A 72089-nucleotide genomic window follows, 5' to 3' on the forward strand; every position below is an offset into this window, starting at 1 on the left:
TTCTGACTTACACAAAACATTAAATTTTAATAAATGACATATTTATGCCAAAGAATTATATCATTTATTGAATAATACAATACCAAACCAAAACTACATTACTTTCACACCTATATTCACTCACAAAAATAATATAGCATTAATATTTCAAAATTTGGGCATAATAAAATAACTCAATGTTCAAGACAAAGTTTCAAAAACCAAATGTCCAAGGCTAAGGTTAACAGTAATATATTCTTTCTATTTAAAGCTTACTGTAGTGAGTTGATGCACTTTGTTCTGATATTCATATTTGGAAAAAAAATTCACAAGTTTTATAGAAAAACATGGACAAATTAGAAATCATTCCATTAATAATTATAGATTTAATTTTCATGTTTCTTTGACTTTCCCTGTATTTTTTAATTACTATGTGTTTATTTTATGAATGGATATGCCTACAAAAGACAGCAAAATGTACAAGAAAAATTAGTTCTTGGAAAAATTAGTTTTTATTCATTCTCTGTGGAGTAATGATCAAAGACTACTATATTTATATAACCAAAGATGCTCTTCTGTTAATAGCCTCATTATTGTGAAGTGAATCTTTCAATATGAACACACAGTATATTTATTGCTTATTTCCAGTTTCATCAGTATTAGATAAACTATGTCTGCCAAATTACATTCTTAAGAGATAATTCTTGTTTATTCATTTTTCCTCTCCATTTCACTCTGAACTTCCAAGTATGTTAAACAACAACAATGAAGCATTATGTAAATAAGACAATTTGTACAAAAATTGTACAGTGCTATTTTTCTTCATATTTTAAAAATTCCAGATTTAATGAACTGCTATGAATTCTAAGGCTGAAGGTTCTAAACTTTGTTATAAAAAATTCTTAATGTTGGTTTCTATCTTGGTGAAAATCAAACTAAAATGGAAAGTATCGTTGCACTCAACTGAATGGCCACTTCATTTCACCCTGATGGTTTTTAAAGCGCCTGGCTTCAACAGTACTCCACAGAGAAAGAATAAAGAGGGGTACTACTTTCCACATCAAAACTGCATTGCTCTGCCCATCATGTGTAAGCTGGTGCTATGTTAATGAAAAACACAGTACTATAAAACAGTTCATCATGAATGCACAGTCTTTGTGTGATCTGCGATAAATTAGGATAGACAGTGTTTGTAGAAATTGCTACAAAATAATATTAATTCCAGAAAATGAGTCATGGGATGAGTCATCATTTCCATGGGGCCAATAATTTTTTTTAACTGTAACTACTACTACTACTAGTTTGTAGAAAATGTCTTGGCCACATCTCTTTGAATGAAGCCCAATTACCACAACATTAGTTAAACAGAGTCTTATTTCCATATACTGCTATGTACACAATGGCTAGGCTAGCCCCTTTGCCCTTCAATTGGCTTTCAGCAATGTAAATAAACCTAGCTAAGGTACTGATATGTAATCCTTGAAGCCAACCTGACAGTTTCCTATTTCCTCACATAGTGCTCTCTATAAAGGAATGAGTACAGTGCTATGGCAGAGTCACTCAGCTTCAGGAATGTCAGCTGGGTAGAGTCAAAGTAAGAGGCTATGGTTCCCCATGACACAAAAGTTTACCTACCAGAAATTAGAGCAACAGCCTGGAAAACCACTCAAATGCAACCTTAATTGAGTTATGCAGACTGATTCTTCCACGTAGCATTCTTCCTGCATGTTGCAAAGATGTTTTATCCCCACCTGGCTAGCCAGCATAAATTACTCAGGTAGTTCTCACTATCCTTAGTGTCACTCATCCTTGAACCACCCCCTTCTTCACAAGATAATAAATTCTGGGAGAGGGCTTGGATCACGACCTTTGTCCATATACCTTCACTTGGATGGGATCTAGGATCCCTTGGCTGCCCATAAATTTAAATATGTCTTACAGTCTTTATTCTCATGGTGGGTTATACTTGAGGTAGTAGATTGGAAATAACTCACTGGAATTTCAATATTTCTATGGAATTAAGATATAACTCTCCAGATTTTGATATCAACTAAAAAGATTATAATATTTCAATTACAATATACAGTATTTGGATTATAACATATCATATAGGGATTTCACTACTAGTTGAGTCTGTGTATAAATTATAAAGTGTAAAAGACAGATTCTGCTTTATTGCACTGAGAATTATCTCCTTAGAAAATCACATATAGCCTAGAAATGCTGTCTCGAGGGGAGAGTAAGGAGCCCTTGGATGAATACAGTTCAGTTTCATATGATCTGCAAAATATTTTAAATGCTGGAAGAATACTTAGTGTTCCGTAGATCATTGAAGAGGTTGTGGATATAAGCTGCTAAAATTCTGTTACCGAAGAACAAGACTAATAATGAGCTTTAAATTTTGTTTTTAGTTCTGTGGCAAATGGTACCAGCTTTAGATGGCATTAAAAGACGTGTTCGATCCTCTTTTGTTTTCATGAATACAATTTTTATGTTTCCTACTCAGTATCAGGTTTTCCTTTCTGAACACTAAGTCTCAGCACAGGATATACAGAAGATGCCTACACAGCCTTCTGCACTAGTTCTCATAACTGTGAATTTATAGCTCTACCATGAACTTCTTAGTCTGCATCACTCACGGTGATTCTACTCTCAACTCAAATCTTGACAGACTAGTGGTAAAGCATAGAAATAAATTTTGTAAAGGGATCTTAAAGCCAAAATATTCTCAAAATTAGAAGTATTCTTAACCCTCATTCAGTTAGAATATTAGTTCCAGGACCCTCACAGGCTCCATTTTTCACAGATGTTCAAGTCTCTGATCTAAAATTGTTTAGTGTATGATCAGAACCTATATGGAAGCACCTGTATATGTTAAATCTTCTTTTTAGCTTACAATAGGGTATACAACATAAACTTCACAACAAATAGTTGTTATATTCTAAATAATGTGACAAAATGGGCTCACATGCTCAGAAGAGATTCAAGTTATTTTTAAATACTTTTGCACAACAATTGGATGTAAACACAAATGCAAGGGCCAACTCTACTATATTAAATGCAGTAATGAGGCATGTATGTTCATCCTGATTAGTTAGTATATCAGGCATTTTATTAATGTGAAATCAAATTAATCAGTATTCTGATCAAATCTTAAGTTCATGGATTTTTCTAGTCAAGAACAATGAAAGAAAATAAACTTTAATATTCATAGGCCAATAAATTCATTTAGTAATTTTTTTGGTTGGATTCTGATACATCTTTGTAACTTAGATCTGATATGTCCCCCAAAACTTTGGGGAAGAGTAAAAGTAGGATGAATTAATAGGGTGGAGGAAATTTCAAAGCAGCCTAAAGTTCAGGCTATTTTTGGGTAATGCTGGCTGCCATTAGCCAGGGAAGTATAGTGAGAAATAGCTGCAAATATTAGAGTCAAAAGAAGTGAAAAGATTTTTCATTTCAACAAAAAAGAAGTGCCTGCAAAATTAGGGCAAATAAGAGCATTGTTGATAAATAGATTAGTATTTAAATAGAAAACAGACACTTTGCATCAGAAACGATGGCTGGAAGGCACCTTATGAATCAATTAATCATCACTCTTTCTAGGGTTAAAAGGAAAAAAAAAGAATGATTAATCTTTTTATATTTTGCTTCACTTGAATCAGAATTTCAGTTTTAAGTTAGTCTATGAGATCCTAAAGGTATTTCTTTATGTCCGCTGATGCTGTGTCCAATATTGCATGTTTGCTGCCCTCAATCTCTTCTGTATTTACCTCTCTTAAACTTATTTTCCCTGGGTCAGTGGCTGGAGGCTTTTTCTTGTTTCTTTCTCTTGTCATGTTTCTGATTTCTTTCAGACAGGGGTGTGGTGGAGGTCTCAGGCCCTTTCCATATTGCTTACAATTTTTCTGAAGCATGCTGGCTAGAGGATTGCTGCCCTCTCCAGTTTACTGTTGATCTATGAGGTGCATGCAGGGTCGATGTGGGCTGGCCCCTGTCCTTTGAGCCAGTCCACCCCCGAATGCCTTCAGCACATTATCTGTGCCTTGTGGGCATTACAGATTTGGGAGAGTTTCGTCTCTAGCCATTGGGTCCTGACCAGGCGTGTGACCCAGCCCAAGGGATCCCACCAGCCCACTTTGGGCTAAAGACAGCCGACTGAGGTCACTGTGGTTCCAGGTTCAGGCCTGTCCTGCCCACGTCCAATATGCTGTTCAGTTGTTCACCCTTTCCACAGAACAAATTCCTATCACTCACCACAGGTTAGTGCAGCTCTCCATGTTGGTCCCACTCTTTGCTGTGTCGAATGCTAAGCACCTCTTAAGAAGACACAGATGAAAGAATGGAGGAACCCAGAAAAAGGACAGAAACTTTTGATGAAGAATATAAACAAAATCTAGAATACATCAAAGGATCCAAAGAGATTAGCAGGAAATTAAAAACTCAATGGAAAGCTGGCAAAATGCCTTGACAAAAACTAAAGTTAGACTTTCAAAACTTGAAGATAGATTTGTAATGTGTGATAATGAAAGAAATATCTCTTAAAAATAAAAAGGAAACAGGAAGTAACAATACAAAGGCTAGAAGACAAGGGGATCTATAACTTAAGAATAAAAAATGTGAGTGAAGCAGGAGCAAACACAAATGAAAAACGAATGGATTTGCCTTGAGAAAAGAGCACCAGGGAGACCAGCCTATTCTGAGCCAACTATTTTTCCAGAGTTCAGCCATTTGGGAACTCAGAGGCATCTGCATCCATGCTGCAAGGGATCTTAGCTATTGCTTAGTGTGAGCACTGTCATCCTCCATGTGCTGCTAGTTTTACCAGTGTGGGATGTAAAAGTTGTGATCTCAGGAAGCTTCTACCCAGATTCCAAAGGATATGCTGTGTGGGCGAAGAGAGTGCCCCTGACAGGGCAGTGTGTGAAACTCCGAGTGTGAAGCTGAAAATGTAATAGAGACCCAAGGAATTTGGAACTGCATGAATGCAGATTGTCTACTGAGGAAAATCCTAGGCAGTGAGTGATACCACTCCAATGCAAGATCTCTAAGGCAAGGTCAAGGTTGGTTTCCCTATTATTTTATATTGCTTCAACAGATATCTCCACAAGAGATGAATGGCAGTGATAGTTTAAAAAATAAAACTATAGTGCTGTAACTTGTGTGCTCTTCATATAGAAATGCAAAAATAAGCAGCTCTGATCACTAATTGCCAAGAAGAGCTTTTACTAAACGTTTAAATGGAATAACAATTAAGCTAAGAAGATCTTGTTTAATAAAAGTAGAGGCTTTTAAAAAAATAAGTAAATTAATTATTTCTATGTATACTCTTACTTCACTCTGCCTTCTTAGCTTCTACTCGCCGTTCAAATTTATGTTTAAATGTCTCTTTTTCAGAAAACTTTCCTTTAACTGTCAAAATAAATCACTTTCTACAGGAATTCTGTTAGATATTCTAGCTTTTTCTTTTACACAATTTTTAAAAGTGAATTACATTGTTATATCTTTGTATAGTTATTTAATAGCAGTATTCCCTATCCCAGTAAACTTGGGATTTTATGAGTGCATTTTTATTTATTTTTCTTTAGAAGGATGGTTACATGCTAGCTCCAACACTCAATTTGCTTCCTACAATGTTTGTTAATTTACTGAAAAAATAGAAGAAAAGTTGAATGATACTTCCCATTTCCAGCTCAAGAGGACTGAATTATCAAAAGTTAAGCAAAGTAATTGTAAGACTGTCACTGTTTCTTACAATTACTTAAAGTAGACAATTCATCTGCTTCCAAAAAATTTCTGTAGATAACATTTTTTCTTTGGTAGCCACAGTTATCAGAGTACTTGCTGCAGGATATATCTCTGAATCTTTTTGCAGTGAACAAGTGACAATTCACAAGAAATATATTACTTGCAATTGGAAAGTGTGATCAAAAAGAACTGATAATTTTAAAATTTTTATTTTAAAATGTATTATAATAAAAGACACTGATATTATCTCCCTCAAAATACTACTCTTCAACACACGTAGTGCACCATTCTCTTTAGTATTGCTGACATAGCCACTGTGATGTCTTGAATGAATTCAAATATTTACCTCTTAGGATCATTTCATCTTGGGGGAAGAGCCAGAATTTGCACTGGGGCAGATCCTGAAAATAAGGTGGATAAGAACATACCATAATGTTTTCACAGGAACTTTCCTTTACAAGGCATTTGGCAAAAGCAATCATGGTAATTTCTTTTAGCATACTTTGTAAAGTAATTCATGAAAAAGCCCTTGCAGAACAGCTTCAAAAAGCAGCAAGAGTGAGGGGAAATGTATGTTCAAATGGAGGGGGCATATTCCAAAGGGACTTAATAGTGACATGTCTTTTACTGTAATATTTTTAAGCAATCACTGCATTTGTTTATCACACCTTGCATGTCACTTGTTTAAAATATAAATGGGAAATTACAAGGAATTATTTAAAGAAACGTGTTGGACAGATGAGAATAACATATGTTCAGTGTATGATATGTTCCAAATTCATTTTATATACTTTCACTACGAAGTAATAATTGTTGGTTGTCTCCATCTGTTAACACAGTATAGTAAAATACAAAGGTGTACAAAGTCATCCAAATAAATAATCAGTAACTAGAATGCAGTATAATACAATGAAACCTGCCTATAAATGTAATATATAAACCTTCCACTACAACAAATGATCTCCCTAGAAAAAATATAATTTGGATGTTTTATTTTTTATTCTTAAGTGTTTTTAGAGTCTGTTGCTTTCAAGGAGAAGGAAAACATGTTTTAAAAAACATAATAAATGGTGAAAGCTTATATACAGCTGATTAAATTAGTATGTTCACAGAAATGTTACAATGAGAAGAGGTTATTTTAACGGAAACGCTATCTATATGTTCACATTATCTCTGTGGATAACCACGATAGAGCTGATGATGGTCTGGTTTTCTTGCTTATTGGTAGAGTTTGCATGCAAACTGCTTTGCTAATTCTTCTTTTCTATCACTCCTTAGGATTAATAGACACAGTAGCTCTTAAATCAACCAGTGTTTCCTTTTCTCATTAACTGAGCAACGTGTGATTATTGACATTTCCATTTTGTGTTTTAAATACTTTTTAATGGTCCTTTAGTTGAATGGCAGTCAATATTTATATTTCAGTGTTATCCAATATATTCATGCTAGCAAAGAGATGAACACAAAATCTGGGTGTTCAGCCGAATAAATTAGTAGACAGTGAGATCATTACATGAACAGAGGTGAATATATTGGGACATGAAACTCTCCATCTAAGGTGGATCGAAACAGCTAGCTGAGTTCTTGTACTAATACGTCTGATGTCAGGATGATATAAGAGGGTAATCCAAGAAGAAGTGTCCACAGAGTAATTACAATTCTAGGTACTGTTTGATTAACTTTATGCATATATTTTCAGCAAGGAATTCATATTCAGATACATATACACATATGTTCATTCATTTAAACATATATAAAAATACACTCAAATTGGGAAAATAAGCAATAAATTAACCAGACTCAACAAAGGAGAGAATCCAGAATGACGAATAAGCCAATAAGCATATGAAAAGGTACCTAACTTCGGCAGTTATAAAAATATATATGGTATAAGAAATAACACCACATGGCCACCATGATGGTTAAAATTAAAAACACTGAAAATTATTTTAATACATTATTACAATTAATATGCCAGATAAATATTCTTGTACATTAATTTTTGCACCTATAATGAGGTCTGCTTTTAACTTATTAAAATTGCTTATATCACTCCGACTTGTAAGAATGCTTTGGATATCATGTATATTAACTCTTTTGTTATAAACCTTGAAAACGGTTTTCACTTTGCACTCTTTTGTTTGTAGAGTCAGGTTGTATAGTAAATTTAATGTCTTCAAATTTGTCTAGGCTATGTCTATTGTCTTTCTTTTATGGCTATGTCCTTCATATACAGTATTCTTTTTTTCTCTCAATTGTAAGTAGAGAAAAATCTAGGCATTCATAAACTTGGTCATCAGAATGACTTTAATAATTTCAAATTCCCAAGGCAATGGGTGCATTGGGACTTCTCTTACAACCTCTTAACTTACTATGTCTTCAGAAGATCACCCTGTTCCTTAAGAAGTATGATTGCTATATGACACCCCTCTTTTTCAAGGGCTTATTTTATAAATCTAGTAACGCCGAATTTAGCGTACATTACAGAAACCGGGGATTTTTTTTTTTTAAATCTGATTGCTACTCCTTTAGAAAAATCTCCATTTCCTAGTTCAAATTGTAGTCCTAGCATCAGAAATTTTAAATTCTTCCTGAATTATTAGAGTGTGTGAGTAGGTTTTACAGTCAGAGTTTTTGGTTCACACCAGAAACTAATCTTATCAAACCACTATAATCTGCAGTGACAGCGCCTGTCCACAGTGGTTCCTCACTGTTTCATGACTTGGGATTTCATGAAGTCTTTACAAACCACAGATGACTGAGTACAGCCCCAGGTTTCTGACTCAATAATTTGCGCTGGTAACTGACATTTTTCATTTCTAATAAGAATCTAACTGATGCTGGTTTTATGGGCTCAACTCTTTCAAAGAACAATTTTGGAGAGTTGGTATTTACATAAGCTTAATTTCTAAAAGAAGTTAACAGATTTTAAATAATTATTTTCTCCATTTTAAATCAAAATTATTTAAGACAGTAAGTATAGCATGAACATGCATTAAAATAATTTTAAAATAAAGAAATTAAATCATATTTTTCTAAGAAAATGGCTTTAAAATTTTGAATTCTCAGTGTATTGGAAATCATGGAAGCCTGAAATTGCTGAAATCGTAATTCTTAATTAAAACCTAGAAATAACGAAATCAGCAAATTTGGTGATCATATTTGCATTTTCTATAAATATTATTTAAACATTATAAGTTCTTTAAAAATAAACCGAATATACACGATATAAAAATAAACACATACGTAGATGATTTACAAGTATATGATTTATAATACACTATTTTATGCACAGTATGAAAGGTAAAAATATACATTTTTTTTAAACCAATAGAGACAACAGCCTTTTTTTTTTTTTTCTTGCAGCCAAATTAGAATACCACCAACAGGGTCATTTTTTTAAAAAATTACCTTTGCTTTTTAGTCCTGGAAATTGTGCTGCCCAGGATCACAGCGCTAGCATCTGGTGCCCGGTTTCCTAGGTCTAAACAGCAGAGGGCTTCTTACGATGAAAGAGAACAAATGTGAAAACTCAAGTCCTTCGCTTGTTTTACTATCATCTTCCTGATGTGTTTCGTCTCTATTCCTCAACTTTCCCATTGCTAGGCAAAATATCTGATAACTGAAACTTAAAAGACAGGTTTGACTGGGCTCACGGTTTCGGAGTGTTTAGTTCATTTTGGGCCCAAGGCAAAAGTCTCATGGCAGAAGGGCACCGTGAAGCTGCTCACTTAGTGGTGGCCGGGAAGCTCAGTAGTGGAACAGAGCCGAAGAGTAAGGGGCCGGGAGCCAGACAGAGTACGCAAGGTTTCATTTCCATGACCAACTCAGAGACGTCCAGGAGCATGCATCCTTTTAAAAGGTGTTTAAATATTGATAGCAGGAGGTAAGACACTGGATTTTGATTTTAATCTGTCAGCATTTAATATTCTGAATAGAATAATAATTTTTGATAAAAAATATTGATAAAAATTATGTTTATTAAATCAACCTATAGATTTAGAAAAATAAATTTTGCCCCATTATATTGTTATAAATCTAACATAGCTAACGTATAATTTAATTTACATAACAGATCAGCTAAGTCATATGACATTCTCTATGCCATAACAGTGAATAATTTTATACAGCTAAAAGCGAAGTAAATGTTAATTATACTTAAATATTTTAGATATGCCTGTTGCCAGATAATGTAGTGATTTACTTGGTATATTATTTATGTGAAGCATAAGCTTCAAAATTATAATATATAAAATTTTACTTTCCAATAAGAATTTCTGCTTGGAGTTGTATAATCTGGAAGCCCACAGGGTAAGTGCATGAGGATCATTTCACAGCAGCTTCACAAAAGTGACCATGAAAGTGTCCATGCTAGTGTGAATGTGTTATTTGACCTAAACTTAGATGAACATTTTAATGAACTTATTTTTTGAGGTCTTTGATTCAGCCATCCTCTATCAAATCTCTTTCTATATTCTCTGGATATCTTTGGGTCCAAAGTACGACGGGAGTGGTTCTCCTCACCAAGCTCGTAAGAACATCTGCCTTCTGCAGGTACTTAATCCTTGTGTCACCAGTTCGGGTCAGCGTTACCAGTTCCCACAAAATAGGAAAAATCCACTCATGAGCATTAAAAACGATCCTATAAGGCTCAGAGATGAAATTCTAGTTATCAAATTTGTTTTGTTTGTATTTGTTTACTGTTTACTAAACATTTGTCCCTTAGATTCAGTTAAATGAAATAATTTCCATACTGCATTTGTTAAAGTCTAAAACAAATTGCTCTTAAATTTGTGAATTGCCTTCATTATGCTTTAAACTAGTATAAGAATTTATAAATATAATGGAGAAGCTGTGAAACTCTAGTTTGTGCATCTGTGAGTCTTCCACTTTCTCCTCTACCATCACATAGAAATTTCAGGATTCTCCATTGTGAAAATTAAATTTTATGAAAATAAGGAAAAGGAAATGGAAGTACATTCTTCTAATTGAACCAACTTGCCAAAATTATGCCTTCCTATGTAATCATTTCAAAAATAGAAATTTAAACATTAAATGGCACACACTCATCTTTACCAGTTTTCAGAGATAAAAGGTCAAAGTTGTCAAAGTTGAGCTAGAGACATTAATGGACTAAAAACTACTAAGGGAAGATTTACAAGAAGATTATTTTCTATTGGGTTCTAGGAAAAGAACAGACCTAATAAAATAACTAAATATGCTGTCCGCTCTTTCTCTAAGAGAAAAGATAAAGGGGACAGTTACATCAGAATTGAGGTGTGAAGTGGGATGCATATTTAAAAATAAAGCCCGCAATTTTCCCACATTCATCCCTAACAATTCAACTTCTCATGGTCTACTTGTTTTTAGCAGTTACTTCTAACATCTGATTTTCTTTTCCACCATATGGTAGAGGGTTAAGAATGGAAGTGAATGGATTGTGGCAAAAATCACTGATTCAGGGAAGAGCTGCGAGTATTTTGGGTTCAGTGGTTTTTCTCCAAGATTCTGACCCTTAAAGAGACTATTGTCCAAATGTCTGCTGCAGATTTTCTTTCTGTATGCAAAGTGCTACTATGCAAAAATGAATGCTTAGAATGTACTATATATTACCCAAATGAATATATTTTTCTTTAATAACTCAGCTTTCAAAATAAATAATAAAAACTTAAATCAATAGATGAATCTTTTCACCATTCCTTGCATTCTTTCCTGATGAGCAATTTTCTTCATAGACAACTTCATTTCACCACATAGTGATATAAAAGCCTTATTCTAAAACCCTGTACTAGACATATACTTTCACTGTTAGCAGTAACTATCTAGTCACCTGAAATGAATGTCACTTCTCTGCTGCAATTTTAATATGGCAAATGAGTAAAGTTTGCAGATATTCAAAAGTTGTCATTCCCAAGAGAAGTCTGCGAATTTACTCTCTCAAATGGAACTAAATTTTTTAGATGGGCATATTTCTTCCCTTACAAATACCCTTCAACTGTACAGTTTTGCTGGAAATTATTTCATCTCAACTTTATAGTACTATCTACTGTATGTATATATATATATATATATATATATATATATATATATATATATTATGCACATATGTAAAATGTATAATATCAATACTGATATACAAATTCCTCGTGAAATGACACTACATCAACTAATTAACATGTCACCCCAGATACTTTTTCTGCTTATGAGAATATTTAAGATCTACTTTATTAGAAACTTTCAGATATACAGTAAATCAACTATAATTATTATTTTGTAAATTAAGTCTTCAAAGTTTTTGCACCTTAGATCTAAGCATTTGTACCCATTGGGCAATGTTCTTATTTTATCTTGTTGGGAAACACTGGATATCTGAAATTTTAGCTTAGCTTAAAGAATTAAAACTAAGACCTTGTACTTCTTCAATATATAATGTATTTAGTATTCTTTAAAACATCTATTATAGCATTAGTGATTTTCTACCTTTTCATATGTTAGCTCATATTTTACTATTTTGTTACTATTTTTCTTTAAGAAGGCCAATAAAGAAATTAAATACACCTATTTTGAATCCAAACATCATCCTACATATGAAACTGAAGCTAGATACTCTAGATTACATTAACTGGAATATTTTACATGCAATTTCCTTGTTATAATAAGGCAGAACACTATGCAGAATAATTTTTAATAGGGAATTTAAAAAATGTAACTTCTTATACCAAAATACAGTCCATGTCTATATTATCACAAAATTTAATGACTTCAGCAATTCATTTTTATTTTACTATACATATGTCAATAAATGATCTCCTTCACCTGACTATCTCAAAAGTTGAGAATTTTGTCAAACGTCTATCTCTAACATCTATCACATATCATCAGTGCTAATATTAGTTAGGATTAATTTAGAAGCAACTAAACATCAAATCGATCCAAGATAACAATTTTAAGATCTGATATCATAAAAACACCGTAAGTATCAGATTGAGTTTTTGTAGTATATTCATTGGTGTCAAAAATACACTTGTAGGTTTGAGATTTTGAATCAGGACACATGCACAATCTCACAAAATAGCATGTCACCTACATACTGAAGCTAAAATGCTTGTGAATATGAATGACTGTGTTCTTTGCTTCTTTGATTTTTGCTTACTTTAATGCACATATTAATTTTTTTTAAAAAAAGATTGTTTTAATCCCTCCAAAAATGCTAAGAATGAGCATGACAGGTATATACTTAGCATGCAATACAGTTTTGAGAAATTAAAGGGATAAATAAAAGAATGAAAGGATAAATCACATTAAGGCACATGGTTCATTACAACTTTATCACCAGTATATTTTCATTGGACACTGTGGGAATAAGAAGTACTGTATTGTTCTGTGATATCAAGTAAAATGACTATTAAATCAGTATCGTGTGATTGATACCATCCTTGGAAACGTGTTTTCCTTCCTTGCTTCTCTGCTGTATTTATACTGAGTATAAATTATCAGGTGATCTTTAAAGTACAAAACTGGCTTTTCATCTTTTTTTGCTTATGTAAAAGGAAAACATTTATTTCACATAACAGGATGTTGGGTGTATGCTTCTAGCGCTGATAAGTTTCTTAATGTCCTCCAGTGATTTATGTTGAACAAAAAGATTTGTAAACAAGGTAACAATGATACAGATATGAACACCAGAATTCCCAGCTTTTACTTTCCTTTATTTATAGCTGTTTTATTAGTTTAGCAATATGCTGTGAAATAGACACAAGAAAAGATAAAAATGTAATTAGTATTTTATGTACATATTTTGTAATTTTTTAGAAATACTTCTCTAGCTTATAATACACTAAGGAAGGATGCAGGGAAAGGTAGTGCATGATCCTTCAGTATTGACCTAAGTGAAATAACACAAGAAAACTGCTGAGCTGCAATGGTAGAGTTAGTCAGAAAGTCATGCTGCATAAATATCTGAAGAACATCATAGCATTGTGCGTGTGTATACTTCTTGATGTGTCATGGTGTGTGGAGTGTCCAATTGTCTCTACAGGAAGACTTGCCACATTAAACATAAACTTATCCCCTGTCTTGTTCACACAAATTTTAGGACTTATCTTCATACATGTACACTAACTCTGAGCCATTCCATGAAGAAAATTAGGTTGCCATAATGGTTTCATTTTACTGTCACTTTTCTATAAAACCAAATTAGTAGACTGCAACAAAACTCATGAAAGAAAATATTTCTTTGAGGACATACACAGATTTTCCATCTTGGTAATCCAATGCTGATTTTGGAGAGGAATCCTGAGTGTATGTTCCTGAATAATAAATGTAAAGAGTGAAATGAGTTGAGTGATATTGGAACCATATTAGGAGTGCAAGAAAATATTTATAGAAAATATAATTATGTACATAGTTTTCAGATTGAATTTTAAAGGAAAACCTTATTTTCGAACAGTAATGTTTACATATGCACCTTACACATTTTTATACCCTTTGCCATTCTTTGATGAAAGTTACAGAGAGACTGTTGAATTCAACTGTAAAACTTGTGGGCTAGAGAAGTCACTCAGTGACAACTATAAGGGCCTAAGAAGCAAGAAATGACTGGGTTTGATCTCTGTCATCACAAAACGACAGTAACAAAAATTGTTAACCTCATAAAACAGAAAAACCCACTCACTGCTATTAAAATTACCATATCAAAATTAGTTTTCACAAATTTTATATGTTAAATGTTTTAATTTTATCATATAAATTCAAACTTTTAAAATTTATTGACTTTATTAATTCCATTAAGTAGAAAATCAATTTAATTTTCATTTTTTATTATTATTACTGAAGTTTTTTTTTCTTCTAAATTTCTTATTGGTATTATGGGATAAATTACTATTTAATTGTTTTGGTATAGCCTCAATGTAAGATTAGAAAACATGACATAGTCCTAATGTTCAACATTACTAGTCATTCAAGAAATGCAAATTAAAACAAAACTGAGATACCATCTCACTCCAAAAAGAAAGGCTATCATCAAGAAATCAATCAATAACAAACGCTGGCAGGGCCGTGGGGAAAAGAAAGACTTCTCTTTTGTTGGTGCAAGTTGCAAACTAGTGGAACACAATCACTAGTTGCAAACTAGTAATTTCCACAACCACTGTAGAAATCAGTGTGTAGATTCCTCAAAAAACTAGGATTAGAAGTCTCATTCAATCTAGCTATTCCCTTCTGGGTATTTTCCCAGAAGAACTTCAAAGGTTAAACCACAGTGATATATGTGCACCAATGTTTACAGCAGCACATTTTATAGTAGCTGAATCTTAGAAACAATCCAAATGCTCATTATCTGCAGAATGGATAAAAAAAAGATGTAGTCTTTTTATACAATAGAGTACTACTAGGCTATAAACAAAGTTAAATGTAAAGTACATGGATGCAAATTAAGATCATACTCATAAGTGAAATAAATCAGGCTTGCATGTGTAAATACAATATTGTCTCTCCAGTGTAAAAATTGAAATAATACATAAGAACTAAAATGTACAACAGATATTGTGAAAGGAAAAGAAACTTCTCAAAAGAAAAGAACAGTGGGATAGGAGAAAGAAAAGAAAGAAGGGAAAAGATTGTATAGATAGCTATACTCCTAATGTCTGCTAGTTCTTCAAAAAGAGTGGTTTGTGCTTTCATTGTTGGTTTGACCATTTTTCTCGTTCCTAAATCATGAAATTGGAACAACTTTGAAGATAGCAGTATGCAACATTTTAATCAGTGTTAATTTCCTATTATTTTTCTTTGAAATTCTCTATCATTGTTTTTATTCTTTTGTTGTTGTTTGTTTTTTAAATAAAAAATAGATAGCCCAAAAGCTTCTAGTGTTAAAAATCAAGAGATTGGAGTTTAGTCCTGCATCTCACAGTATTTAGTCCCCTAGAAAAATCCTACAATTTCTAGATATTCTTCTTTTCTTCTATTGAATTTAGGGTTTTGTAGTCCGTCTATGGTTCATTATCCTTTTAAAAGTCTCTACAATTTCATGTGAGAAATTTAATTAACCTGAAATCTTATATTTTCCATTTTAATCCATAGATGTAATGTATAAGATACAGTAAAATTATTATTAAAATTAAAAGCTAGAAATTTTACTTTCTTATTCATTCTGTGAAATAAACAAAGGTTATCTAATAACAATCATATGCCCTACACATTTCTGTTAGACACCAAGGACTGCAAATTCCTACATGAAATAGGTAATGCAGATTTTAAATGCCTGACACTAGCTTCTACAGTTTATGCACATAGTATTTGCCATGTAGTGCCGACTACATGATATTTCTCACTTGTATATATTTTATTGGTTAACCACAAAATAATTATAAATAAAAGATGACCTTGTTTTATTTTGAATGAAATAAAATTATGTATTTTATTTACAAAGGAAGACTGAAAGTGATAATGTCTACCCTTAGGACAGATTATCAATCTCCAGCTGATTATATATAAATTTATCTATCCTTTCTTGCTGCTTTGCAGCTCAATACTTGGTGCAAAATATTAAAGTAACTACGAAAATAGCTCAGTTAGAGAAGTCACGCTGAAATGATTCCGTGAAATTTCGAAGGTTAATTTTCAGTCACCATACCTACATAAAGGATGAGTATGTCAACAATTGCTATAAAATATAATGTAAAACACATAATACATTTGTGCAAATTCATATCAAGTTGATACATTTCACACCTTGTGGATTAATTTTGGAATAAGCTCTTTATGTAATGCAAAGAAATTATAGACCTTTCAATTACTAACAACCTGAGAAAAATGTTGCCTATTCCTTCAACTTTTGATTTTACTAAAGTATATAAAAAGTTTTTTGGACAAAGAACAGATGGGAAGAAAAAAGTATAAAAGAATGGGAAAATTTTTCAGTATAAAATGAGAATAAAAAATACAGATGGTATGTTGAGAGATATAAGCAACAACAACAACAAAAATCAAAAGAATTAGCAAAATATGGTTAGAAACCCAGATACTATTTGGTAGCTATTTCATTCATAGTAGCTACCAAGGAATGATGAAAAATAAAACAAACTAATAAATTTGCTTCCAATTGTGTATGAAAATATTACATGTTCCCATTTGTGCTTTTTATTTACAAAAGTGTTTACAAAGATGCACATATTCAGTTGCCATGGTGAACTTCAGTCTTAATTTCTAAGATATCTGCCTAGTTTCTAGGCTTTGAGCTATGAATTTCACACCCTTTTCTGACTCATAAACGTATATATCAACCACCAAACCCTAACTCTGCCCTGGAAAGATTCTATAGAAGTCAACTTAGACATATCTGTGAACAGATTATAAATCCTGTGACCCATCTACCCAATGATTCTTTAGAACTTCAGAAAATATCTCTTACAGATAATTGTAATATAATTTTCTCTTCATAAGCAATGTACTTAGTGACACAGATTTTAAGACATACATCATAAAGCATATTCATACCCTTGTCTCACAAAATGCTAGTATTTTAACTTTCAAACTCTATAATGTGTTATTTTAGTTCACTGCCAAAACATAACCTCTCAGTCTGGGAATAGTAAACCACCACATAGACTGATTGTTCATTAATAAAATCCTACTCTGCAAGGCCTAATATTTGAGTGATGATGGCAGTGAAAGCCACATCATTCCACACCTACCATGATCCTAAACACTGCCTTCCTATGTTCTTGTTTATGCTTTGACTGCAGTCTGGAGTTTACTTTCCACAGTTATCATTCTGTGGGCTGGTTTCTCAGCTAAAACCAGTAAACTCATTTACCATACAGGATTTGCCAAAGCTCTGTCTATCTTTGTTTTTCAGTCATCTCACACAAAATTTTTCTGTGTGTGCATGTATGTGTGTGTGTGTGTGTGTGTGTGTGTGTGTGTGTTGCTAGGGAGCAAATTCAGGCCCTAGTGCATGCTAGGCAAGTACACAACTATAACTGAGTTATATTCCTGATTCTGGAAAAGCACTGAAAAAAAAAATCTTCAAGGCGAGCAGACTATACATACATAATATTTTAAGATTAGGTTACATAAGACATAATTCAATGATAGAGATGTGGAAAACATTAAATAAAATAATTCTGAGGAATATATTTAATAAAGTAGGGAACAGCCTCATGTGGTAAGCACATGCGATAAATTATTAAAATTCATGTTTACAGTGAGATAAAAGTAAAGGATCAAATGCAATATATAGTAATTTCCCATAATGTATGTATTTATCATCATAAACATACTAGTAAAAATGGGTAAAAATAAGGTATAGTAGATATTTCTGATCAGGTATAACAATGAAATAAATTATATACACTGTGCTATTGTAAATAATTATACAAGTGTATATATACACAGGAACATAAAATATTGAACTGATGGAAATTTTCAGGGTGCTGGATATATTGAATATCAATTTTCCAAGTTTGATAATATAAAGCCAATTTTCCAAGTTTGATAATATAAATGTACTACTTTTACTATTATAAATACATCATTTCATGAAACATTGTGAGAAATGGTGAATACATTTTTATTTTTATTTTTTATATTATCTTTTCTTAAACGGACCTTGTTATCACTTGAATTTAAAATGTTCCCCAACATTCATGTGTCAAGAATTTAGGGTCCTAGCTGATGAATTTTGGGGAAGTGACTGAATAATAAGATCTCTAACTTCAATTCAATGCATCTCCTGGTGAGACTGTAATTTGGGATATTATGACTTGTCTCTAGGTGTCCCCTGAAAGCCTTGGGAAGTCATAGAGTGTTTTCAGAGGTAGTTTAATGTAGTTTGTGACTGATTCATTGCCCAAAGCTGAGACTAAGGGTGTGAGTGTTGCATCTGCCAAGGGCGGGTAGCCTGCACACAATACAAGGAGCAGAAAGAGTCCTGTTCTCCTCTTTCTCCTTTCCTCTCTTGTGGCTTTTAGTGTTTTCTGCTATCATGAACCCTTGCTGCTCTGCCACGTGCCACCCTGCCTTGCAGCCATCTGATTATGTACCAAAATCTCTACAAACTGTGAGGTAAATAAACTTTTTTTTTTAATCGCTGGATATTGGGTATTTTTGTCTCAGCAATAAAAAGTAATTAAGACTTGGGGCAGCGGAAATAGGAGATGGGGCTAGAAGTTTTAAACTTTGGGGATTCTACCTGGTCCCCATCCCTTTCTTCTTAGGTTGCATCCCTCTCTCTGCTTCCTGACTGCCATGAGGTAAGCAGATTTCCCCACTCATGGCTTTCTGCTCTGATCAGAGTCTTCCCTTCCACAAGTTCACAGTGGAGGCAGTCGCTTCCACATTGAAACCACTGGAACTGTGAGCCAAAATAAACTGTTCTGTAATTAAATTGACTTCTACCATGTATTTTATTACATTGACAGAAAGCCAACACATAATTATTTTCATTATTTCAGCTAGAATAAAATATTGTTGTTCAATTCTACCAATATTCTCTGTAATTTAAAATTAACTCTACTTTGGCTTCACTGTTGTGACATTTAAATTTCACTCCTAGTATTTGGAGCTGCCTACTTCCCAAATCCCACTTCTTACCTCACATATCTTGAAGACAATAGTATTATAACTGTGAATTGAATTTATTTTATATATTCTACTTTGATTTTACCATTTCCAACTTTATACCTCACATGATTTATTCAAGGAATAAGGAACATAGTGTATATTTGTCAGCTTTGATGTTGCTAGAAAAAATTGACATCTGCAATTGAATGGAAAGTAATTTAATTTAGCTCATGTTTTCAGAAGTATAGTTCTGACTGACTCCGTGGCAGAGATATCATGGGAGAAGATATGATGGCACAAGCAGCTCATTTCATGGCAGCAAGAATGCCGAGCTCAGCAAGAGCACCAGTGAGAGATGTGAGCTTCAAATCCCTGCTACCAGGACCCTCCACTTCCAACTCCTAACAGCACATAGACATGTGAACATCAGAGGACTCAATTATTGATGAGTAAAGTTCTCCATCACCCAGACATCTCTCCATTAAAGTTTAAAATGTCCACTAAAAGTCACAGGTGTAACAGCATTTGAAGAACCACTCTGACCATGTTGCTATTGCCATATTTTAACTTTTACATACATTAAAATGGGTGCTTATAATTTCTGTAAGAGAATATACTGGTTTTAATTAATTATGATAGGATTAAAAACAGATATTTGTATTTATAAATTTTACTTCCTTTTCCACTTCTTGTCTCCATGTAAACTGAAGTTTCTATTTTTCCATTCAAGCTGAAAAACCTCTTTTAGTATGCTTAGTATTTAACACATTCTTATTGAAATGAATCTCAATAATTTGCCCAAACATACATTTATTTTTGTCATTTTTTTGAAGAATAATTTTTACCAGATATAGAATTCAAGATTGGTATCTTTGTGTTTTCTTTTAGTTTTTTAAAGATATTATTGCATTGTCTTGTCCATTGTTTCTGATGAAAACCTTTCTTTATTGGTGTTTTGTTGGTTCATAATACATAATTTTTCTGTGACTGCTTTGAAGATTTTTCTGCTGCAGACTCTGATGTGTGTGTTCATGACACACTTAAAGGTCACTTCTTTGTATTTATCTTCCTTACTCATCTCGACCTATAAGTCAAAGTTTTTTATTGACCCTTTTAATCAGTTTTAATGACCCTTTCCCTCTCTCTTGCCCTCTTCTCAGCCTCTCTTCCTCCAGCTTTTCTCTTCTCTCTCTCTTTCTCTCTCTCTCTGTATATATATATTTCCATAGATTTTGGGGTTTCCATAGATTTCTGCCATTATCTCATTCACTTTAGTGGAATAACTTTGTATCTCTTTTCTATAGATTGTAATTTCTATTAATTTGTTTTCTAAATTTCCAGCCCTCTGATATCATACTCTAAATTGACGACAGTAAGCCCGCAAACTCTTATTTCCACCTTTGGTTGAGCTGCCAAACCCTTAGCCAATAACTTATGGGAAATTTGTCCAGCCTTCCAGACCTCGACAGATTCCTTCTCTTAATGTTGCATACCACACATTTTGCTCACCTCAAGAGCCCAAATTTCTGCCTCATAATATAAGAGAGACTTCTATATTCTGTGCAAAATCCTGGTGACTACATGGCATGTAGGAAATTGTTTTTCTGCAAAAAAATTATGTACCTTTCAAGAATCATAGCCCATGTGTGAAGGACATTTTTCTTTCACTGATAGTTGGAATTCTAATACTTATTCACGTGCCTAATTGATTATACAGTGACTACTTAAATAAAACATTCTTTCCTCCATATTAATGAATCATTACTTTTAGTAGTATAACATGACAATTCTGCCTTCACAAAATAACATACAGTCATGTTTCTCTTTTTGTGATGATTTCATTTTTTTCCCAGACGGTAGAATTTTTTTTTTTAAAGCTTTGGTCATTTTCATCACTAGATGTATGTCTTAGTTACTGTCTTTTTCCTGCAACAAAATATCCTATACTCACAGTTAAAGGAGGAAAGGCTTATTTCAGCTCACAGTCTGTAGAGGTTTCAGGCCATAGTTGGCTGGCTCCAAAGCACAGTGGCATGGGAGAGAAGAAATAGCCCATTGCATGGTGAACATGAAGCAACAGTTCCTTCCTTCTTCTTTCTTTTTATTCTAGCCATGCTACAAGCCTGTGTCATCCATATTTGTTGGGTGTTCCCTCTCCCAATCATCATACTCAGAAACATGCTAAGGCAATCAGTAGACAAATCTGTTATCACATATCATGATCTAGTGCCACACACAATAACGCAGTCTCTCCAAAAATCTCCACGTATGATTACAGGAGGCTTTGGAATATATCTAGGTATAAGCCATAACAAAGTTCAAGTTTTCTGCCATTTAAATATTGGTGTGAATATAGAATGATCAGCAGTAAATGATTATTGTAGCTTGGCCTCATTATTAATAGATAAAGAAGATTTTGATACCACCTACTACTTAAATAATTCCCCTCCATTATATTGAAATGAAAAGTCCTATTAACACTGTTTGTTATGCAGAAGTTTGTAGCAACAGTTGATTGAGACAATAATCTAGAATCAAATCATAAAAATGTTTAATTAGGAGAATACAAAAATGTTGTAATAATCCACTTTTGCTGCTAGACTATCGGTGTTCAATATTCAATCCTATTGTTTTTGATCTTATGGTTTAAGTGAAATTAATTACCCTGTGCAGAAGTTTTCCCAATTGTAAAATAGGAACAACCACAGTGTATTTTTAAGGGTGAAACAAGCTAATTGTTTAATATTTATCTGATAAGTTCTAGGTTCTTAATGTTTTCAATCATTATTCAATTCAAACCAGTGAGTTCAGGTTTCATTCAGCAGGTCAGTGGTTTTCAATTATATTTCCATGAAAGATGGTAGTTTGGCTGACTAACGTATTTTAGTCTTTGATAAAATATATTAGCCTTTTCTCAGTATATACTGCATTTAAGAAATTTGGCATAAATTTATTCCAGAAATGTTTATCACTTACATATTTTTAAATCTTTAGTACTTGGGACAAATTGTAAGCCAAGTGACAAGTAAAACTATAATATATTAATAGAAAAATTCAGAAACAATCAATATACTAACTTTAAATCTAATTTTGGTACCACATGTATACATTAAGCTACATACTCAGTCTTTTCATTATTATTTTTTATTTTGAGACAGGATCTCCCTAGCTGCTAAGTTATCTAGGCTGAGCTCAAATTGGCAGTCCTACTGCTTTTGCCTACCAGATTGCTGGGATTGGAAGCATGTAATACTGCACCTAGCTTAAAACTATTTTAAATGATGTATATGTTTACAGTTGTCATTTTTAAAGTACACAGGCAAAACACAATATTTTGTCCCAGGAAAGCTGTTGCTCATTCTTGTGACAAGCCTGACTATGTCTTTTGTGCATATTTTACAAAAAAATGGTACTCTACCAAGAGCACAATAATTTTTAAATTATTTGTGAACTTAACTATGTTGCTGAGGATTAAGAATTTCTGAAAAAATCTATTTGATAGTTGTTTTTTATTTCAAGGGAGATCTAAACTTGAAAAGACATAGAATTTAATATGGCCAGAGGACAAGCAGGAAAATATCTATTCCTAGAAATATAAAAATGATTACTTCTTATAAGCAGGGAACAGGAAGATATGGATTATTAGAAAAGATAATAGGGAAGTAAGCAAGGTATGACAATATATAGATGCAAATGTTGAAGAAGAGGAAAACTTTTCCTAAATTTTACTTATAAATTAAAATCACCCCCAAGAACTGAATTAAAAATGCACAATTAAGATTGAGAAATTCAGAAATTGTGGCCCCAAATCCACACATATTGTTAAAAAATTCCCCATCGTATTTTGATTTAGGTGGTTTGGAGTCACATTTTTGATAACATTAGAATAAGGCTTTTTCTAATATTTGGAAACATTTGAGATTCAGAATCATTTAGCTTTTTGCCTATCCCTGTTATTACCAATAAGAACTGTTGCAGATGGTAAGTAAAAGGTAAATATACCTCCACAGTATTATGCCTGAGCACCTGAAAGACTTTCCATTATTAAAATGAAAAATATATTGACAAAATCATATTTTTGGAGATGGGAAAGGTAATCCACATTCGCCTTTCTTTCCTCCCTTCTTTACTCTTTCCTTGAATTGAATGCTGGACTTTCTTGGGAAGTTTTATTTTGCAGATTCGTGCACATGCATAAAACTCTTTGATCATTTTTAGCCCCTATTGTTCTCCCCACTCATCCTAAATTTTATGAAGTTATGGGACAAGTTTTATCTATTCACTATCCAATATTCAAAAGTTTGTACACTGCTAAGCCAATAATCTGAATTCTTAGTGACTTGTCAAACAAATATGTTTCTTAAAAAATATTAATAGTTACTTTGATTCTGGTCAGATGTTGTCCTGTTTGTAAATATCTACTCAAACTCAGGTTTCCTGAAACTGATGGCAAAGTCGAACTGTCACATACTATTAAGTCTTCTACAACAGAGAAGAGCTGCAAGAACCCAGTTTGAGTTCAATTTCCGTAAAACACGAGCTGGAGAAGTTTAAGTGTCTGGGTGGGCAGATCATAGGCCACCTGTATTTGGTTCTTGACTATATCCAGAAGTATAATCCAATTTTCGCCTATCTCCATTACTGGAAGTCTTCTCACTACTTGAAACAAGGAACTTGCAGAGGTTAGGGTCCTATCCTTCACAGAACAGGAGACAAGGCACTATCTTTCTTTTTACATTTTAAAGGAATGTCTCCCAGTTCCTTGAAACTGACAAGCCTTTTATAAAAAGACTTCAGCTCAAAGGGGCAGAAAAAGAATTTACAATTCCATGTTGTTTAAAGACATGCAAGTAAAATGAGGGGCCAGGAAGTAAAAAATGGTCTGTATAGTCTTCAATCAAGCAGAAGGAAATTAAGTCAGTATATTAATTATTAATAAGTGCGTTTATTAATTAGGTGTTTTTGCAGTTTTCCATCAAAGAATTCAAATTACGAGCTTAATATTTTTAATGCTTCCCTCATGTAAACAGTTGATACTAACATAATTCTTTTGTATACATTCTTAGCTTTACCTATCTTAAACCTTCGTTTTTGTATTAAATACAGAAGCCCAAGATCAGCGATCAATCTTTAGCGTTCCGGCCTTTCTACTGACATCACTGCGCGTGCGCGAGCTGCCCTGAGCGTCTGACGTCACAGAGTGCGTCATGCCCTTTCATATTAGCAACTGTGAGCGTCCCTAGCAGCAGTGGCTGCTGAGATGTACGAACTTCCGGTTCTTCTTCGCCGCCCTGGCAGGCACCGCTGTCTCTGGCCACCTGCCGTCCTGGGCCTTCGCTAAGGATCTGGCTGCCGCTTCTTTTCCAGAGGTGCCCATGGTCTCACGTGGAGCCAGGGTGGCCGGCCCGGCGGCTCCGACGTGGTGAGAGGGTGGCCCGGGGACTATGTCGGCCCAGCTCTGCCGCTGCTGCCTCAGAAACCTCTTGGCCTCCGCGCTGCTTTTGCTACTGCCCGCTCTGAGCAGGCCCGTGGCCGTGCTGCGGGCCGCCGAAGCCTCCCCTGGACTCGGGCCTCTGGCCTCTGGTCCTCGGACCCTGCCGCCGCTGTCCCCGGGTCCCACCGCTGCGCAGTCGCCGGGTCGTGCTCCAGCCGAAAGCCCAGTACTTCGCGGCCCAGAGGGTGGTAATGGCAGCAGCCCTGGAGCGGGACTCTCAGCGGATGATCTCAGCGGGAAGGCCGGGGAAGCCTCCTTGGGGGGCAGCCTGGCTGTGAGCCCCAACCCTGGCGACAAGCCCATGACACAGCGGGCCCTGACCGTGTTGATGGTGGTGAGCGGCGCGGTGCTGGTATACTTCGTGGTCAGGACAGTCAGGTGAGGCGAAGCCTCGAAGGCCATCCTGCGGCCGACAGGGCCTGACCCATTTCTGTGACCCGCATGACTCCCTCCCAGAGCCCAGCATGGGGCGCTTACCTGAGAGAGTGAGCATGACTGTCCCAGGAGCCTTTATCACCTTTGGGGGGGGGGGGCCTTAAACCGCCTGGAGGTTGCTGTCTTTCATTTACAAATTAATGTCAGCCCACTTCAGCCTCAAAGCACACTATCTGAAATGGGAAGAATTTCTATCAGACTATGTTACCATATGTTCCCCCACTGTATTTTCCTGTAATTGTTCAACCCTGTGCCTATCAAAATGCAGATGTTTTAAGGAGATTTATTTGGAAGTCTTAGTGTGCTTTGTCCAAAACTTTAATAGTCCTGGATAAAGACTTGTTAGGGCTATTCTATTTTTATAAAATTTGGTAGAAAAGTTGTTTTTTTAAATTCATAAATGTTAGAATTGTTTTTAATTTGCTGTTTGGTAGTTAGGTTGTACCTCCTTAGTTGGGGACCTGAAGAGTTGATTTACAGAGCCAAAGATTTCACCAAACATATGAGCAAAAGCTGTGCAGCGGTTTCCTCAGCTATAAAACGAGGGTAGCGGTAGGTTTTCAGGTGATACTTGTTTATTTTCCAAAACATACATTTTTCCCATAGTTATCTGTACCATTATGTCATATATATTTTAAAGCTGATGATTTAAACCAAAATTTTCTCTTAGAAAAACAAGTCATTATTTATGTAAGTGGAAAACTAACATCATTTGGTTAAATGACTGATGGAAGAGGTGCAGTGTAAGTCACTGTTTCAGGACTTATGGTCCAGGGACCCTTGAAGGAATCTGTCTTTGGGACCTATTATGGTGATCTATAGTATTAGAACTGTTTTACAAATAGTACATTCTTATAGGGTTAGTGAGTGCAAAACATAACATTGATTGATCATTTCATATTCTGCATTGCACCTAACATTAAGAAAGCACATCAAGTTTGGGTGTAGTATCAAAAAAAAAGAATGAGCACTGATAACTAAAAAGCTACTAAAATACTCTTTGCCTTTTCAAGTTCTATCTTTATAAAGCTGGATTTTTTACATGTCCTTCAAGTATCATATTGCAAATGATTGAATAGGAAGCAAATATGAAATTCTACCTCTTTTCTGTTTTTATTTTCTCTCTACTATCATTTTAGGCTAGATATTAAAGAGATTTGAAGAAACAAAGCTTAAGCCATTCTTTTCACCTTGTTTTTTGAACATGGTTTTGAATAAAATTGTTATAATGAATTAATTTTAACCAATAGGCATTTAAAAGCTTTCTTAGTTTGATTACTATTTTTGTATTAATGTATTTAATTTATACAAATAATTCCCCTGAGTAACTTTGAATATGAAAGAATTTTTTTAAGTTTTGGAACCACTGGCATAAGCGATATGACTGAGGTGGTTGCTGTTGTTCACACAGCCAGCAAATCCAGGCCTGCTTTTTGATACATGGGAAGTTAGAAAATGATCTACAGGTGTTAAAGATTTATTTTTCAGGGGCTAGGGATTTAGCTCAGCCGCATAAGCGCCTGCCTTGCAAGCAGGCAGTCATGAGTTCAGTCCCCAGTACTGATAAAAAGGAAAAAGACAAAAAAAAAAAAAAAAAAAAAAACAGATTTATTTTTCAACAAATTGGGATTTTCTTCTTGACATAAAGGAAGATGAAAAGGAAATAGAAACAAATTATGTATTCATAGTATTAATGTTATTTACTACTATTTAATTCCTATAAAGATACAGGATACCCTGATTATTATATTTTGCATATATGTATGGAACGGATATGGTGATAATATTCTTGGTATGTCCCTTAGTTGTTCTTCCTTTTGATTTGGCTTTCTTTATAATCTTATATACAAATGTTTATTGACATTGCATTTCTGTCTTTATTGCTGTACCACTTGGAAGAATAGAGCTTTTTCCTTCAGATTCTATTGGATGACTTGATACCGTGTTCTATGGGAGAGCCAAATTCTGAACTATGGCTAACATGTAACACATTCATGCTGTCCAAGTTCTAAATTTATTTGGCTCCCTAGCAGCCAAAGCTTGATTGAAGCTAATGAAGTCTGGGAAGTGTTCAGAACCCATACTTTCTGCTTCCAGATTTGGCTTTTGATCATTTTGGTAGATACTCCTGTTGGCTCCCACTTCTAAATATGTGTGACAGTAAACTAGCATCAGTCATTTGTGCCAATGGAAAGAGTGGGCCAAAATCTTCATTTCTATAATTGATACGAGATGACACTAAGAATATTTTACTTGTAAAACTGTATTAGATTGAGCTCCATGAAACTCCCAAATTGTTTTTCTGTAATTTGATTGAGTTACAATAAATATGTGGCTGGAAATCACAACTATTTTGAGTCCTGATATCAATGATTCAAAGGACAATCAGATTGTGTCTGTAGAAACTGAATATATATGCAAGGAACACAATAGGTACAGTGTAGATGTCCTGAGATGAACACATAATAATGTCTAGGGGAGGAGACTGCTCTTGTTCTTTCCAGTATGCTCAGTGCTGATCATTATATGCAATATACAGCATATACTGAATAAGCATTTGCTGCCAATCAATGAACAGTGTTAGTTCGTTCCATATGTTGCTGTACAGGATGGTGGAAAGGTTTAGAAATTTAAGGATAATTGCTGCTGACAGAAGAAAGAAGTATGAAGATATAAATAATTTTTTTCTTATAGTTATAAAATAATTTCATTCTTCCTATAGTTGAATGTATAAGCTCAGAGAAATTACTCTAGAGGCTGTTATTATTTCTGTGCATATATGTTGAGAATATAAATGCAATTGCTGGTCTACGTTTATGAATCATTGTCTTAGATAATTATTTAGATAATTATTTTCTTTGTACTCTGTGCTATGAGAGTTTTTTTTTTTTTTAATTCAGTATGTAGTGTGTTGGAAGGGACCAAGGTTTAGATTACAGTCCTTCCACTTTAATACCAGTGTGACTTAGCAAGTTACTTAACCTCTCCAGTATCAGAGCTCCTTCTGAGAAATGGGTAAAGTAACGTGCTGTGGTAGAGATGAGCATGAAACAGCGTTGAGAGGCTTTGTTCAAGCAGTCAATATTCAGCTGCCCAATAAAGGGCACAGGAGAAACGGTTGTAAGCAAAATAGACATTTGTACCTCGATTGGAGAGAGAAGTGTTGTCAATCATTACAGATGATTTAAAAAAATGAAGGAGCATTAAGATGTAGATTCTCATTAGACACCCTCCATCCGTTTATCTTCTTCCACTTCCCTTTCTAGCCTCTACTAATCACTATTTTATGCTTCAAGATCAACTTTTTTTTTTTTTTTTTTTTTTTTTTTTTTTTTACTTTCACAGGTAGGGAAAATGTGGAGTACATATCTTTCTGACTGTCTTATTTACCCTAATGTCCTTGGAAATGTGACTAGTAGTGCATCTAAATGTGCTCTCCTCTAGAACCGTTGTACTATGTGAGACAACTCAGCAGTTTAGCTAACTTTGATTTTATGGTTTTGCCATTTCAGTTCAAGTCTTCTATAGTTGCCAGAGCATAGTAAGAGAGATAAGAGAATGCACAGGCTTTTTTTTTTTTTTTTTTTTTTTTCTCCTTTGCTTAGAAATAGCCCAGTCACTTCTATTCAAGCTTTATGGGTCAGATCTGGATGTGAGTCTAGCTATAAAAGGGCTGGGAATTAAGTGTGTGTACTGAGGAAGGGATCCAAAGCACTAGTGAAGTCAACCATACAAAGTGATAGAGCCTAAGGTTATAACATCTGGAAAAAAAGCCCTAGTTTCTGCAGAGCCCAGAGTTTGAGTTCTACTTTTGTCCTTCCTCTATGCTACTCAATACGTTCTTGAAAAGATTGATAATACTTTTTACTCTTTCATTGGAATGAATTTGCACCTTATAAAACAGTAAAACACATACAGTGACAGTAAATAACACACAAGTAATGCTTTTGCAATTGACTTGTCTCCCCTTGTTTTCTTATGAAACATATATGTATGTATTATATGAACACACATTGATACCCATTGCAAAATTGTCCTAACTTCAAAAAGTAATGATGCCATAGAAAATGAGCAAAATACATCTGTCTTCTCCTCTCCTGTTACCTTTTCTTTCAAACCCAGGGCTTTACACATGCTAGGCAAGGGCCCTACTGCTGACCTATACTCCCAACCTCCTGTGTTCTTATTTTATTGATTAGAAAAATGCTTCCTAAAAGCTCTACTAAGAGGCATTCCTTTCTATCTCATTTGCCTAAGCTACTTCATTTCCTCATTTTTAGGTAAGGTCTAGCAAAAGAAAAATTACATTTTTCTAAGGGTTTCACACCAGCTGTTGTGGTCATCATGTAATCCTTGAGCCTGAGCTTTATTATTATCTAAGAAAAATCATGGTTCTTTTAAGCCAAAAGAAAAGGGTTATCTGTGTACAAAAAGCAGAGTGTTACAGTGATCAAAACTAAAAAACAGGCTAATTAATTATAATTTTTAAATGCAAGTAGATGCCAAGTCATTACTTTATAAGAACAGGATAAACCAAAAAATATGTTCCAACAAAAACTTTTATCCAGTCTTGTAGAATGTGTCGTCATTGTATTAAGGGTCATAAATGTTTTGTCAGTTAATTTTGTGACCTTGGGTAAAATTGATTTATCACAGAGAGCACTATAGGTTTTAAACTCTTGCTATGTAGTCAGAGTCCTTTTGCATGATTCATAGCTGTTCTGTTTATGGCCTCACATTTAATTTTCTCTAAATCTTGCCATTTTGTGTATAAAACAAGGGTATTTTATAGGCTAGTTATGAGGATTATAAAAGGCAGTGTTTATAAACTGCTTAACTCAATGCTTGATTTATGGGCATGCTGCATAAATATTGGGTATTCTTACCACACCAGGATTGTTTAGTATCTAGAAATGGAATTCTGATATATTTTTAAAATGTTTACTATGTTTCCCTACCTCCCTCCTCATCATCACTTTTATTTTTATATTTTAAGTTTCATGATTTATAGAAGTTTATATTATAAATATATACATAGTACTGTGCAAATACACATATATAAATATATAGACATATACACACATATATAATACACACACACATACATATGAATGAAATGGATGCCAGAAAGATTATGAAGACTGAAATCCTAAATTTTGGGAACTGAAAGAATTCTAGGAAGTCTATGTAAAAATGGAAAGGAAAGAGGACAAGCAAATTATGTGGCATACACTTTTAGAGGACTTCTTAAATCCAATATGACATTTGCATCATATTGTGTCATATATTTACTTTAACCTGGATTATTGTCTAAAATACTATCATGCACGAGACCATCTAAGCACAGTTACTGATTGTGTGCTAAGTTAGAGGGCAAAAGATGCAAAAAGTGTCTATGAGGGAGGCATCATCGCAGTATTGTAGTGGTAGGCAAATGTGCTTTTCTGTTTTTTGCATTGGCCCTTAGTCATTAGTAGTGAGTATTTCATTGGAGATGAACAGTGGTAGCAAACTTTCTTGGAGGGATCTTCTGTTTAGTGATACACTGATCAATACCTTGAGAGTGACAGAACTTGGCAACTGACAGGCCACTAAACAGAACCCAAAGAAAAAATTACAAAAAGGAGCCAAGGGAATTCAAAGTCACAATGGTCTGAGACTGTCAAAAGGGGTCACACATGCCACAACAGTTCTTGAGAACTTTGTTGTTTCTTATAAGATGGACTAATAAGAATGATCTTAAGGGATTAAACTTTTTTCTAGTATAGAACTGCAGAAGTACCTCTGCCATGGGAAGTCATCCATGTACAATCCTCAGAATTTAAAAGAAGGAAAATAAAAAAGCTTGTTTGGTTCTTCAGTAAAAGGATAACTGTGATATAATGTTGTAAATCTGCATATTTGAAAGATAAAAATAAAAGTCCATAGCACGGGTTTAGAGTTTCAATGAAAAATAGCCCCTTGTGTGTGTAGAAGGTGATTGGATTGTGAAGATGCTGTTGGTGGAGTCGTCCAGTGAGGAGTTCAGTGTCCTGTGAGGAGGTTGGGCTTGGTTGGAGCTGGGTGGTTGAGGGTGTGACCTGGAAGGGTGCATGCTTGTCCCTAGCTGCTCCATTTGCTCTCTTTTTCCTGGCTGACATGTATGAACAGCATTACTGTGTCGTGCCCTTCCCAAACATATTTCTGCCTTGGAGCCAGCCAACTTTGGACTGAACTCACTGGAAAATATAAGCCAAATAAACCTTCCTCCTTTAAATTGTAGGTGTTTAGTATTATCTTTCAGTGACCAGAAAGTGACTAAGAATAAAAGCTCAACGTTAGTGATTCTAGTTTGTGTAGGAAGAGTGACAGTCACCTGTGATACACTTAAAATATTTTAAATGAAAATCTTAAAGATCTGAGAGTGGGTATATGTTCAATATATTTAAATGTTCTAGTTCTTTTTTGTGGCTGTTGTGAAAGCTATAATCTACCTCTTGAGATCCATACTGAGATTTAGGAATTGGAGCACCCCCTTCGGTTTCGCTTTAGGTACGTTTCAGAAAATTTCTTTTATTCCTTTGGTTTTGCTTCGGGTACCTTTCAGAAGATTTCTTTAATCACAGAGGTCATGACTGACATGTTAAAAAATTTTAGATATATTTTACAGAGAAAGTTCAGGATATAGTATGAGTCTGTGTATTGCATTCAATTAATTTAATATTTATTAAGCATCTTTGTGGTAGAACAAGCTGTGAGTATAGTAGTGAGCAAGAACTATACAACTCCTGTTGCTATGAAATTAAGTTCTAGCAGAACACATTGTTACTTAAATAAGTGTAAAGCTGCATTTCTCATGAGTACATTGATAGCAAGGTACATGGGTACTATGAAGCCAGTACTAGGAGTCTGTTACCTACCTAACTAGAACAGAGAGGGCATCCTTAAGGAGAAAACTGGGGATGGTGCAGAAAGAAAAGAGAAGACAAAAGTGAAAGTTATGAATGAAGGAAGCTTATGAGTCTAATTGTAGTAAAAGCATGGCTATCAAGGACTGAGCGAAGGCTATGTAATTGGAGTGCAGAAAAGAAAGTGGGAAATGGAATGAAGGAAAGTGGAGATATTAATATGAGCCATCCTGAGCTTTGCCATTATAGATTCATGACCTAATACTGAGAAATGGGGACCTACTGCGGATTACAGGGCTGAAGTGGAAGTTAGTAGGTTACCATAGAGTGCTACTGTAATAGGAAAAGATATAATAGAAATGATATGATGGAGCAAGATAGAAGAATTTCAGTGACTCTCAGAAAATACAAAAAATAAGACCTTATGGTTGAGGCTGCTATGCAGCTTAGAAAACCTATTCTTGAGAACCAGCCACAGGAAGCACGTTCAGTAGAGCTTCCAGTTGTCACAGCTGTAACTCTGTCGCAGCTTCCACACCAAGACCACCACCATAAGCCTGTTTCTAGCCGGGTGCCAGGAACTGACAGGATTCCTGCGTTATGTAACTTCTGCTGCTCAGGGCATAAAATAGGTCTAATCAAAGATGTTTTGGAAGCCTGCTGCAAGCTGTGGTTCTTCCTACCCAGTCATCTTTTATTTCCACTCTTCACAGGTGTCAGAGCTGCCTCTTCGTCACTTGGGTCTCCTTGCCTCCTCTAGTTTCTGCTCCATCCTTCACAGGCCTTGCCCTTAAAAAATATCTTATGTTCTTTATTAATTTAGTAGAGTTGCAGTAAAAAGGGAAAACCCCTCAGATGAGATGGCTTAAATAACTGAAATTTATTTTCAAATATGTTTGGAGATTTGAAGTTCAAACTTAACATATCGGCATGGTTGATCCATTCTGAGGACAGTGAGCAAAGGTCTCTTCTAGACCTGTTCCTTGAAATGTACATGCCTGCTTCATGTTCTCATGAAAATCAACTCCTCTGCATGTCTGTCTGCAGATTTCCTTTCCTCTGTCTGTCTGTCTGTTTTCTTGAGACAGAGACTCACTATGCAATTCACTCTGGCCTTGAGCTCACTCTTTGGTCCAGACTGGTCTGGAATTTGCAATGATCCTCCTGCTTCAACCTCCTAAGTGTTGGGATTACATGCCACCATGCCCGGTTTCCTCCATCTTTTTTTTTTTTTTTTTTTTTTTTTTTTTTTTTTTTTTTTTTTTTTTTTTTTTTTTTGAGATAAGAGCAACAGTTATAATTGATTAGTGCCTACCTTTATGACTCCAGTTTAACTAAGTCTCTCTGTAGAACCTTATCTTTCGCTCTCAACATAAATTTTGGAGAACACAGTTCTACCTATAACATATCCTAATTCCCAGTAATGTTGGCTTTGTGAAGAACTTGAACTACAAACTGATGACATGTGCTACGGGAATTGAAGTGGAAAATGAAAAAGATACTAGGTTATCCAAAGGCATTCTTATAGTGCACCAGATTTGACTGGGTTTCCAAAACGTGTGGACATGTTACAGTTATAGCTCTCTTTTATTTCTTTACGTTGTCATAAAAACTAGTTTCAAATTCAGTCTTGGGTCACTAATTGGTAAAATTAATGCTTGGTCATTGTTATGCTAAAAATAGTCAAGATCAAAATTCTGTTCTCTATGAATAGTTTTGTATTTATTTATTGAGATTTGTTCTGCTTGGGTATGTCTATCCACATAGGATGTGTATGGTGTGTATACATGTGTTTAATATATACTCCTCAATCTGGTTTCAATGTGCTATAGAGTAAATTAAATATTTTATATTATTCCATATTTAACACCTGACCTATAAATGTTCCATGAAAAGAAAAAAGAGATGAATCAGTTGGAGACAGCAAGCTACATTGATTGGGACTCTCTTTCATAGAGTAGTAAAATGAAATGCAGTTTTATTCGGTTGTGTTTATTTTATGTGGCATCAAATATTTTTACATAAAATTTTATCAAGCTTGCTTTAGCAGTTTTATTTTGATAGTATAACTTAATCATGGTCTTGAAACAGAAATAGTTCTTACCAACCAAAACAAAATGAAATTTTAAGAAATCTGCATCTACATTAAAACAGTTGTTTGAATCTCAACTTGAATACCTAGAAGAAATCTATTCGATAACATATTTCTGTGCATGCTGTTATGAGTGAATGTAATTCACTACAAGCAACTGTTTACCTTTTTTCTTTATCCCTTCTAGACATCTATACTTTCATGTCTGTGTTTTTAGATAAAGTTACTACTTTTGTATTAGTAGCCAGCAATATATGATTTCATATTTCAATATGTATACATTTGGTCTAGTAGAAAGATGTGGATATTTTAAGTCTATGTCAACAACGCATACTGTGAAAATGTGGGTATCAGGAAGTTAGTATAACATTTCTTTGTGAGAAAAGCGCAAACAGTTGTTAAATCTGGATGGGTTTTAAAGCCCTCTTTAATATAATGCGTGCTTGTGAAGAATCACTGCCCATAACATATATGTTCTACTGTATTTCATGTTTTTATGGCTATGTTGCTGTCATGATCACAGAGCCAACACTGCCTGTATCTTTGGACTGAGGAAAGACATGCTGGAAGAAGTAACATTTAAAATTTAAAATCCATTTCATAATAATACAGCTTTTTAAAATTTCACTCATTCTTGTTTGAATTAGTACATATGCTGACATATTAATTTAAATTAAACTGCATCCCATTCAGAGCTTAACAATATTCTACCTATATTTATATATGATAGCAGTTCTTCTCTTAAAGAGATCCATGTTAGAAGATAGCATTTACACCCATGATTAAATAAATCTAGAAGATAAAATATATGGAGAGTATACATATTAACAATGTAGTCTAGAATAAATAATGAGATGACCATTATCAGTGTAATCAAATATTTACACCACACACAGAAAAATATTAAGCAGAAAAATATTACTTTGGTCTTTCTTGGGGAAGATTAGGAATTCCCTCAGCGTATAATGAAGATCTAGAGAGTGAAAAAGAATATTAGCTGAGATTCATTTTAAAAGTCCTTAAACTCTTTGTTCACACTCTTCTCCATTTTAAGACTTACCAATGTATTTTGTGATCAACAATGACCAGATTAGCAGCAGATCAACAATGCAATATATATGACCTAGGAGAATTGAATTTATTTCCCAAAGCTACTTCAGAAGACATTAAATTCTTCATCGACTAAAAATGCCAGATGTTTGGGAAGCCATATGGTTTAAAAATGGACCCGACGGTAAAAGGATGAAGAGATATTACAGCAATATCCGTATCCACATGGTTTAGAATATGTAACAAAAAACTGGTAGAAAAGGAAGAGGACATACTATAACTCTCAGTAGCCATAACCAGTGCTGTCATGAATTTTCACTGACTCCTACGTCTTGACTTTCTTAAATGAAAGAGCATTATGGAAAGTGCCACCTCTCAACATATATTTAAGGACATTTTAGTTATCCAGCCATGTGAAACTAAAAGGGCAATAGTGACCTACCCCCCTGTTTTTTAATTCCTTTTTAGAAGCAATGCCCTTACTTATCTCATACTTATCTTACTTTTGCCGTTAATATCCTTTATAGATCTAAATTGGAATTTGATAAACAAGCTAAATCCTATTATTATTTTTTTGTAAAATCTAGGAGGTAAAATATTTTATAGACTTAAAGGGTTCTAAACTATACGAAAAATTAAGATAAATGTGGGACAGGGACTAAAGCCTAAATTACTATCAGATTGCAGAAAAATATTTAGACATCTGGTTTACATGTTGTTCAAGTATGCACATACTTCTGTACTTGTTAAAATAACAATCTGAACATTTAATTTCTGGTACAAAAAAAGACATTCATACTTCACATCACCTTATTTTTGCTAGTTATAACTTTTATTACTTCTTTCAACTTGTGGTGATTTATGTCTGTGGTCCCCAGCCCTCATGCATTTGCATTGTGCATTTGTGATTGATTCATTGTCTAGAGCTTGGATTGATGGTGTCAGTGCTACACCCACCTAGGGATAGAGCCAGCATATAATGTAATGGCAGGAAGAAGATGTGTGTCTCTCTCTTACTGGTTTCTGCTTGCTGTTTACAGCTGCCGTGAACTGCGGCCCCGCCATGCCACCCTGCCTTGGAGCCAACTAAAATCAACTAAAACCTCCAAAAACTGTAAAAAATAAACCTTTCCTTTCCCAACTTTGGGCATCAGGTATTTTTGTCTCAGTGACGAGTAAAAAGTAACTAAGACACAACTGTTTACATTTGTAACTGTAAACATTATGCTTCTACCATTGGGTTTTGTCCTGTTTCCTTCAAGGGTGTATATAGATGGGTGTGTAGCCAGTGATTGGTGGATATTAACATGGTTTTTATCCAGGCTTAGTAGTATTTATAAATTTTAATTACTGTGGCTAGACAGTATACATCCAGGAATTGGTATAATGCTTTATGCTTGCGAAACCTCAAATATTTGTTAAAAGTATGCACATACACATGTGTGTTTGATTTCTTTGGCTTCCAGGACTTCCCGTGGTCACTGCTTATTGCAGTTGTTTCTGTGGGCTAAGTTCTTGCTTTCACAATCTTATTACGTCAAACAAGGCAAATCCAAATTTAAAGCAAATTGTGATTACTTGCTGAGATAACTTCTAATTTGTTTGTAAGTGTAGATACTTTGGTGAAACATCTTTCCTTACATATAGAGTTGATGTTGTCACATTGTTGGTGACTTAAGCACTCATTGGAAGGTTGTAGTTTGGATTTACTCAGCTGTAAATCACTCTGACTTAAAACAAGCATTTAACTTTCAACATCTGACCAGATGCTGCTAGAAAGTGGTCTTGCTGTTGTGAATAAGCAAACATGGTTGCCTACCTCATGAAACTTAATAGGAGAGACACATGAATAAACACCCACATAAACGTAGATGCATATGAATGAGCTAAATGACTTTAAAGAATAAAGCAAGTTAATGCAGAGGATCATGGTATACAACTATAAATTGTGATATACATATACACATACACATTCATGCATATATATACACATATATATATATATATATATATATATGTAATATTCATCACCCTAAAATCGTTTCTCTAATGTTTCTCTAACTTCAGAATGCATCAAAACCTCAAGAAGTTTTTGTTGAATATAGATGTCTTGGTTCTGCTTTCAAAGTTTGTTATTTCCTTACGACTGGGTTAGTCATAAAGAGTTACTTTTTTTTTTTTTTTTTTTTTTTTGTGGTACCTGGGATTGAATTCATGCCTGGCAGGGACTTATGTCACTGATCTAAATCCCCAGCAAGAGTTACATTTTTTGCAGTCATATTAGTAGTTATGATTCTGCCAATCCCAAGAATCTTCAAGAATGGTGGATTTAGGATAGATTTAGCATCTTGGAATCACTTCAGGCAGAAGAGTCAAACCCGAGAAACACTGATGGTGCACAAATATGTAGGAGTAGGTTTTGTTTCATGAATTTGTAAGCATTCTTTGGCAGATTGACGACTGACGATGTAGCTGAAATGTAGCAATTCACACATTGAGTATCTTCTATGTTAGAAACAGGAATAATTTAATTTTCATTTACAGTATGAACTAAGTATTATATATGCCACCTTTAGGTAATTTTTATTCACTAATTTTTGTTTAATAGGATGAGAAGGAGAAACCGAAAGACAAGGCGGTATGGCGTTTTGGACACTAACATAGAAAACATGGAATTGACACCTTTGGAGCAGGATGATGAGGAGGATGATAACACTTTGTTTGATGCCAATCATCCTAGAAGGTTAGTATAGAACAGTTTAATTGCATGCGTCAGTAAGCAAGTTTTTGCCAAAACAATTGGAGTACATACAACAGGTTTTGTAGTGACAGATTTTATTCAGTTTTGTTTGTTTAATGAAATTTTTTGTGCTGTGCAGTCAATAGCTCACAGTCACAATGATGTGCTAGAATAGATACAAACGGTGTAATAGAGCCAAGAAAATTTTGATTGTAGATTTTGTTACAGAGCTTTGACTTTTGAGTTACTTGTTTATGCAGTATGTATTAACAGAGAGAGAGAGAGAGAGAGAGAGAGAGAGAGAGAGAGAGACAGAGAGAGAGAGAGAGAGAGAGAGAGAGAGAGAGAGAGAGAGCGCCCCTGAAATTGATTTTATATTTTAGGATATTTTATTTTCCATTTGGCTTATTTGATTTTCTGTTAGTGCTTCCTGACAGAAGTGCGTGGTTAATGGCTGATGGTCTGATATTGTAGTTATAATGTCTGTTTCAAATTTCATCTCACTGTGTGTTAAGAACTTCCCTAAGAGGTTTGCGTGAACAAAAGTACAAGGATATGGAATTAGTTTTGATGTAAATGGAATGAAGAAAACAAAGAGACAACAAAGATTTAGCCCAATGACGAAAGATACGTGTGAAGAGAGAGATTTTTAGGGTAAAAGAAAGTAAGATTCCAGATTCAGGTACAAATTGAAAGACCACAGAAATCTTGTAGTTGAAAAAGACACAAGAAAAAAATTGGGCTCTTAAATCTTATATATGTAGAAATGAATGAATTATCAGCATTGTCAAAAAATCCTGTTAATATTTTTTTTTATTTTACTTTTTAATATGTAGTAGTGCTAGTAATTAATACATTTAACAGCAACATTGATTAAATGCCTGTTATGGAATAATAATTTACAGGCTGGGTAGACAAAATGTGAATAAAAATGTATCTGCTTATTAAGAATTAATTCTTATATTAAAACAATCAGAATTAAAATACATAAGATCAAAAGTCTGTAACATTTTCCTTGAAAAGCTCTTCATTGACTATAAAGAATTGTACAGTTCCAAGTAAGGCTTATATTGTAATTGTTGAGTGTTATTTAGCTACAAGGCAGGTAAAGTTGTTGACTTGAATGTGTGTATTTGAGTCCTTGTATATAATAGGTCGTTGTCTGTATGTATACATTAGGATCAAAGAGAGATTAGTAGGAAATGTGGCTGGCATCTAAGGCTTAGCGAAGGAGTAGCAGATCATTTCTGTCATGTCAAACTTTACAGAACTGCTGATTAAATAGAATGACAATAGTCACTCACATTTTGTATTATTATAGTTCGCAAGCTTTTATCATTATTTTTAAATAAAATGGATACATTGAGGCATCTCTGAATAAGTAGACAAAAGAGAAGAGAAAAAATTATTAGTAATTCAAAATCAACTCTAGTGGGTAATGAATGTGAACCCTGCTTTACCTATTCTGATATGCTTGATGAGTGATAAAGATTAGAATAGGCAGCAACTGTCCTATATTTAGTAGTCATGAAAAGTAATGCCTCACACATAAAGATCATGAGAGTACTATGCACAGTTCTGTGTCAACATAGTTGATAGCCTAGAAAAATGGCTAAATCCCCCAAAATACACACTCTACTCATTATGAATGAAAAAGAAATTAAAAAGCCTTAACCAAACAGTAACGGTAAGTGATTGCATTAATTGAATCAGTCTCATAATCTCCTCAGAATCTGAGCACAGTGACACTTGCCTGTAGTCATAGCTATTTGGAAAGCCAGCCTGATCAACATAGTAACAATGTAATGAGAACCTACCTAAAAAAAACAAAACAAACAAACAAACAAAAAAACTCTTCAGTAAATGCGTATCTGCATGCAGAAGAATAAAATAGAACCAGTTTTTCATGCCATGTATAAAAATCAGTTCAAAATGAGCAAAAGACTTAAATGCATGACCTGATGCTATGAAGCTTTTAGAAGAAAACAGAGAAGAATCATTGATACTGGTTTGGACAATCATTTTTTTTTTTAATATGATCACCAAGGCACAAAAAATAAAACTGAAATACACAGTTAGGATTATAACAAAGTCAAAAACTTTCACACAGCCAAAGAATAAATCTACAGAGTGACAAGGCAAATATGTTTTTTTTTTTTTTTTTTTTTTTTAATTTTAAAGGATGAAACTAAACATAACAAAATAGAACAAAGCAGATCAGAAGAAAACAATGTAAGTGACACCGATTTCAAAGCAAGACAAGAGATCATCACTGGCTATCATACTGTCTCATTTTCTTCTCAGTAGTTGTCTATATCTTCACACACAGTGAATTCATACAAAACAAAATTGTATTAAACTGATCAGTACAGAATGATGAAGGCAAAACCAGACAATGGGGAAATAAAACAATAGCTGCTATAATGTCTCTAGTTCTTTTCAAAATAGTTGTCCATACCTTCATGTATGTTGAAATTGAACAATACAAAACAGACTGAAATCACTCTGAACAAAGAATAATAGTGTTGCTGGATTTCGCAGCATGACGCTACAAAAATCAACTCTGGATACCATAGTGTCTCTTTTTCTTCAAAGTAGTTGTTCATTTCATTATGCATTATATAATCGATTCTCATAAACTGTTTAGGAGAAGTTCTATGTAGGTATGAATCTGTATGTTCTATGTAGGTTCTATGTAGGTATGAGCCCAAAACACTGACAATATAGGCCTTCAAAACAAGGTGGTATGGGCATAACTAGGGTTGTTATTTTACATAATGATTTTCAAGAGTTCCTCAGATTACTATATAATAATATGCACAATTATTCCAGTCCTATGAATGTTAACTTTTTGTTCCAAGAACTTACAGATTTGTAGCACAATCATCTTAACTATACTAATGCGTTTATGTAAATTTTAAATATTTTTTCTTTTCCCGTTCTTTTGCTTTTTCCTCATTTTCCCTGAGATTATTTTTTTCCCTTTAAGCAAATTCTTATCCTTTCACTGTATTTATTGAGTATTTTGTATCTTATATACTCTTACCATTTTTTACACTAGGGAGACTATACAATAGTTTTCCAGTCTGTGAATTTCCTTTCCAGTTAGATGTGTTTCTTGTATACAGCATGTCGATGGATCTTGTTTCTTGATGCACTCTCTCTGTTTCTTTATATTGCTGACTTGAGGCCATCTACATAAATGGTTACAACTGGCATACATTGGATTGTCTCTGCCCTGCTGTGCTACTGTTTTTGGCCCTCCACTTTTCCCTTTCATTCAATTGCCTGTCTTGTTTGGCGATCAGTCCTCCTCTGCTACACTTCCTGGAACCATGGTCATCTTTATCTCTCTCTAGAATATTCTTTCCTCTCTAGACTTCCTTCTGTTGTTCTTTATCGTGGAAGAATCTTATTTTTTCATCAATTTTGAAAGGTAATTTTTTCTGGGTAGATCAATCTGGGCTGAAAGTTGTTTTTGTTCAGGGTTTGAAACACTGCACTCCAAACTCTTCTTGACTTGATGGTTTGTGTTGAGAATTCTGCTGTGATTCTGATCAGTTTTCCTTTATAGGTGAGTCTCTTTCCTCTAACAGCTTTTAATATTCTGTTCTTCTGCTAAATTTTTGGGATCTTGATTATTCTATGTCTGGGTGTAGATTTATTTTGATGATGGCTGGTTGGTGTCCTATAGGCCTCACTTATCTGCATGCCAGATCCATTTCCCATGTTTGGGAAGTTTTCTTCTATTACTTCTGTGAATATCCTTTTAATTTCACTTGTGTTGACCCCTACTTCTTTTTTGATACCTATCAATCTTAAAATATGCTTCTCTGCCTCATCTTGCAGCCATTGAGTTATTATTTCCTGATTCCATGTTATTTTTAAGAGATCTTTCCTTTCACAATCACTAGCTGCAATCCTATCTTTAAGGTTTGAAAGTCTATCTTTAGACTCTTTTAAGTGGCCTTGTCAGCTTTCTATTGAATTTTTAATTTTCTGCATCTCTCTTTGAATCTGTTTTATGCATTATAATTCCTTTTTACATTCATTCAAGGTTTCCATCATTTTCCTATGCTCCTCTTTATTGTCTATGTCTTCTTTAGAACTGCTGAATAATTATTTCAGTATATTTGTGATTTCTTCTTTTACCTGAGACATTATTTCTAATTTGACTGCTTTTACAATCTCATGAAGTTGTTTCCTTACTTCAGCTGCTATCCTCTCAGAGATTTCAGGTTGGGTTTCTTCCATTTTCTTCCATGACCACCTGTCAGACTTATTGTGTGTGGGCTAGAGGTCTGAGTTTACTTTTTGCTCCTTCTTTTGGACATATCCTGAGTTCCTCCCAGTAAGCTGGTTGTGGGGTCCCAGGCACTTCCCAGGTTGGCAGCCCCTAGGAATTGTAGGGGGATGGGACAAGCACCTGGGTTCCTCTAGTTCCAGATTTACAGGCAGGTAGTAGGGTGTAGATGGGGCTTCTCCAGACCTATCCAGCTACACTGGAGCTTCACTGAAGATCAGAGTGATGATGTCGGTGAGGCTGCTTCTCTCAGCCTGTGTGTCTACACTGGGACTCCCACGATGGTGGCAGACATACAGGGGTGTGTTTGTGTGATTCTGCTAGTGAATGATGGCTGTCTGAGGGAACCAAGGGCCTCAAATGGTGGCCTATGGATGCACAGGGCTTACCTGGCTGTGAGCCCCTACTCTTGCTGGCTGCCTGCAGGAAGGAGTGTTCTGTGACAGCTCCCTGAAGGTGAAGGTGGATCTGCTAGTTGTCTCTGCCTACACTGTTCACCTGTAGAACATGGCCTTTTGGTGGTGGTGCACTGCGGGCAGAGGTGGATCTGTCTGTCTCCTTCAGCCCACACTGAGCATGTGGAGGAGAGGGCTTCTGGCCGTGGAGCCTGGCAGGCAGAGGCGGGCCTCCTCCTGCTTGTCTCTGTCTGCACTGGACAAGGCAAATATGTAAGAGGAGAGAAAACTGCAGCTTGAGTATCCTTTATCCAAGATGCTTGGAATCAAAATCACTTCAGAATTTAAATTTTGTGATGTTTTCCTGAAGGCTTTGGTTTTTACAGCATTTAGGATTTTAGATACTCAGTTTGAGGACCGATAGGTGTGATATCCATTTGTTGTCCCCAGCTGGCTGAGTTTCTGAGCTACAAAAACAGTCATAGCCCTTTCCTATGACCTGCAGTCTCCAACCTCAGCCCAGGGACAAGGCCTGCTCTGCTAACACACATTTCAGCCACCCCACCTTCTGGGTCACAGTGCCTGCTGCTGTGCCCGGTACTGAGCTGTTCTCAGTGCCCCCCCCTCCCCCCCGCCCTCCAAGCTCATCACAGTACCTTACCCCATGCTTAAAAGACATGGCTCAAAGTGGACACAAACTCTCCTTCGGAGTTGCTCCAGGTGGTCTTGGCCAACAACCCCCCACCCCCAATAAGGGTGGATGTGTTCTTTACTGGCTCATCACTGTTGATTCACATGTGTGATTTAACATTTAAAACGTGCAGTTAACACTTATAAATCAATAGCAAATAAAAGACAAACAAAAATGCAGAGGACCTGATTTATAAATAGATGGAAAATACTTGGGTACTTGTACCCTGTTTAGAAATATAATTTGTTAAGACCATTATGGAAAACAGCATGAAAATATCTCAACATTAAAAATAGAACCTACATTATATGACAGTTCAATTTCTGGGCATATATCCAAAAGAAATTAGTATGACAAAGAGATGTGCACACTACTATATTCCAGACAGAATTTATTCACCAAGTTATGTAGAAACAACCTAGTGCTAACGATAAATGAATGAATACAGAAAATACATAAGGACAATGGATGTAATCTGTGTAAATATGTAAACCAATGGAATATTATTAAGCATTTAAAAAGGAGGAGATTAGCATGGTGGTGCATGCCTGGAATCTTAGGATTCTGGGAGGCAAATTTGAGTCTAGCTTGGGCAACCAAATGAGAACCTGTCTCAAAATAAAAACTAAGATGGGGGTTTGGTAAATAGCTGAATGAGAAAGCAGTGGATCCTGAGCTTTGTGACCACATAGTTATACCTTGAGAACTTTATGGTAAATGAAACAATACATGTGCAGGAAAATACTACATTACATCACTTATATGAAGCAAACTCATAGAAGTAAAGAATAACATGGTGTTTTTAGGGGCTACGGCAAGGGGAAAATGAGAGATAATTATTTTGGTTTTGAAAACTTAATGTACATGTTAGGAATATATTTTCACAGTACTGTGAGGTAGACACAATGTTGCTAAAAGGGAAGATCACCCCTACCAAAAAGAACAGGTAATCAAGTGAGGTAATAAATATATTCTTTGGCTTTGTGATTACTTCATGTATATTAAAACATTAAGTGGTATATGAAAAATATATACAACTTTTATTTGTTAATTAAACCTCAACAAGAACGAAGTTTAAAATACCAAGCATGAAACAGTTGTAATCCATGCCACTTGTACGACTCGTCAATCACTCAACAGGTCCTGAAAATTAATTTTGCAAATGTTAAGACATGAAAAACAAAAGGTTGTATTTGATGATGTTCCATATGGCTTGGAGCAGACCAGGGTAAAGGTAAGGTTGTAGAAGACCAGTGAGATGCTGCCAGTGTATTCTAGGGATTTGGAAGGTGTGATCATGGAGTTTGTTTTGTTTTGTGGGCAAAGGAGAAAGACATGATAAAAATAGAGATGCAGCTTTAGACTTAAGACAACAAAATCGTCATCTTGAAGTTTTTAGTAGACTAAACCAATGTATTTCATAAATGAGAAGAAATTCAGTACATGTGTCTTTATTAAGTAAGGAGCTTAGAAAATAGTTAGATGTGTTTACTTCCTGTTCATTTATTTGTTCTTCTGGTAAATGAATGCTGTAGCAGCCATTTAAGTTCCAAGCAGTGTTTCTGATGCTTATAAGACCTGAGAGCAAACGGCAGAGGGGGAAAAAGGAAAGAAAACCTTGACTTTGTGAATTAAACAGCTTCTGGTGTGGCAGAGATGAGATCGGAAGGTTGACAGTTCATTTTTATTTTGATTCTTCCATTTACATCATTGGATTTGACTTTTTTTCTTCTTCCAAGAGAACATAATCGTTCATCCCTTATTTTTAACAGTCTTTTTGTTTGGAGATCAAAGGTTCTTAGAATAAAGTCTTACCTGTTTTTTCCACCCAGACCCATTTACTGTTACCATTTTAACTTTGTTCGGCTTGTTTACTCTCTTTTTCTGCTGCATAACAGTTTACCTCACTTATTTTGTATTTACCTGATGCTTTGATGTTTCCTCATAATTATATTTATGTTATGCATTTTTAGCTGAAATATCAAATGGATCCTGCTATACCCTGAGAGTATCATAGCTGGAGACATAGGATGTTTGTCCATCTTTTATTAGTAGTGATAATTTTTATGCATTTGTTCAAATTTTATCTGGTATCTCTGACTTGCTACTGTTGTTTTCATTTTCCAACTAATGGAATACATTTTAAGACCATGAAAATATTCTGTTTCTCATCAACAGCATTTAGTATTTCTATCATTATTTAGTTTTTCTATCATTATGCTGGCCTGATCTAATTGTTCACTGTAATAGTTGCAAAATGAGTTTCTGACTACTGTATTTCCTCAATCTTAACTAGTTTAGCATTAGCATTCTCCCCTAAGCAAACTACCTGACTGCCTCCTTCCTTCCTTTTCTTCCTTCCTTCCTTCCTTCCTTCCTTCCTTCCTTCCTTCCTTCCTTCCTTCCTTTTCTTCCTTCCTTCCTTCCTTCCTTCCTTCCTTCCTTCCTTCCTTCCTTCCTTGCATAAAGAGCTACCTATGTAGATTTATGAAAGCTTGAGTTTTTTACCTTAGAACCCCAGCATGGCCAACATTGAGAGTATATTCAGGTATTGAACTGACATTTAATTTGGTTTAACAGTCATTTAAAATACAGTGTAGTTTAATAAATTTATTTCAAATTTCCTTTCTCCATCCTGTTATTTTTAAATAAATTTGTGATAAATGAAGTGTCTTTGTTTCTGTCTCTGTCTCTCTTCCACTGCATTCCTCTGGTCTCAAACCCCCCCCCCCCCCCCGATTTAATCAGCCTCATTGTTTTCTAGATTATACTCTCTCTTATTCTTTTGGTTAACATTAACATGCATATTTTAAGTTTTCCTTATTTGCCACGTAAGAAATAGGAAACTTTATATGCTGTCATAATACTTTTCTGTTTTGTGAGCCATGCTATATAACTGTACAACTTCATAGAGACCTGGGCACAGTGGCAACACATCTGCAGTCCCAGCACTCTGGAGCCTGAGACAGGAGAGTTGCAAGTTCAGGAGTAGCCCAGGCAATTTAACAATTCAGTGAGATACTACCTCAAAATAAAATTATATATATATATAAAGCTGGGGCTGTAGCTCAGTACATGTTTTATGGATATATATGTATGGTATCCTGGGACATGGCAGAGTTCATTTGTGGTTTGATATTTGACTACTTTTCAGTTGTTCAGTAATTATGAATAACTGCAGTGCATATCCCTGTGCATATGTAGTGTTGTTATTTCCACAAGTGTGCTTTCAGTGTAAACTTCTAGGAGTTGTAATAGATTAGTCCATTTTCTGTTACTGTAATGAAATGCCTAAGGCTGGTTAGCTTTATAAAAAAAAAAGAGATTTACTTGTCTTTCAGTTTGGGGGTATAAGAGTCTACGGGTTGCGATGGTCTTTGTGCTTGTATTCTTAATGCAGTGCAGGGCATCACAAGATGGGACACAGGGTAATGTGCTCATGCCTTTTCAGGACTCTCACCTGATAAAGCCACCTACAGTGTGTTATCTCAACCCTGTCAACCTCTCCTAATCTGACTCACTTCCTTAAAGCCACCACAACTAAAGAACATGGTCAGATTGGGTGTTCCTCCTTTTAATACTTTGCAGTATGGATTAGATTCAACACATGAAGCCTTGGGGGACATAATCAAATCATATTCAGTCCAGAGGAGTGTTACAGGTCAAATGACGTAAAGTCAGTTTGAACCGTGATGAATTAGAGGTGACTATGTGATAGCTAGTGGGCAGAGAAAATTGAATGGTTTCATTCTTTCATTAAAATTAGCAATTAAGTATCTGTCATGTGCGCTGGGCACACTCCTGAGCTCCAGGGGTATAATGGTGAATGAAAGAACAAAATGCCAGCCTGTGTAATTAACAGTATAGTAGATATGCATAGGTTAGTAATACAGAACAAGGAGACTTACTTAGACATAATAGATTTGGGACTGAACATTTTAATATTTTTTTTTTTTTTTTTTTTTTTTTGGTCTGGGATTTAGCTCAGCGGCATAAGCACCTGCCTTGCAAGCAGGCAGTCGTGAGTTCCTTCCCCATACCGATAAAAAAAGAAAAAAGACATTTTAATATTTTGATCTTGCCCAAATCATTCACAGTGCACAACTATAGGCCAAGGGTAACTTAAATGAGCAAAGAAGGAGGAAAGTTCAGGACACAAAGATGCAACAACCAGTCGTGTAGTTTCTGTACTGTCTCCTTTTATTTATTTATTATTTTTATGTTGCTAGGGATCAAATCCAGAGACTCCCACATGGTGAGCTACACCCACTGCTTAATCTCTCTTTAAGCAATATTAAACATCACTTAAATAACGCACTGATTTTAGCACTCTAGTGAAGTATTTTTTAAACTTTGAATCAGTATGAACCCCTTTTCCCTGTCTTTCATTTTGGGAAAAGTGGCTATATCCCTTTTCTACAACTGTGTGGTGTTTTCCAAGAAGTGTAAGTTGAAGTGTATCAATTCCTATTACTTTCTTTGTCTTAGAGATTATTTTTCATAGTTAGATACACAACCCCATTACGGTTACTTCATTTCGAGCTAATTCAGTGGCAGGATTTTCTCTTGATTTTTTTTTCACATTTGTAGAGTGCTAAAGGTTACTTTGAAAAATAGTACTGTAAGATCTTTAAGTACTTTAAGATCTGAGGAGGGGATTGGCTAAAGGGTTCCAAAACATGGTCTAAATGTCTACATTTTAATTGCTTGACCATTGACATATGTAAAGTTAATGAGAAAGGTGAATTAAGATCTGCTATAGCTACCCTTCCTTATATTAATGAAAACATTAGCTGTCAATTTTTAAAACCATTTTGTTAGCATGTTTCTTTTCTTTTTTTTAAGACAAGGTCTCACTATGTAGTAGTTCAGACTGGTCTAAAACTTGCTGTGTACACTAGGCTGGCCTTGAACTCATGGAAATCCTCCTGACTCAGCCTCCTGGCTGCTGAGATTACAAGTCTATTCCACCATGCCTGGACACTACTCTTTTTAAAGAGTTTTAACTATGAATTATGTTGGCTGTTGTCAAGTGCATTCTGTGTGTGTTAAGCAGTTCCTCCCTATTTTAATTGACTATAGTGAATGTGATACATTTATTCTTGAACGTTGAAACAACTTAAAATCCTGAGATAAATCCTACTTTGCCATAATATCATCTTTTTTTTTTTGTCACCCCCATAGCTACTTTCTTTTCTTTTTCTTTTTCTTTTTTTTTTTTTAATTAGTATATGTTTGCAAGAGATAATAAACACATTTACCCAGGGAACTAGTACATATTCTCATCTGTCTTGCTACCTCCATATATGTTTGTGTGTGTGTGTGTGTGTGTGTGTGTGTGTGTGTGTACATAAATCATATACATGTATGTGTAGATAATATCTATATTTTTATAATGTCTGTCATATTTGGATAGTTGCTATAAAATATGTTGACAAAATGATCCTTTTACATCTATGTTTCTATATATTTATCACTGGTATTATCTCTTCCTGGACTGTTTAATAGAATTCATGAGTGAAGCTATCAGGGCACGGACTTTTTTCCTCTGGAGGGGAACATTTTCAGTAGCAAACTCAATTAAAAAAAAAAATAGATGTAAAGCTAGCACACAAGACGTGGCGCTGTGTTCAGTACCTGGTACTGCAAAATAAAGATAAATAAAGTACTGTCAGTTTACGCAGTCCCCCAAATTACCTAACAAATACACTCTGTTGGTAACATTACCGCTTAAGACGACATTCTGTCTTGTCTAAATGAATGTAGTAAAGTTTGAGAAGAATTGTTCTGTGAGTGCGTTTCTTAATGAAATAGCATTTGAGCCAGTTCAGAACTCTGTGAAAACACTCTAATTTGACTAAAGAACTATATGTACAAGGTGTACACTGTTGAATAGGAGTCTAGGGGGATGAAGAGACACACAGTTCTGTAAATGTTCATGATTGCATATAGCTTCTGCCCTTGAAGTAGATAATTTGTTTGAGCCTGTTTAAACCATATTGCATTTTTTTTAAGTAAAAAGGATTTGGTTCTATTTTCAGCTGTATTATTTCTCACATAATTCTTCATCGAAATTTCATTCTTATTTTAGTCAAATCAACAGAGAACCTGTGTTGTACTAGTGAAAGTAATATTCAAGTAACTAAAAATCAGAATAGAAAGAAGTGTCCTTGTTTCTGGCTCAAGGAAGATGGGGTAACAACATCCTATAGACGTGATTGAAACAGCTGCTTATTAGTAAATGTCCCCTTTAAAGCAGCATTATTGTAGGCACTAACACAGCCATCAGAACAGTCTTGCCAAGTAATTTCTACTGTGCTCATTTGAAAGAGCAAACCTGAGGCCTGGAACGTTTTAAGGAACTCTCGGCTCCCTTTCCTACTGCAATCTCATTCAGTTTGTTTAATGCTTAGTTACACCTGTGAAGATAATTATTCTTACTATCTTCACTGTGTTGAAACAAGGACTGGCCTCTACTGTCAGTTTTTCCATGTGGACCCGGAAGTGCTGAATAGGAAGACGGAATATGATTTCCGTTACTTCCTGCCTGCAGGATAAGCCTTAGAACTGCAATGTAATTTCTGATTCATTTTGGATCATATCTTACTAATGTTGTCTTACTTGTTTGAGATTCTAAAATTAGTTCCACTTTATTATCCAAAGTCTATCCCAAAAATAACAGGATGCAAGTCATTTCCAGACAGGTCCGTGAGTTTCCTTCTTTACAATTTTATAAAACAAGCTTGATGTACTCTTCCTCAGAGAAATGCTTCTACTGTGGCCTTAAATGCACCCAAATATTAACAGTGATCTTTGTCATTAGGATGAGGTAATTTTTTCACTGCTTCTTTATATTAGATCAAACTGTATGAAACTGATAATGTGTGATTTAAACTAAATTTTCTAAAGGAAGTTTTTGGAGGCGTTTTTTCATTTAATAGAGTATTCCAGTTGGGCCAAGACCAGCACAGTGTCTCAGGTTTTTGGTTCCTGTGTCCCTTAATGTTGCCCAGTGTCCTGTGCCTTGTCGTATGCTGGTCATTGCCCAGTGCCACTCTCTTCCATCATCACAGCCATGCAAAAGTTAGGGACCTATTCTCCTTGTCTGCTTAAGAATTAGAACATTTTCTCCCAAACCCTCCTCTATCAGAGTTCTTTTATCTTGTATTTTCATTTCATCAGTCAGACTTAGGTCTTGTGATCATTTCCTAAAGTAAAACCTAAGAAAGAAAAGAAATACTATGCAGATTGGCTCAGGTTTACATTCAGAATGGTATGTTTGGGAGGACTTTTCTTCCTTCATTCCCGTTACATGTAGTACTTTAAGAATTGAAGTTAGGGGCTGGGGATTTAGCTCAGCAGCATAAGCGCCTGCCTTGCAAGCAGGCGGTCCTGAGTTCGATCCCTGGAACCATTTAAAAAAAAAAAAAAAAAGAAGAAGTTAATGTAATTAATGTAGTCAGGTGGGAAAATGTGTAGGTGTGTCAAAAATAGCCCAAGCCTCTTGATTAGTATCACTTTTATCTAATGTGTTTTGCTGTCCTAATTTTGGTTTTGATTAGTTAGTAAAACATTTTGAACAAAAGAACTGTAACTCTGAGGAGACAGTCTCAGTTTTTATTATTGTGTGGTTTTCAACTGTCTCAGAAAGTAAAACTGAAGAGGAATCAGAGACAGCATAATCTGACAATAAATTACCTTCAATTTTCTCAAAGAAAAGTGGTGGAAACAAATACGCATAGCCATGCTCAGAAACACATATTTAAACAGAGCTTTATAAACAGAATAATAAATGCAAACAATATATTCATGCCCAATTCCTACTAAACAGTAAAATTATTATTATTTATAATGATGTATACTAGAAGACATTTTTAAAATTATGGTAACAGCTTTTAGAAGCTAATACTTCTGTCCTTTCAACTCTAGTCTAGCAATTTCTGTCAAGTGTGTAATTTACAAAGGGCTAAATTTGCTTTTTGGCTACTTTTATTCTGCTTCATTGAATTTAATATCATACTGTATGCGTTCATTACATTTTGTGCCCAAAGTTACTTGGCCATAAAATACTTTCTGGCTGTTAACATAAGCACATCAGAATCAGAAAGCAGATTTGATGCAACTGTTTAACTAAAAACTCTAATTAAGAAGGTCTTACTCAAATAGTTATCGAGTTGAAAGTAGTTGTAATTCCTAACACATTATATAAATTTTAAGTGTAATGTATCACCAGAATAAACACTGGTTATTTAAAATGAGTAAAACATAGATAGGAATATATTTAACTATTGCTTGTTTTAGAAGAAAATTTCTATCTTATGATATCCAGAGGTTTGTTTTCATATGTTTGTCTTTACTTAAATGGATCAAAAAGAGAAATTTCATTTAGTTTTGTTGTTGTTGTTGATGATGCTTTACTTTTGTATGGACATTGAGCCATAAAAGAAAGTTTACTTTGCTCCATTAATAACTGGGAATCACAACATACAAAGTTGATAGTCACAAGCCATATGTGCAATTGATATGTGGCTGGTGTATGTAAATGTATAATTTCATTTTCTCTTTACTAATTGAAATTTTACTTAAATTGCTACATGGCTATTGGCTATTGTGTTGAACAGTGTAGATCTAGATTAAAAGTGTTTGACCTAGTTTCAGTTACTTCTATTAAAAGTCACAAAGATTAGATGAATCATAAGTTTTATTTAATAAGATGATTGTAGCTTTGGCTTAAGGTGTATACTGTGGTGTGATTGTTTGGGATGCAGAAGGTATGTAGTAGGCTGAATTGAAGAAGGAGACAGAGCATGACCAACCAAGTATGACTATTTTACATGCATGGGTTTCAGGACCACACGAGATCAGGACCTCAGGTTTATGGATGGAAAAATCCTGAGTAAATTTTACATTAACTGTGCTATAACCTAGTGTTTGTTAACTGAAACCTGCGAGTCTTGTTTAAAATAACCCAGAGGATAAACCTAATAGAGCCTACAGTCTGCAAATTTACTTAAATGAACAAACAATAAAAATCATTGACTAAACTGGAACAATTTCTCCATTCAAACTTGAATTGGATTTATAGCTGTTTTCATAGTTCTTTCTTCTGAATTAGCTTTTAAAATAATGCTTTGTTTTAGACAATTATATTATCAGATAACATATCATTTAAGAAAGACCAGTCATTCTTTAAATGTAAAAAAATAGCCAAAATGAGGAAAGATATATTACTATTACCTAATTCCTTTGTTGCATAAAAAAGTATGGTGATTGGGGTATGGAAAGGTAAGGAAATAGTCTTTTACTGCAAGCAATAGTAAACCCAGCAGTACAGACATATAAAGGTTATTTTCATGTCATGAGACTGTAGTGTTGCTTGTTGCATTATTAATCCAGTGACCTTTTGATGGCAGAAATGAACTACATTTATGTCGTTGTCTCAAAGTGTAATTTGTGTTTGTCCTGTCATGTCTACGTGATGACTGTTGTTTCAGCTGTCACATCTGTTTTAGGCAACAGGAAGGTGGGAGGCAAGAACCCATATATCGTTTCTCTCTTATTAGGGAATCAAAATTTCTCAGAACTATTTTTTCATTTCTCTTATTTGCTTGCAAAAACAAAAACATCAATGGTTTTACTAACAAACAAAATATTTAGCACAAGCTGCAGATGTCACTAATTGTTCATATCTTTTGTTTGTTTGTTTTTTGTTTTTCTGGGGTGTTGTTGTTGTTGTTGTTGTTGTCCTGGAGAGGCAATCCCAGGCACTCGCTAAGTCACTAAGTTGTTCAGGCTGGGCTCAAACTTGGGATTGTTCTGTCTCAGCCTCCCAGAGTGTTTTTCAGTGATTAAATTTGTGAATTGATGAAAGATAGTTGCTTGGGATTTGGGGTGTTTGAATGAAGAGATGAATTGTCAGAAAGTATTATGGAAGAGCATCCGCGGTGATGGTAGCAGTGGTGGCAAACCTACCTATGGCACACACACCGCACCCAGCAAGTGGAGCCCTCTCTGGGCACGTGAGCCAAGTCGCCCCAGCAGCCAAGCATTGAATAACAGTTGTTTTCTCTAAGCTAAAACCTCAGTATTCAGGTTTAATGGAAGTGTTGAACCTTTGGAGTAAATAACTGGGTTTTGGATTGAGGTTTGGGCACTTAGTCTCTAAGTGGTTCCCCATCACTCGTCTAGCATGTAGGTATGTCATTTTTGTGTTTAGCAATAGGCATACGATACCATAACCAGAATAACTAAGGCGTCTTTTTTTGTTTCTTTCTGATTTCTCTTCTTTTTCTTTGTTTTCTACTCTTTTAATTTGGCATTGGGAATTGTGTTGAACATTGAACATCTCAACCACTCTTGAGATTTCTGTGACTGATCCTTCTGAGCTCAAAAATCTTGTGGTAAATAAGGAGCAGTAGAATGTGACTGACTCGAGTGCTTGCTATGCTTCTGTGGCCAGCTCACTGAATGACCTTGTGATTTAGCAAAGATAGACATTATTGTTAATTGTCCTACATCTTGTATGCTAATGTTAAAGCACTTCTGTCTGCCTCTTTCATGTAGTGCAATTATTTCCGGTTTAAGTTTCATCGGTTCAGGGTTTGAACATCATTAGTAAACGATTCTTTCTTTCTTTTCTCCCTTTACTCCAGATTGATCTAATCTCTGGAGACCTGTACCATTATTTATTTGATCTAAGGCATTATTATTAATTTTAGACAATGCATTAAGAAGGAAGTAACTGCCAATATTATTGTGAAACAATCTAAGTTTTAAATTATGCAAGAATTGTGCTTTCCAGCCTATATTTTTCATCCCTTCTGAGGAATTTGGCAACATCTGCTTGCAGTTGGATTTCTTGATATGTAGTAGTTTATCAGAACAGAAATTAACAAACTTCATTTATCTAGGTTAAAATGCTGTCTTGAGATTATTCTTCATTTCTTGGCAAGAATATTTGGAACTGACATCATCATTCTAGTACTGTACTTAGTAATGCCTTTCTGACATCATATTCTAGCTTGGTATTCTCTGCTACATCTTTTATGTATTCAGTAACTTTTGCCTCATTGATTACTAACAACAATTCCACATGCTCTCCAGGTAGTAGGAAATCTTGGATGTTTTTTCTTTATACAATATTCATTATGTATGTGTTTTCAAACTGTTCTAGGATCCCTAAAACAATGAGCAAGTGGCTTAGGGATAGATAGTAGCTTAGAACACTACACTGTGGAAGCGGTATGGAATTACAGTTGTTTTGTAAGATTGTAAGGTGTTTAAATAAGAGGCTGTGATGGGGAAAGTCTGATGGGAAGGGGAGTTGAAAGCATGAGCCATTGCATGGCCCTCTTCAGGCTGTGCACAAAGCTGAAGCCTCTGCAAATACAGGATATGAGGGTTGTGGAGGTTGTCAGAGCTTAGAGCACTCTGGCATCATCAATGCTCTTGAATGAGGAATGATACACAGCCATTTTAGGTTCTAGGACATTATTCTTGTGACTTGTGAAAGATAAATTGGAATTTAAATAAAACTAAGGTGTAAAATTTTGAAGATTTTTCAGTTTTTCAGACGGGTCACAGCAAGGATAGGCTGAGTTAGAAGTGGAAGGAATTAAAAACGTTGGCAAGATACAGTGCTCAGTGCTTGGGATAAAGGAATCATGAGAGGTGATCTTTGTGCTCCTACTGGAAGGATGATGAAGAGGATGACATTATTTGACTTCAAAAGATGCAAAGAAAGAGGAAGTTTTAAGTAGAAGATGATCGGCTAAAAATACTCCTTGTGAAGAAAAGAGATTAAAAACGTCTTTGTTACTATTACTCTTCATTCCATCGTGCTAGACAGAGACAGCTGTTAAGTTCTGTGTAGCACAGAGTAGTTGTTGTACAGGATAAGGTTCTGAGGAAATCCCAACCGGGGTGCAGTATTCCAGGCAAAGAACAGTCCGATATTAGTACTTTCAAGACAACGGGCATAATTGCAAAAGGCAAGTGTGAATATTCATACTTGCTCTGAGATTGATATGGGCTCAGAAAACATTCGGCAGACACACAGTATGGTATTATTTCTTTCTGCCAGGCACTGCTCTGTCCGAAAGCATCCCATGCCACTTGCTATGTGTTCCTTAGGTTCTCAGACACTTTCTCATTCAGAAGGCTGCTGTGGAATTCCTATTAAAATTTGGTTGGTCCTAGGAAGTTTTTGGATTTTTACTTACTATATGTGTGGACACTTTTGACTTCACAGATTGATTTTTTGTAAAGATCTGCAAATTAATCATCAAATTGAAAATGAGTTTCAAGCATCAAAAGAACAAGAGATTATAAAATGAAGTCTGATTGTAAGGTTTTTAAAACATAATCTGTAATAAATACTTGAAAAGATTGAATTTACTGTCAAAAATATAGGAAGTTTATTAAGGTTATGTTTGTCATTTAGAGATCTATTGTAGGTTACAAACTAAAGATTTGGATAAGATAATAATATGAAAAAGAGCTTTACTCATTCTCAGATCTGTCTTCAGTGAAGTTGCAAATGTTATGAGTGATTACCAATGAAGATTTATCAGTAAAGTCTACACACTTTGAATATAACTTGATATGACTAAATGATTTAAATTATGAGTATTGTTAGAAGTTTCTTAAAGGCCTAGATTTGGATTAATAATTTGTATTTTTTAAAATTAAGATCCATAAAAATTTACAGGATAAAAATAACACATCAGATTACCGTAAACTAGTCAATAAGAGAGAAATGAGCAAATGTGTTCCATTGCCTGTGTTAAAAAATTTGTCTTAAAATAAAAAACAAAAAAAAAAAACCAAAAAAGCCTTTGTCTTCCTTATGAATAGCCATATTATAAATACCACATTATAAGTACCAAAAGCATTATTTTTTCATAGACTTTATTTTTAGCCCTATATACTTAATTAATTCTCATTTCTAAAATCTCAGAAACAGGATCATTTAAACAGTTACATTTAAAGAAGCTAGAAATTACAATGCATACTGAAGCCAACAAATCACTTCTGAGTATTATGGGGAGACACATTTTTTTTTGAATATGGCATGTTATAATTACCCAAAGAATTATGCATAAAATGTCCTTGAAAAGTTACAATTATTATTTAAAGATAATACCTGCAATAATCGATGCATCCAAAGTAATGATCTGTTTTATTCTTTCATCATCATTCATTTAGATTAAGTACTTTTTATTCTACCCTTTCTAAATCCTGAATGTTTTAAAATGTGTTTCAGTTTGCTACTAAGGTGGCATTGACAGTGCTCTTTCCTTGCAGATAAGAATGTGCCTTTTGATGAGAGGACTTCATCTCTCTACCACGAAGAGCCACGTTTCTACGTTTCAGGAATAAGAAGCCACTGTATCAAGGGGTGGGGTATTTAAGTTACATACATTGTGACCTTTAATTTTTTGTTACTATAGAAAATGCCATAGTTTGTTATTATTATTATTTTTTTGGTATGTACAGAAGTGCCATGTTAATGGGCTTACTGTTGTTAGGGATAACCTGTATTGTAATAGTTTATCTTGAAATTTCTTTAAGACTTCTTTTCTCATAAGTTTTGGTTTCTTATTATATTACTGTAAATTGTTTAATCACTAATCGGTTAATGTTATTTTTGCTAGTATATTTTAAAGAATCATAAAACCTAACAGTCCAGAATGTAAAAGTAATTAAATTGTCCTGTATTTCCCATTTCTCTGGGAAAAAGAAGCCAAATTTATTATGTTGTGTTTGGATTTTTAAAATATTAATAAATGAGTTTGCAATGCAAACCAATATATGTGTTTTTAAGTTATTTTAACATGGAACGGACACAGTGCACTTAAAATATAAATCTCAAACCTATGGAATGATATATGCATACATGTATGTTATATGGCTTCTAGAGAAAACTTCTCAGAAAGTCTTTTCTTCTGTTAGTCACTTCCATGTAAAAGTTTCTGGTAGAAAATAAGATAAAAACTGTGATGCTGATATTAAGTAATATATCAAATATAAAGTTAAACATCAGTATCTAATTTGATATTTTATACATCTGTGAATGTCATTAATTATATTTATTCATAATATAGTATGAGATAGATTTAATAACCATATAACAGTGTGAGTCAAAGCCTCAATCATGCAAGTATGTAGTAGAGTCAGGAATTAAAGCAAATACGTTCACTTTGAAGTTGAGTTTTATGTAGACTGACTTCATCATCTGCGAAAATATTATTTAACTCCATTGAGCTTCGGTTTTTCACATTGTAACAGATAATTTACAGGCAAAATGTGACACTAGAGAATACAAATATGTGTAGCAGTAAGAATGGGCATGGGTAGATATAGAGTATTACAAGATAATTCTGAATTGTAGTGGGTTATAACAAAGATTTATTTCTCATGCCACATGGGTATTATGGTTACTGTCTTATTTCCTCCTTATTTCCTTATTATTCTGGTTACTGTCTTCATTGTCATTTGTCAAGACTCAAGTTGCTGAAAAAACCCTGCTTCCAATATTGTCTTATAATAAGCATCCAGACAGACTTGATGACCACGTGGTACCTTACAGGCTTCTGCTTTAAGTTGATATTCTAAATTCCAACTACATTTTATTGGTCAAACACCTCTAAAGCTACTCCAGACTTCAGTAGAGCAAAGGAAAATAATTTTTTATCAAGAAATGTATAGTATTTTCCACCCAAAATATATCAGGGCTAGGCATGTATCTCAGTGGTAAAATGCTACATTCCTACCATGGCATGCATGAGCTCCTAGGATTGATTTTCTGCACCAGAAAATGCACGCGCGCGCACACACACACACACACACACACACACACACACACACACACACTGCCAAACTTGTTTTATACATATGTCAACTTTTTGTGCGGTGAGTCGTGTCATCTTTATTTCAGCACACACAAGCCTGGTGTACAAGCAGGGACTAAAGAGGAAGACATGTTTATGCCAAAAGGATGAGTTTTCTTCAGCTTTCACTAATAGCAACTATGAGGAAATACTTTCCTAACGTGATACCTAGTTTTTAATCTCCAGAAGAAATTAGTATTCCAAGTTTCCTATATAAAGTCTCTCTTTTAAATTGTTATTTACACAGAATGCATTTGGAGTAAACATATTGCCATGCTTCAGGAGAACAGAAAAGAAAGATTTTGTAGTAATTTATGGAGCACATACAATGAATTGGAAGTTTCTAACCAGCCACTGTGTGGAACTAGAAAATTCAAGTAGCTTCTGCTTAGTCCTTTTTAATTAATAGCTGTATTATCACTTGTATTATTTGGCATTCTTGTCACTGAGACGTAGCACCAAGATACCCACAGCTAAAAGGAGGAAAATCTTAACTTCGCTCAGTTTCAGGAGATCCAGTACGTGGTTAGCAGGTTCCAAAGAAGAAACCTCCTGGCAGACTACTGTGTTACACCTAAGTTGTTTGGTTCTCACGGTGCCATGCCAGAGAGGAATATTCTAGGGATCATAATATATATTACCCAAGGCCAGGCTGTCCTGTCCTACACAAAGACACCCCAAAGGGTACTCTGTAATCACTTAATCCAGTGAGGTTTACATATTCAAATGAAGGGTCGCAATCCACTACTTGTCAATTTTATACCCAAACAAATTTTAAATCATAATCTCCAAAATGACAACAGAAAATTCATAATTTTACCTAATGTACAATTGTCCCACAACCTAGAAGCACAATAATCCCATCCTCCAAAATCTCAGTTGCTCAAGCATGTTTCAAAAGTCCAATTCCAAGTCTCTTCTGACACTCAAGCAAACCCTTAGCTGAAAAAATCTAGGAAAAATCGCAAGCAAATTACCTGACTCAGTTATCAGCTTAATTCACTGAAGTATGCTTGATGAGTGCATCATCACTTCATTGATTGAGCCTTGTCTCTCCAGGTAAAGAAATCTACACTGTTTGACTCTATCCTCCAGGTTATGGGCACTCCAGATTATCTTCTCAATGAAAAATGATCTATGTTTATTGCTGAATACATATGAAACCTACTTTATGCTGATAAAATGTCAGCCTCCAGTGTTGCTTTTTCTTACTGTGATTGACCTCTCTGCCATTTATTCCATTCTTATTGGGATTCACTTCATTAGACAAATGAATGCCATCCTCATGGTTTTCCCCCCAGGACATTATTCTCTTTTAGCATAAATTCTTGTTACTGTGAAATCACAGCCATAGGGTTCTTTGAAGCCTTTTTATCTAGTTGTGAAAACCTGCAAAATACTCTATGATATTTATAATTGCTTTTTTTTTTTCTTGTGTGGCCATGCTATAAATATTTTTGAGGTATAAGGGGTTCTCCAGCTACATTTCTAAAATGAACATTACCCTGAAGTTACATGTTTCTGGAAATAACCTAACATTAAGCTTTGCCCTAAAGCCTTTTCTTCTTGTGAGAAAATGTGGCTGCCTGGAAAGATGGGAGATGACAAACCTTTCTATTTTTGAACTTAGTAAGTCCTGCCCTTTTTTTCTCTAAATTCTATAAAAGAGTTGAATATTGTTATTTTTAAAATCTCAACATACAATATCCTGTGTCTGTAAAAGAAGTCAGTTGGCACTTTTAACATTCAAACATTTTGCCTAGAAATAACCTCAGTCTCTTTAACTTCATAATTATATTATTGGAGCCTTTCATCACTACATTTTTTTCTTTTTCTCCTGTTTTTGTTTTGTTTTTGGTTTCTTTGTTTTTTGTCTCTGAAGGCTCTTATTGACCAGCCTCAGAAGTTCCTAAATATTACTTCTGTGTTATACCAGTCAAATTAGTCATTGAAGCATCTCCAGATGCAGAATAGCTAAACCCCACATCTTGGTAAGCTGAAGATCCTGCATATAAAAGGAAAGGATGTATGGTGTCCATCTTTGGAGTTCCTCTACCACACTAGAAAAGCCTAATTGCCCAGTAATTCTTAGCACACTAACTTTTCTCACTCTTTAGTAAGAAAGCTCTACAGTGCTGGAAAATGTGGAGTTTTGCTGGATTCATTACAATCTGATGAAAACAGGAGACCCTTTAATGAGGAAGGTAAAAGTGGTATTTGGTAAGAACAGTACAAAAGTAATTCGTATCAGTCATATTTGCTATGTATCACTCAACATTCTCGATGATGTAATAGTATTACTTCTGTTTTAAGGAGAGACATCCCACATTTTCTTTTAGTGATGGCATCTGACTCAAAAGTTCAAGGTAGAATGTTGCTGATCCGTCCTCACACCAATAGGACTGTTTGTAGTTACTGGTTTTCTGCCTACTTATAATTAATTTATTTGTACTCTTCTCACTTTTTCTCCCTTGCTACAGTAGTTGTTGGCTTGGGGTATTTGAAAACAATATTCTTTAGAAGAAGCCAAACCCTGATTCTCCCTTCTGCCTTGAGACTCTCAGTTTTGCCTGTCTTCCAGCAGTTTATGACTTGCTACGGATGCTGCTCTGCTCTTTTTGCAATGGTTTTTATTTAGAGTCTAAAATGTGCTCTTATTTTTAATCCCCTGAGGCTCAAAATTACAGGATTCTCTGGCAATAAAGATGTCAGGCTGTGGGCAGAAAGTACTTCTCTCACTAAAGTGGCATTTCCCCCATCTGTGCTTTCAAGCTATTTGCTTCTCACTTGGAAATGTCTTGCTCTTGTAGAATTTTCTTAAGTGTCAGTAAGAGTCAGGACTGCCCAACCTTCTAATCAGTCCCTACTCTCTATGCTAACCTGTGGTCAGCGTATAGTGTGATTCACACATTCCATCAGGAGGATACTCAATGCAAACTGTTTATATGTAAAGTGGGACCAACTTGCTAGTTGATCTAGTCTTTATATCTGCAAACGTTCTAGCTGGTCTTGTCCACATTCTAAACCACAAATTCTCATCTGTGTACTTTCTTCCCTAAGTCAGTTCCATAATTTCATTTCTGTTATTTTTTAACCACCAATTTTTTATAGCTCTACTGAATTGACTGAGGTATTTAAGTCCAACAATAACACACTTTGGCTAGTTTTAGTTGTTCCTATTAGTTCATAAAAATCTCCATAATGACCAGGGGAAAACATTGCTCAAAGGGAAACATTGCTGTTGCCTATCGTTTACGTCTGTGACATTAGAAACTGAAAAAACAGAACCTGGTATCAGCTGCTGCAGAGAAATAGAACTCTGTGATTACGGTATGCTGGGAAGTGAACTCTCCTGGCCCAGAGCGGCCTCATTTGCTCCACTTTATCACAAACTAGCTATATGGTGTTGGAAAACAGTCTGGGGGCTCTATTTTTTTTTTTTAACTTACGGTCTCCTTTCAAAGCAAAACAACTTAAAAGTTTTTGAGATTGGGTGTTAAATGTAGTCATATGCGGACTCTTGAAGCACGTAACTTCCTCATATTTCCTTTCTTACTGAAAACTGATATAGTTTAGTGGAAAATACAATATAGCTTCAACATCCACTCTTTATGGACGGCCATATTGCACTAGCTGTGGAGCTTTCTTAATTAGTTTTTTATACTAGGTACCCTTACTTTGAAAAAAATCACGGGTAATAATAAGTGTAAAATTAATGTGGTAATAATATAGGATAGTACAAATAGTTATTAGCATAACGAATCTATGAAACCAATACTAAGTGATATTAATTGATGTTACATGTGTATTCACTCTGAAGCAGTAGTTTTCTGTATTTGAAATATTTGCTGTATTTACTTTGGAGATCTTAACATATTTTAGAATGTGATCTGGCTTAAATGATAGTAATTCTCGCTGTTTGAATATTCAGAGATTCCTTTAAAAGTTTAATTAAAAGTAAGAAAATATCTCAGGGTATTCAGGAAAAGACAGTGTCTGGAAGCATTCTAGAAAAACTAGGTGATCTTTTTCTAAAAAAGGAGTATCACTTTTGTCTTGGTTACTTTTCTCTCATTGTTGGGACAAAACACCTGACACCCAAAAATGAAGAAAGGAAAGGTTTATTTACTTCACTGTTTGTGGAGGTATCAGTCCATAATCAGCTGACTTCAGGGCAGGGTGGCATGGCACTAGGACAACACTTCCAGGCAGCAGCCAGAACAAAAAGAGGAAACAAGCATCTTCTCCTTTGTATAATACATAGCACCCCTACACACACACACACACACACACACACACACACACACACACCAGCGTGGGTGTAGCACTCACAAAATCTCTGCCCTCCTCTTGCATGGGATGAGGATATTTACAAAGTCAGGATCCTGGCTCCCTGCTGAGTATCTCAGGTAAACTTCTAAACTTCTCAAGTTGACATTGTGTATCAACCATAAAAATCTTACATTTTCTCTTGGATCATAGATAATATAAATAAGACATAATATTCATTCCACAATTGGTTTTTGTTTGTCGAGAGGCTGCCGTGTTCTAATTATTATACACATAAAGGTGAAAAGACAAGACCTTTACCTGCTTATGTTCCAGGAAAGAAAACAGATGATAAAGTAGCATACAAACATAAAATAATTACTGGTTATGAAAATACTTCAAGTGGAATACCTACTTGCCAGGTTAGATAAGTATTGGTAGAGGTGGAGAAAACCTTTTAACGTAATATTCAAGAACATTTCTCAAAGAAGTTATATTTAAAGTAAGATGATATAGATTTTTTAAAAATCAGTGGAAAGTATTCCAGGAATTGTCTATCGGAGTTCCCCACATAGGAACCAATTTGAATTGCTGTAGAAAATAGAACTGAAAGAGATGCCTGTGGATTAGTGAGCCAGAGCAGAGAAAGTAGTGCAAATTGAGGCAGGCATCATGCTGTGTAAAGCTGAGTCTGGTGACAGAGTCTGGTAATAAGGTTAGGTTTCAGCACACCTGCGATGCAAATGACCAGCTATGATGGGATTTAAAGTATGGCCCTTTTCCTGTCATACACAGAATAGACGGGGAAACATTAGTTTGGAGACATTTAAAATAAGTACTGTGTGGAACTGAGGTCATGATAAACAAAATGGATCTGAGAAAAATACCTGATAAAATAATTGACATACTGCCAACCATGGGACCTGTTAATGAACAGGATAGGGAAGATTAATCATAAAGGAACAGGAAATCAAAGGATTCCTAAGGATTTGCTTCAGTTACTAAATCAACTGTACTTATACTGTTTTGTTTTGATTTGCTTTATTCTGTTTTATTTTGCTTGGTTTTATTCTCTTTAAAATTTATAAAGATAGAGCAAGAATGAGGATTAACAAAAGATTGTTTGAGATACTTTCTAGAGCTACCAGGTCTGTCTTTGTGTTACATTTAAAATTTTGAAGTGATGATCAAGTGAAGTTATTAAGTAGACAGTTTGATATAGGTCAGGGGCTTAGTGAAATATTCATTGAACTATTGTGAAAATGCAGTAATATTTAAATGCAGTAATATGCATCTGGTATAGAGATTTTCAAAGTGCATTATCAACATAGAAATAATATTAACCATAGTTAAAAATGAAATCACCTAGAAACATTATATAGATTTGGAAATGTTATAAAACCATTCTTTAAGACATTCAGTGTCCAATGATTAACTTTTAAATATGTATGTTTGACTCACTAGGTTACAGAGGCAGAGAGAGAGAGAGAGAGAGAGAGAGAGAGAGAGAGAGAGAGAGAGAAAGAGAGAGAGAGAGTGTGTGTGTGTGTGTGTGTGTATTATGCAAACATTTTATGTTGGAAAGTGAGGCCTGATTTGAGTGCTGCTCCCAAGGGTGTGTGGTCTGGAAGGGTAAATTCTTGTTTCTTCTCCTCCTCTCCCTATCCCTGCCCTTCCTTTTCCTCCTGCCCTTTCCCTTCGCTTCCCTTCTCTCTCCACCTCTTGACTGCTCTGTGTTAAGCATCTTTTCCTCCAAGATGGTGTTTCTGTCTTGAGTTTAGCTGACTGTGGACTAAACCCTGAGCCAAAATAAATTTGTCTTCCTTTAATTTGTGAGTGCTGAATTTGCAAATGTTCGGTACTTGATGCCAGTAATTGCAAAGCTGACTAATAGTGTGAGCAGCGTGAAATCTGGAGGGGAAAAACACTCTCTTATGGGAATGGATGAGGCCACTTGTCACTTAGGGAAATTATGCAGATTGAGAAGATGAAAAGACCTCAGACAGAACGCAGAAATGTTCTAATTTTAAAAGTTCAGTGAAGAAGGATACACATACATACATAAAAGAAAAAAAAACTATAACTTAAAAAGAGAAAAACTCAAAGAATACTGATATCAGGAATGAGAAAGGAAAATGTTTTAGAAGACAAACTAGTCAACCATATCAAATGCTTCTAAGAGTTTAAAGTATGAGGTATGCAATTTAAATTGAGTTCAGAAATGTATGGTTACTAAGCTAGTACTGATTAACTGATGTGGATTTAAGGCTAGGTAAGAAAGGTGAAAGACTGAGTCTGAATTAGGGACAATAGTATAAAATAATTTTGTTTAATGGTGGAGGTTGCAGGATACACAAAATTGAGATTTTGAAAATTGTCACAACAGGTATGAGGTAATACATAACTGAGATTTTTATTTGGATTTATCAAGTAATTAATGACTTTAAGAACTTTTTTTTTTGTACCCGCTGGTACTTTTATGTCTTCTCTGGAGAAATATCTCTTCATTGTTTTCCCCAATTTTACTTTTAAGTTTTTAGGTTTTCTAGTATTATCAAAGAAAACAGATACCAAAGAGCAACAACGATTTGAAAAATTTTAACCCTTGTAGACAGTAGAAAATTAAAGTTAAGTAGCTGCTTAATACTGTACAGATTCCTCATAAGAATTATGAATTTAAGACTTCCGGGAGAACATGGCAGATAGATAGCAGCAGCTACGGAGGCTCTCTGAGATACCCTGCTTATAATCCAGGAATGGTGCGGTACGAGGAGTCCTAAGCAAGGGGAGATATACCCTATCCACCCAGGAACAAACTAAGCTAAGAGAAACCAACTGGAAATGCAATCTTGGTGCTATAATAGGAACAGATAAAATCCCAGTGCAGAAGCTGGAAGCCGTGCCACTGGAAGCCGCAATTTGAATTTCCTGCTGCCGCTGCTGCATCCAAATCGTCATGGCAGGGAGAGAGATGTGCAAAAGCTCTGAGAGTGGGAATTGGCAAACGGAGTTGAGAGTAGGACTGGCAAGGAGCCCTGTATCAACCTGTGGTGAGTGAGCAGAACGGGGACCCTTATAGAGTAGAAGGCTCCAGCAGAAGACATACTGGGACCGGGCAGACTTGCCAGAACAAGATGCTGCAGTGACTTTAGCAGGATTGGTGAGGATTGCCTGGCCTGGTGACACCACTGACTAAGACCCAGTAGGCTAGCCCAAACCAGGTCCCAGTGCCTGGAGGTGCACACTAGCAGTGAAGCCTTCAGTAGGTTGACCAGGAGGTGTAGGCCCATCAGAGGCTGCCCAGGTCTGGGTCTCCCTAAGTACACTGCAGTGGGCAGGAACACCTAGCCAGTGCAATTCAAACAAACTGTAACAGACAAAGAGAAAAAAACTGGGCCTCTGATATTTGCTTGTATGGAAGGAACAAAAAGTACGGGAAGAGGAAGGAACAAGAAAGGGTCCTCAGTCCCCAATCCTGAGAACACTGATCCAGGAAAGGGAAATGCAAAGGAGGACAGAAAACATGCAATATCAGACATGGCACCAATAGACATAAAGTGATATCTCAGAGCCTCACAGACGAATTTAAAAGTGAAGTATTTAATGAAATAAAGCAAGATATAAGTAGAATAGTTAGAGAAATGCTAAGTACCAACCAAGAAAAAACAGATGGTAGAATGGAAGGACAGAAAAAAAGGGGAGAGTTGTTTGATGGAAAAAATAGGGAAAACATAGAATATGTGAAGCAGGTTCAAAGAGATTACCAGGAAACTAAAAACTCTATTGAAAGCTGACATAACAGCTTGAAAGAAACTAAGGATAGATTATCTGAACTGGAGGGCAGATTTGTAATGTGGGAGCATGAAAGAAAAAAACTTCTTAAAAATAACAAGGAAACAAGCAGTAACAATACAAAGGCTAGATGATGATAAGAAGATCTATAATATAAGAATTAACATAAAAGAAGAAGTAGGGACATAAATGGACTACAATCTATTCACAGAAATAATCCAAGATAATTTCCCTAATTTAGCAAAAGGTAAAGATACTCAGATGTATGAGGCATACAGGACACCAGCCACCTACAACCCAAACAGAGCTACAACCAGGCATATAATAATCAAAATTCCAGACATCCAATATAAGAACAGAATACTAAAAGCCGTCAGAGACAAGAAACAGATCACTTACAAGGGAATACCCATCAGAATTACAGCAGACTTCTTGGACAAACCATCAAATCACAAAGAGCGTGGGGGGAAATAATTCAAGCTTTGAAAGATAACAACCTCCAGCCAAGATTGATATATCCTGCACAACTGTCCCTAGAAATTGATGGAAAAACAAGGTGCTTCCAGGTTAAAGAGGAGCTAGTGGAATTTGCAACCACCAATTCAACTCTACAGAGATTACTGCAGGATATTCTAAAAATGAAAAATACCAAGATTCCAGAAACAGTGGCATAGAGGCCACAATGAATGGAGCAGAAAGCGAAATTAAGAAGACAAACTGACAACAAATGACAGGAAAAGATCTCAACAGAAATGAGGCAGAGAAGGTTGGATGGTAGGAACAGCTATTTTGGAGAAAACAAGACATCATAAAAGCTAGTGCTGATTTAGTATCATCTGTTTTGAAGTCCCATCAAGCTTTTGTTCTTCTGTCTCCATCGGTCTTAACAGGTTGTATCTTATTGGATTTTATTATATGTGATAATATAAGCAAAAAGTTTTATAGACAAGGAAATTATACATAAACCATTGTTCATTTTCTGATAGTTGGTTCTAAATACCCTGTAATACTGTCATTCTCTTGAATGGTTTTACATTTTCTTGATATGTTTGGTGCTACAGTATATGAACTTATACTCAAAGATTTCAAGGAAAGAGACACTATGGTAACTATTTTTATGTCAGGATATCTTGTGGTGAAACACTATTTAGCTTAAATGGTTATGCTTTGACTTGCACTGTTTTGCTGTTATGCCCTCTTTTATCTCAATCTCCTTTTTTAATTATTTACTTTTTTATTTTTATCTTTTTAATTAAGGGAAAAATAAAAAATAGGATACATTATAATAACCCACTTTGATTTCCTATTAACTTTATTTGAAACCCTGTATTGCCCTCACCATCTTGTTTTTACTGATGTTCCTCTATTCTGCTTTGCTTGATAGTACCAAGTTCAAAAGTATAGGCAACAACTGTGAAGACAATAAGATTCATTATGACACCCATTCTGGTTGATTTTTATCTTCTTTTAAAGTCCTGTAATGTTTCCAATGTTTTGGTTTTTTTCTTTACTGTTTTGTTCAATTTTATTATAAGTGATGATATAGGCAATTCTTTTTAAGATAGCAAGAGGCAGTATGGTAACCATTGTTGATCACTTAGTATTTTGTTTTTACATTATCTATTATGTCCATCCTTTTGATTTGACTGACTCTGTTCTATTATGTCACATTTGGTTTTACTCTCTTCAAAAAAAAAAAAAAAAAGTAATAAGAACTATGGGAGTAATAAAGCCCAAAATATGTAATTGTCATTGTACAAAAGAAAGGAAAAGAAAGTGCTCTAAAGGATATAATTGCATATATATTTAAGTGTATAAGATAGATAACCATATTACTGAGTTTTGTTGGATCATCGTACAAAGCTGTTTGCAGTCTCACTGTTTGAAAGTCCACTTTATATGCTTTAATTTTGTAACTTGAACAACTATTTCTAAGATAACAATACGTAATCTATTAACTAGTGATTTCCTACTGTTTATTTTTTCCTGAAATTCTGTATAACATGTATCCTTTTTCTGTTTTTTTTTCTTTTTGTTCTTAAATAAAATTTTAAAAAAATAATTATGAATTCAAATTGCCACGCCGCCAGCAATCTTGCTCTGGCTATTTATCTAAAAGGACTGAAATCAGCACCTGGAGATTATATTAGCCTGTTGATGTTCACTGTAACACAATTAACAGCCAAAATATGGAAACAATCTATAGGTCCACTGATAGATGAATCTGTGAAACAGTGGCATACATGCCAAGCCCTCCACACACACGTGTGCACACTCAGACACCGGAATACTATTCTTCCTATAAAACGAAAATTCAGCAATGTGTGATGACATGGATAGACCTTGAGAACGTTAAACAAAGTGAAATTATCCAGTTACAGGAAACAGACACTACCTGAATTCACTTAAGTGACAAGTTTCAAATAATGTCACAAGCCAAAATAATAGAATGAGTAGAGGCTGTGAACTGTGAAGTGTAAAATTTCACTTAAGAAAATGAATACATTCAAGATTGATGCTCTATAACTTTGTGTCTGTGAATGCTATTACTATTTCACATTTGGTTTATTATATATAAATTTCATCTTAATTGTTTTATAATAATAAAATATTGAGCTTATGAGGATGGTTGAATTTTATGTTGACCCAACTAATTTCTTTTTTAAATTTTTTTATTTATTTACAAGAGGATAAAACCACACAAAATAAAACAGAATAGAATCAATCAAAACAAAATACTGACCATGGTCCATGATTTCAAAACAAAATACAAAGGAATCAGTAATGGCTACCATAATGCCTGTTGTTATCTTCAAGTACTGCCCATATCATCAGCTATAATAAAATCAAACAAAATAGTACAGAATGAAACCAATAAAAGCAAAACAAGGGAAGCAGTACAAGATTTCAAAACAACATAGTAGTGAAACTAATTTCTTAACACCTTATTATGCAAGACTCTAGTTTTTAAAGGTAGATCATAGGGTACAAATGTTTATTATTTTTTTAATCAAAGTTAGTTTTAGAAACAGATTTGTACTATTAAAGATTTGAGATAATTTCTGAAATATACTTCAGTCATGGTTGGAGGCATGTCAGATAATATGTATAACACAGATATACAATGGAAAATGTGTAGAAACAAATGCAAAGTATACAACATGTAGGGTGTAAGCAAAATATTTACAAGGACAAAAGCAAGCATACTATATAGGAAAATCATCATGGCCATGACAGTTGTTTTCTGAAGTTTGTCACTAACATATTGCCTTAAAATAGTGAATGTCATTTTCCATTGACTGATTAAAGAAGAATTAGAATTAGGTATGCTAGTTAATGTGACAAATTCCTTGAAGAGACTTTTAGAAAGTTGTGATTGTCTGTTGAGTTCTAAATTTTTGTTTTCTGTTAATTTATGTGTCTTTATAATCTGACCCCATCCCTGTGCTCCCCAGAACCCTCCTCTGAAGAACAGAGATTTAAGTCAGCTGAAGGGACACGAAAAGCTGCCAAGATTTGTGTCATACTCAGAAGCCACTGTGCAGCTGTGTCTCATCACCCAACGCTGGCCACCACTGCTTTGGTTTATGTTTCCATGGTCAGCAGACCTTGTTTCATGCAAAAATATCTATTGGTCAATTAGCGTTTCATACCCATAGCTGCCTCTCCTTGAATGCTAGCTGTCCTTTTGTCTTTCTCTCCATTTAAAAGCCTTAAAGCTCTTATTACCTTCAAAGCTTATATGTCCAAAAGCCTCACTGTGCAGGCCAGCTTGGTGGGTGCCTTACTTGAGTTATACACCAAGGGATATTAATTATATATGAACTTTGGAAAAAATATGTTTCTACTCCCACTGTTCTCAGACTTGAAAAGAGTAAGTAAATGGCACAGATAAAATAAAAAAGTACACTCTCTAAATTGCACAAATTCTAAAGGCTAATTTCCATAAAATGTTAGAGAACAGAATATATCAAATAAAAGTTTTCTGAATCCAACCACTTCATTTTCACAATTACATAATTTTCTATCGCATTTTACTTCTTGAAACTTCAATTTATTCAAAGACTTAATGATCAAATTTCAATGATTTACTAATTTCTTATCACATGGAGAGCCAATGCAATGAAAAATAACATTGAGAATTATTTGCCCTGGATGAAAGAACTTACTTTATATGACTTTGAAAGAAAACTAGTCCAGTATTTTTTTCAGTTATGTAAGTTCTCTTCACCTTATTTTAAATATATCTTATGACATAAGTCAAAAGACAAATTTCTATATTATTTTTTCTAAATAGATATGCATTACAAAAAAGGAAACCCACAGTGATTCAAAGTTTATTCTTTCTTGATACTTTTCTCCATCACTCTCGTTTAGCTTTATTTTTCTTAGATTCTGCAAGGAGTTTATGATTGTATTAGCGAAATTCCTCTATATTGGTTCTTTGAACAATTTGTTTCTTTCCTTTGCAGTCATTGAATTTTTTACACAACCTCTAATTTAAATATACATTATGAATTGTATTGACTCTCTGATCTATCAGGACATTAATGGAACCATGAGGAATGATTTAATTCTTTGCCTAAAAGAGCCCATATTTTCTTGTCTTTAGGGTATAATATAAGGTCCATCTGTTTTTCAAGCATATGCCAGATGAAACAGCAGTCCAATATTCCAGATTCTTGTCTGAGAATGTAAACAAGCATAGGTGTTGTTCATGTGCCAGAAGCAGTAAAATGAACAGATCATAAACTAAGTGATCTTGTAATTTTATGTTTCTAAGTATATTGATATTTGTTAGCAAATATTTTCACTGTTATGTCTGGTATTATATTTAGAAATTAAAATTTTAATCCTATTATATAAAAAAGACATTTACCCTAAAAAGTTTAGAAATTATAAATTAGGAACATATAAATTTAAAATAACCTGCTATACTATCACTGCCACATCATATATGCATAGAAGCTCACTAAACCATGCCAACAGAGATACAAAGATGAAGTAAACTACAAAAGCTAAAGTATTTTAGTTAGCATATTTTTCTGTTTCATCAGTAGTCTTCAACATGTTTTTTAACTGATTACATTGTTCCCCATAGATTAATGTTATTGACAATTATTTATTTGATTTCTGATTTATCTTTTTTTGTAAAATTTGTTGATTCAGTCATTTCATGGAGAAACTGTGAAATCTGTAAGCAAAGATTTTAAATGGCGTATTTACATCTTCGTAAGTGACCACATAGCCACATAAATTATTTAGACAATAATCTTGATTTTTACAGCTAAATAAACCCTGTGAACACTCATTCTTTCTTTCACATCAGTGCCCTGGATTTATGATCTCTTTATCCTAGAATAAAGGAGCTTTATAATTGGGCCAGAAATTGAAGGATCTCTGGTTGTATTAGTTATTAGAAATAAGCAAATTGAGGAAGAATGAAAAAATTATTCATCAGATATTTTTGAACAGAGATATGTCTCCATTTTTAAATTTCAAGTATGACAGAAATGTTGATATTTTATTAGCTTTTCAATAAGCTACTTATTAAAATGTTTACAAGTATAAACAACTTTATTCTGGAGTTGTTGTCTTTTTGAGATAGGGTTTCACCAAGCAGTTCAGGCTGGCCTTGAATTAGCAGTGATGCTCCTGCCTCAGCATATAGACTGCTACAATTACATGTGTGGACCCCACACTAGGCAAGCATGACCTTATTAACGTATTATAAACTTAATAGGTTACAATTTCCACTGA

The 72089-nt window shown here is 34.8% G+C and overlaps 1 protein-coding gene across 1 annotated transcript; it reads left to right on the forward strand.

Annotated features, from left to right (window-relative positions):
* The first annotated feature begins 24516 nt into the window (after positions 1-24516).
* On the forward strand, positions 24517-57186 carry Fam174a (family with sequence similarity 174 member A). The gene is made up of 3 exons (XM_003479441.5): positions 24517-25162; positions 37857-37991; positions 56683-57186. Exons 1-3 carry the CDS (start codon positions 24735-24737, stop codon positions 56684-56686), a joined length of 567 nt encoding a protein of 188 aa, XP_003479489.2. The 5' UTR covers positions 24517-24734; the 3' UTR covers positions 56687-57186.
* The last annotated feature ends 14903 nt before the right edge of the window (positions 57187-72089 follow it).

The sequence above is a fragment of the Cavia porcellus genome, unplaced genomic scaffold, assembly GCF_034190915.1.
Source record: "Cavia porcellus strain 051 isolate PalLab524CR breed Dunkin Hartley unplaced genomic scaffold, mCavPor4.1 scaffold_2, whole genome shotgun sequence".
Taxonomy (NCBI): Eukaryota; Metazoa; Chordata; class Mammalia; order Rodentia; family Caviidae; genus Cavia; species Cavia porcellus.

What these genes read in the sequence shown, in the direction of transcription:
- Fam174a (XM_003479441.5), top strand. Translation starts at nt 24,735, where the DNA reads ATGTCGGCCCAGCTCTGCCGCTGCTGCCTCAGAAACCTCTTGGCCTCC. An exon ending in TTCGTGGTCAGGACAGTCAG is followed by an intron (nt 25,163 to 37,856) that starts GTGAGGCGAAGC and finishes TTTGTTTAATAG; the next exon opens with GATGAGAAGGAGAAACCGAA.